At 38.0% G+C, this 72,089-nt stretch overlaps 1 protein-coding gene across 2 annotated transcripts; it reads right to left on the minus strand.

The window, feature by feature from the left end:
- Positions 1 to 6,879: 6,879 nt before the first annotated feature.
- LOC136840895 (guanine nucleotide-exchange factor SEC12) lies at positions 6,880 to 54,440 on the minus strand. Of its 2 annotated transcripts, XR_010853775.1 has the most exons (9): positions 54,196 to 54,440; positions 52,119 to 52,380; positions 38,739 to 38,922; positions 24,395 to 24,581; positions 16,742 to 16,860; positions 16,233 to 16,470; positions 13,113 to 13,272; positions 11,061 to 11,210; positions 6,880 to 6,995 (listed from the first exon to the last, which is right to left on the minus strand). XR_010853775.1 is itself a non-coding variant. In XM_067107854.1 (8 exons), exons 1-8 carry the CDS (start codon positions 54,328 to 54,330, stop codon positions 11,125 to 11,127), a joined length of 1,371 nt encoding a protein of 456 aa, XP_066963955.1. In that variant the 5' UTR covers positions 54,331 to 54,440; the 3' UTR covers positions 10,939 to 11,124. The 2 variants fall into 2 exon arrangements, 1 of the variants encoding a protein (XP_066963955.1); XM_067107854.1 differs by lacking the exon at positions 6,880 to 6,995 and having other exon boundaries at positions 10,939 to 11,210.
- Positions 54,441 to 72,089: the final 17,649 nt, after the last annotated feature.

Here is a 72,089-nt window from a genome sequence, read left to right on the forward strand (position 1 = left end):
ATACAGTATTTATAAAATTGATACAAATATGCTATTTAGCCATTATAATAGAACAGATACAAATATAATAATAAAGAATTTGAATAAAGAATTTTTATACAAATATGCTATTTAGCCATTTTAATGTACAGACACAGCCTGAATGTTTGGGCTGATTAATCATGTATAAAAAAAACCATAATCAAGGTCAGCTTCCAATATAATTTTTCACTTTATTATTTTCACTTAAAAGTTGCAGCACACGAATTCCATTAGCATATTTGTATGTGTGAACAAAATCCTTGTAAACGGTACCTTTTACTCCAAATTTGTCTATAGATATTTACTGACCTACTCAACAGTTTTTTTAATTTGAACATTTGTACATTTCAGTAATTAATTTACAATTTATTTAATTGCTTCATGAAACCAAAGCAAAGCTAAAGTACTCTACAACTTACAAATGAAACTACAGTAAACTGTACAGTATATATTTATAAAAACTTATCTAGATTTTATTACCAAAGTTACTTTCCTTATTCAATTTTACTGGGAAGGTTGTCACAAAAAGAACAAGAGAGTGTGAGAGTAACTGACAATGTTTTTAAGTACTTTTATTCATGAGACACTTGACTTAAAGTCTCAGTCTACTTCATAACCCTGAAGTTCCTAATAAAAAAAATAACTTTGGAAGCCATTATCACATGTTCAAGAAAATTTGGCTACTGTGCTGTAATTCATTTTAAATTATTGCATATATACAGTACTAAAATTCAGATCACATCAACTAAAATGCTTTCAACTTCAATTATTCATACAATAAATAACTTAAAAATATGACTAACAACATTATATTCAAACATCTAGTCCTTGAAACTATTTCTATAATTTGTTATATACAAACCAATATTTCATAAACTCCTTTAACTTCTGACCAAGTTTAGTGATTACTAGTAGCTTGACCTTTAGTATGGTGCTGTTAATTTTAAGATAGAATTACTTTAAGTACTGTACTTACATTTGTCAAAAGAACTAAAGAATGTCAAAAATTTCAAAGAAATTTACTATATAAATACCATGCCATACATTCATGAGGAACATTTATTGCACTTATACATATGAGCACAAGTAGACTAGACTAGATTACTGAATACTAGAGCCTTGGCAAACACTTCAGTGCAGGGCATTATATGATGTAAGATGATATGTGCTAAAAGACATATACTTTTCCATGCATACTGAAAACCAGAATATGCAGTCAAACTCAAGTTCTGAAAGCAAAGGCTTCTCAACATTCTCCAGATCTCATTAGTATTAATCATTAATATCAGTAATGAAGAAACTAACCTATACATACTATAAGCTTATATTTCATAAGCAGGAAAAGGCCATATTCAGGATTGGCAGATAAGGACCATGTTAAAAGCAAAGTTAGGAAATCAGGGTCTGCTGCACAGTCATCTTTGCTCTTTACTGGATATTAGTATCAGAGCAAGGAGGGTCATCCTTGTCTCTGAGCCAAAAAGATCAATCAAAACTACAATAATGAAAGATGTTAATGCACCCACCTTATCTACCCAGGGTATGGTTTTTGATAATGAAATCGGGAACCAAATAAAATCTTCCACCTTTCTCAGCATTAGGCTAAGTTACTTGTAATTAACTACAAGATCTTCTGATAGCAAAGGCTGTGGTAAGAACCATAAGAATAAAGATCTCTCCAAAACACTAAGAATACATCATACGGTACTCAGTTCAGTCTGCACTCCACGGACCAGTATTAAAGTGAGACCTACTTGGATAGATAACCTTCAAACTTCATGATCTCTTTACCATTATCACCCTCATAAACAATTTTATATCAGCTTTTCCTTCAAAGGGCTTAAATGTGGAATAGTTCTCCCTTGTCTCTGTACCTTGCACTTTCTGCCTTTACTCCCACCAAGCTCATGCAAAATATCATAATCTCAAAAGAAACTGACAGATGAAGACCTATAGAACCAAGAACAAGATAACATTTATGACTTCTGATCTGAGTTCTCAAATGAAGTGCAGTTGTTGTATTCACTTTCCTGTCAGTTCATTACGATATCTTGCCTCAATCTTGTACATTCTGTTCCTGATTCAGTAATGTAAATTCATCACTTTAGGATGTACATACTACTTTTTCCTTATTTTTGGTTCATTTGCTTATTCTTGTTCATTCTTTTAGTATGCTGCATCATATAGTACTCAGTAACTCTTTGTTCACTTTTAATGATATAGTATATGAATGTTTAGCCTCTTTTTCATCTGTCCAGTTTTGTTACCCAGAAAATTTGTGGCCCTTAATTTTTTATTAATAAAGAGTTATCATATAGTGATTTTTTCTGGGGGGAGGATAACTATTAATTTGATAGGCAGTAATGGTTTTTTTGGTGCTCTGACTCTAGCATGGTCTGTTTAGGCCAATTGTTTACCCTTAGACCATATGCTTTAAATTACTTGGCACGGTCTTCCTGGTTGAGTTTGTTCATGCCCTCTTTGACTGTGATTCCAATCTGTGCCAATCTTGCCAAGGCAATACATAAAGTATTGTTGTTCACCTATCATCTTTTATACCATAGTCTACTGTTATAATATAAGTCAAGAACAAGGCTGATTTAAGGAAAAATAAAGATTGGTCTGATGTAAAAAAAAAAAAAAAAAAAAAAGAGACAAAAAGGACAAGGATCAGTACCAACATCAACAGGCAAACCTGGAAAAGACAACACTTGAACACATGATGTCAACAGCAGATTTATAATCAGAGGACCTTTCAAAACAATTTTCTCTCTATGTTTATCAGAATGCCAGATAGTACATGAATTAAATTTAATTCATGATCAATTAACATGATGCATAAAAGGAACTGAGACATGACGTGGTCAAGAACAATTCAAAAATAGCAGTTCTGTCCGGAAAGCTTTTATTAAAGAGACCAATAAACAAAATATGAAATGGACTAATTTTCAGGGGGTTATTACTAAAAAGCAGACACATCAAAATAACATAGGTAAACTGACCTTGAATGACATGTGTAAATCAGCTATATCAGCATAGGTCTAAGGTTGGAAGCATCAGGAAACTAGCTACTGTATTTCATTCTAATGTCAGACACCTACTACCATTTAGTCAGGTGAGTAAACTGTTATATGAAGGATTTCAATTTAAATGGCTTACTCTAACTACTGGTCAGAAGCTAAGGTTTATGTAAAATGGGTATTTCTGTTGGTGAAGAAACATCTGAATTTACTATAATTCATTCTAAAACAGTAAACATCTCATACCAACAATTCTTAAAGCATCTAAACTAAACATGGCCTATGATGTGCAAAATAATTACACTTAAACTAAAATAACTGACTTGATTTCTTCAACTATATTGAAGTGCATACCTCTGCTTTACACGAGTATCATATGTAGCAGACAGAAAATGATATGTAAAAAGAAAGTATTGCAGGGGTTTCCTAAAGTTCCTTCAATACGAAAATCTTACAGAAAACAAGAGTGAAGACTTGAAACCCAAAGTACCAAACAGTAATGTGATAGAAACTGCATATAAGACGAGCACTAAACATGATAAAATGCTTAAAAAAAAAAAAAAAGAGTATTCCCAACAGAGTAAAAAAAAAAGTAAAAATGTAAGGTATCATCATCATGCAAGTCTTAAGTTAAGTGTTCTAAGTTGTTGTCCCAGAACCTCAATATTGCACAGATAGTTAACACTATGACTATGCAAAACCAGTTACAATTTCTTCTTAATTAACATGAACTACCATATTGCAAAATGGCTATACTATCTTATGTATGAGCCACTTACACTGTAATATTGTAATCTTAAGCTGTTTTGTTAAAATATGACAACTGGAAGTCCTGAATGCTGTGGCAAAATGAAACTAAATTTGTTATCAATCAGTAGACTGCATTGCAAATAAACACATACAGTACTAAAAGTAAACTATGTAACTACTGAAATCAATATAAGCAAACAATTCAAAAGCATCATTATAAAATAATATACCTTCTTTTGTAATAAAGTAGATCATCATATAATAACTGAATCTCAAATTAAATCAAGACAAATCTGCAAATAAACTTACGTAATAAAATAAAATAAGTTTTAAGCAGTTCAGTGCAAATAGTTTATAGGACCATGAAAAAGAATAAAAACTTATTACCTAAAGACACATTCCCCTATTTTCTCTGCCTTTTTTTCCCACAAAACTACATATATTTGTGTAATTTTGACAAAATTCTGGACAAAAATTTGTTTCATGAAAAGTAATCTTTTGTTATAAAATTGCAAATTCAGTATAATATATATCGTTCCTGGATATAAAACCACGATCTTCAAGCCTTTTATATGGAAACACTTTGGGCAAAAGCTCATCCAGTCATTGAAGCTTGGTAATTAGGTAGTTAACTGGCAGCAGGTAAGTGAGGGGTGGGGGAAACACCCATTTGCTTAACAGTCAACTCAACGTTTCACTCAGCAATGTTCCTGCAAGGGGCTGGAAAGTGGCCTATCACCAACTGGACATGCCAGCTTCCCAGTCAAATGTATGATCAGGGGAAGGCTGACTCCTGTATGGTCCTATACAGCCTGGAAACCAATTCAAGTATCTTGTAAGCTCTGAAAAGTTCAAGGGAATCCTGTCTTGTGTGTTCAGAACAGAAGCCACATTTCCTCCTCCAAACTGCCTGTCCCCTGAATAATCCCCTACTGCACTGGTAAAAGCCAAGGGGACAGCAGCTGAAGAGTCTGAGATATACCTTGAGGAAGCATTCCTGCTTTGCCCTCCAACCTGCCAAAGAAAACTCCAGCAACCACCAGAACATGTGAAAAAGAACTTTTGAAAGAGATATAGTAAATACATCCACAATGACCATCACAGACGACAGCCAAGGTGCACAGTGACATCTCTGTTCTCTGAACACCTCTCTGGTACTGGTTGAAACCAAAGAAAGATTAGAAGGATATCACTCCCTTGGCAGACAAAGAGAGCAACTGGGCACAAGCATTGCAAATGAGCTTTATCCCTTTCACCAAGGCCCTTTCCTGCCATTTGGTCATTCTCCAAGGAAAAAGAGGAAGATCTAGGGACCTATTACTTGACAGTGCTAAACCGTGGAGGGTTCTGGATGGTTCCAGCCTCTGGACAGTTCTTAACAGTCCAACAAAAACTGACAAACATGGAGGAACCCAACTTTGGCAAACATGGAGGAAACCAACTGAACCTACTTGAAGTTTTGCTGAAGATGGTACACCTAAGTGCTCCTCTGGAGAAGTTACACAAACAATCCATCCATGCAGAAGAAGAAAGTATGAGACTACCATCAAAGCTATTTCTTAAGTATACCAACCGAAATTCTTACTGACAGACTAGCATTTTGTATGACTTAGCATATTATAGTTTCAAGTAGTGAATCTGAAGACTTTATAAAAAAAACTTGCAACAAAAGAATGGGTTGCCAAGGATAAAAAAAACTTGCAACAAAAGAATGGGTTGCCAAGGCAAGGGAAACTCAAGATGATAAATCACTGTTCACCATCAAAAAGAGCATATAATTTCATTGTTCAAGTATCCTTGACATACTGAAATACATACAAACAGCAGCAAGAGAAGTGCCTTATCTCTATGGCAACTGAAAAGTGGGGCTGACAACCTAACCTACCTGCCACTAGTTAAACACTTTGCTACCCAGCTTTACAACCAGAATAAAGGTATAATAAAAAATAATACGGATCAAAGCTTAAGACCACATAGGAACAAATCCATTACAGTATTTATAGTTAACCACTTTCATACATACAAAATTTTTCCTTATATTTTAGCCCCTCTTAAAAAGAAAACGCCAGTCAACCAGTAGTGCTGGACGTGCACAGGTTCAACCCCTGGTCTAGAGGAGTGAGAGATCATTATTCATGCTGTTTGATTGATGAGCTGCAAGAAAATATGGGGACTGGGAGCAAGAACTTCCACTGTAAGCATAGTAATGTGTTCATGTTAAAAAATTCAGTTTTCAAAAAATCACATTCATTTCACAACAAACACATTACTGTACTCATAATTAGCACAAATTTGAATAAAGGTGGATAGGATCAATTTGCCTAAAAATTCAGATTGGCTAATAAGACCTGTAGGATTCACCTAAAAACACTTCAGGATTCAATTTAGGCACAAGAACCCATGTCTTTCAAAGACATACAGGGAGTTGTGCCTATGACAGAAACCTTAATATGCAAAACACATTGAGAGTTTTGTGAAAAAAAGTTACAATGTTCAGTTCCTGCTTCAGACTGTCAGGAAAAGCTGCAGGATTGGAGGACCCATACTGAAATAAGGGTCTCTTGGATGCAACTTATGTAGAAAAAGACAGAACTTATCAATTAAGAGATTTGTTGGGCAATAACTCTGAAGAGTCTATGTCACTGTGCCATACTGGAGAAGAAAGAATGGATACGGTGATGAAGATGTATGAAAAGCATTGAGGACCTCTCTCAAAGTGAGAACCATCAGTCCTACTACTATCACAGGACCCAAATAGCACAAGCAGTCTAACTACCTATATATATTGCATCCCTGCTTATTGTATAAGGAAAATATACACTCATACATTACACTACAGGCAGTCGGTTTACGAGTTCCATTTTTTCTTGGCGTCGTGGAAAGACCAAAAATCGTAAATAAACCGAAAAATCATTGAAAATCGTCAAAAGCCTGAAAACCTTACTTTTAATGCTTTGGGTGTAGTGAAAGCAATGTAACTACGTTACATCGAGTTTTCATAAAAAACCTCCAAATTTTGTTCTCTCTGCATTTTGCAGCCATATTTCTTCTGTCGGATCGTGACAAGTCGTAACCCTGGAACATCTGCGTCGTAAACCGGGAAATAATTTCTGATGAATATATTTGACAAGCGTCATAACCTCGGAACGTCATAAGCCGGACCCGTCGTAAACCGGGGACTGCCTGTACTAGGAATTGAAAGACCTGCAATAAAACAAAGAAATGATCAAAAGGAGAAAACTACTATGACAGCAAAGCGCTGAAAACAAAACAGTGAAACAAGGACATAGAAACAATGACTCCAGGCCGCTTAAGACCAGGGTATCTGCCCATTCTTGTGCACTACTGCTGGCTGACTGACATTTTGTTCTCAAGAGACTGAAGCATCTGCAAAGATTTCCTATGACTGAAATGGGCTAATCATAATTGTTTACTGTGAAACAAATATATATTACTGAATAAATTCTCATTAAACTCATGAAATAATATTCAAGTGACTGTTTTTAATTAAAAAAAAAGAACATTCTTAAGTATACAAGAAAAGTACAGAAAACTAATGAAACAAATACTGACTTTATAAATATTGGAATTCTGATTCTCATGTTTCTGGCTTCATTTCTTCTGCTCCTACTAAACTTACAGTATATCATAAACTGTTTAATATAATGAAGTTGCTGTAGAGATAATGTAGACAGATTTAAAAGAAATTCTTAGAAATGAGAATAAATAGGAATAATCCTTAAGAAAAAATATACTATGTTGTTCAAATTACCCAAAATGCTATGCATAACAATGTAATACATGTGAAAATTGATTAAAAAAACTAATGAAACATCCACTACAGGACAACTTGATTCCTCATATGTACAGTCGCCAACTAAACTTTCACAAAAACATTTGAAGAGCTAAAAAAAATGGTCTTTGATAAACATACATACAGAGATGACATACTAATAAAATAAAAATATATCTAATCAATATTTGACAATATATCCAACTTGAAAACTACACAACCAGTAATTTTACCATTTTTAATAAGAGTATAATTTTAATAATGCAGTACAGAACTATCTCTGAGATAATAAAGATATATCACTTGGATGGGGGGATGGGGGGTGAAAGGCTCTTATGTCTTTTCTATTTATTTTTCAGTATACCTGAGCATTTATTTTCCTTCAAGAATAATGTTGAGTAATCTATGAATTTTTAAAATTTAAGTGGCCATAGAATAAACTGCTTTGTATACGTACTATTCAGCATCAGTGGTTTTGCTTGATGTAAGAAATAAAAAATGGCTGTACAGAGGGAATTAATCCAGCTTCTTTATGGCTCACAAATGATTATTGCACTGAAACTTATTCAGCAAAAACATCAATTTTGGTATTCCTTTATTTCTTATAATTTTAAACAATTTATTTGGCGCTTGCAAACATTATTAGCATTTGTACGATTACAGATTGCATAAACCGACTTGGTCAAGGTAGGTTACAGGGGCTCAGAATTTGACAAAGCTATTGCATTCATTTGCAAAATTTAATTACAGGCGGTCCCGGTTATCGTGAGGTTCCGTTTCTGAGGTGTGATGATAACCGAAAATCGCTGCTAACGAAAATCAGTGATTTGGCAGCTTTTGGCGATTTTCGGGGTTATACGGCACCAAAAAGCGCCCGATTTTCGGTTCCGAGCGCCATGATGGGTATGTATAGGCGCCAATAGCCAATTATCGGCGCCGATAAGCGGAAATCGGCGATTTTTGGCGCCGAAAAGTGCTGATTTTCGTCACTAGACAAGCCCCATAAAACTGGATCCTGTTAACTGAGCCCGCCGTTAACTGGGGACTGCCTGTATTTGTGCGGGGTAAAACTTAATCCTTGCAGAAAATGGGGGAAGACTTTATTCATTTGAATTATTATAATGGATGAAAGGTAGTGCAGAATATTGTTAACGCCTTGGAAAATAAAGTACTAAGACAATGAGATACCCTCATAATATAATGGAACTCCCTGACAAAAAGATAATCAAGAATACAGTTTTAGAGAATCAAATTAAAGTCTTTTATCTGAGCATTCTGAACTTGAATTATAAATTATATACAAGTAATCTCAAGCAGTCATTTAATTCAAACAGTTGACGATGAATAATCCATGGGCACGGACGGTTTAAAATGGGGGAAAACCTAAAATCATTACATAGTTCAACTTTTGAAAAGTTGCAGAGAGGTGCAATCAGGACCAACAAAGGAATAAAACTCTCTTTACAAATAATAACAGGTAAACAGAGAGCACCTAAAGGAAACCTAGAACTACTTCTGTACAATAAAAATTGTAACACAAACCCAGCAAGCTGGAAATCTATACCCAAGATACTATACATATTCTGCTGATTCTCACATGCAATGTATAACTATTTCAAAGTAGTTCTGTTAAAGATCCTATCCAAATTATATTTCATATCAAGAGACCTTGTGTTATCAGTATGCTTGATAAAACAATAATTAAGTGCCATATTTAACAGGGGAATACAGAATAAACTTTATTTATCTATCATTTAAACTAATATTTCATTTTCAGAAGAAAAACATGAAGTATGACATACAGAAATAAAATTTACAAGTATACATACTGCAACATTGTCCCTTAAAATGAAATACATTATTGACCAAAATACCTGGAAGAGTAACAAAAAATAATTTTCAGCAGAATAAAGTTTAAATGTGTATGTTACCATCTTCTTGAGAGTAAAGTTCCCCATATATAAAACAGCCAAATAACCAAATCCAAGAAAATCCTTAATCTTTACATTTAAATTTATTTATAATTTTTTGAGTAGTTTGCTCCTGTTACCATCTCTTCCTCATTAACACATGGGCAAATATCTTATATACAAGGAAAGTGAGACTATCAACTCATTAAAAAACTTAGAAAATAACTGTTACCAGGTACTCAAGAAAAATCAAGTAACATTAATGAACATTCTGTCCACAATTCATAAACAGTTACACTTTATCACACTTGGGAGCTTGATCAGCTATATTATTGTGATGAACTTTTGCTAAGGTTGCCTTTTTGGGTGTAATGGATTTTTGGATAAATCTCCAAGCTAGAAACCATATGGGATCACATTTGGTTGTGGGATACCTTAGAAATTTTCAAATGTAAATTATATATATTGTAGGGTCTTTGTTACTTATCAGAAGGTCAGAATCCTGAAACATCTGATAACATACAAACCCTAGTGTAAATTCTTGGAGTATGACATGTTTTTTTTTTTTTTTATTTTATCCATTTTCTGCATTTGAAACTGGTTCTTTGGTAAGGTCTTACCACTTTGAGAATATGAACATAATTTGCATAAAAATACTGGTTCCTTAAATAATGGACCATCAATGTCACTTAGTGACAGTTTGGATTTTCACATTAGTTACCACTGTACATTTCCCCGTCTATTCTATGAGAGTATGGTATTTATGTTTACATGTCACTATTCCAAAAAGATGTTTGAAAATATAAGAAAAATTAAAATATTTAACAACACAAAAACTTCATGAACAAGAAAATAAATATACCTCACAAAATAACAAAAGTTGAATGAAAATCAGCAGAATATTTTCTGATTGAGATGTATCCCAGCTTAGCCTCTATTTCTTCATTGACCAAACATTACACCAAACATTATAATTAAATATATTACTCCAGTAACTGCTTGTCACAAACCATCTACAAAACTTCATTAACATGGACTTTTGGCATTACAGTACTTGGCAATGAACATTTAAATAACACTAATTAACATTAAACATCACTAATATACTGAATGTGTAAATACAGTTTTTATATATATATATATATATATATATATATATATATATATATATATAATAATAATAATATATATATATATATATATATATATATATATGTATATATATATATATATATATATATATATATATATATATATATATATATATAAGTATATTATTTATATATATATATATATATATATACTATATATATATATATATATATATATATATATATATATATATATATATATATATATATATATATATACTCTGTATATATATATATATATATATATATATATATATATATATATATATATATATATATATAAATAATGCAAGGGAGTGTATTGTAATTGTAGCCATCTAAATATAATTATCAATTAAGAGCACAGTTAACTTTCTTCATTATTTATGATATATTTTAAAAGTTGTACTGTAAATTTCATGAGCTTTTAACTTACACTGCTTCATCATTGTGTCAATTTTCATGCAATGGTGATGAAGTGACTGCATGGAAAGGACGATTCAAAGACCCAGGAAACTTGCTAATAAGAATGCACCAAAAAGTACTAATGCTGCCAGTATTGCCGCCACCCACACAGGAACCATACCTATAAGAAATAAATAAGAAACAACTTGCTATACATCGTTTTATTCAGAAAGATTGCCTATCAAGAATCTCCATTTAAAATATGTTTACATACAATATATGGCTAAACCTAAAAAAAGAATTTTTTAAACATGAAAGTAAGAATGGGGAGTGTCCAAAGTGTGGACTTAAGAATAATAACTTGCCAAGCTTTGGCTATGTTATGTCTAAGCAACCCCAAAATCTTACTATAACCCTGACTAATCTAATCTATGAAAATGTGCAATAACTTTAAAAAATTGTATATAATCCAAAGCAATAAGTATGACTCATTTTCTCTCCTTATAATGTGTATATTAAACACAAAATAACAAAATATGACACTTTTGAAAGCAAATTGTGTGATGGAAGAACTTCAACAAAATAGCCTAGACTACCCAACCTATATATTTATGATCAAGTAACTCATATAACACAAGACATTCAAGGCAATGTACTGTATGTAGTCTTTGTGTGTGTATTATGAATACTGTGTATGTACAAGTGTAACACAATGAAACCAAAACATGATGACCAGAAATGCCGAATGGTATTACATATGTAAATGCAATGCTACTACACCTTACGTTAACTAAGCTATATTACATATTTTATGAGCACTGTTTTTTTATGTAAAGTACAGTACTGTGCAGTAAATCCAGTAACCCATTATATCTTTAGACAATCATATGTCTACAATTTACCCTAAAATACGGACAGAATAACAGCAATAAGAAAACAGAGACATTGTACTAATTTATCCCTACCAACACCTATTACACTTGACTACACCTTTCTCACCCCCAACTCATCAATAAGCCAATAACACAATATACTCACTGAGACAATCAGTTTATGTGCAATGCTCAGCTAGTCTGCCTGGCTGAGCAGAGATTTTTTGTGCCCTCATCCATACAGTTCAATCTTTGCTTTGATGATCTATCCACACCTGAGAGCTTTTGTTCCCACTTTTGCCATTTAGTGTGGTTAGGTATATACCACACATTCAAGCTGAGAAAGGTACAGTCAAGGGCATCGAGCAGACAGGGGAACGGTTGGTCATAGGGATTACTGTATTATCATTAACAAAGTGTTTAACTGACTGAGAAGTTGAACGCTACTAAGCCTCTTATTTTCAAAAATACCACTCCATAAACAGAAAAATATACTAAATAAATAAAATATAAATACTTAAGATTTATTTTTCAAATATTTACCTCTCCGTTATATAGCTTTTACTTATGCTGGCACAGAAGTAAAAGCTATATGATGGAGAGGTAAGGTTCATTTAAAAAATTACTGTTGATATTTAGTGTTTTGTATCTATAGGGGGATATACAAACAATTCATCAAAAATACTAAAATATCTAAAAGTAGCACTCTCCTTGCAGCTGAACTATAATAACTATTTGAAACAGCTCTCATAACCATCCAATAATGCAGCAAACACCCTCTAGCCAGCAAAGATGATCTCAACCTAAAAACTGAAATTAAATCTAGAATGCTCCATTGGAAAGGAAAAATTGGAGATGAAAGAATGGATCTATGCTGAATGAATAATTAATCATACACACGCAATCCTCATGATACAAGCTGGCAACCAATTTTTGTTTGTTCAACAAAAGATTGATGTCTGGGGCTGTTGACAAAACTGAACTAAGTTGTAAGGAATAGGTTTGTGATGAAATAAATTACTAAGCATGTTTTACAGAACTACATGATTACAAAAGCATATAAATAACCATACTATGTACTTCAATCTAAAGCCACCATATTCTTAAACCTCCAGAACCCGTACCTCTACTGGATAGTGAGAAAAATATTAACAGTTCCTATGCCATATGGATTTCCAAATTCTGTACCATAATTGCACTGAAATCATTACCTCTTCTGGGAATGTGGTGAATTTTCAAAGAGTTGTCACATGATATTGATAAAACTGAAGCATCAGAGAACCCTCGCACCATCTGAGACTCATGGCTATTTGTTGGCAACCATTCTAAGCCAGTTACAAAAGTTCTGTGGGCTTCAATTTCTCGTAATTGCTGTAAGAATAAATTTTCATGCATTATTTAAATATGTTTTCTTATGAACTATAGTAAAATGTGGCAACTAATCATATCATACTCTAACCAAAAAGGTATTTTCATTTAATAATTTTTTTTAAATAAAGCAGAAAATTAAAAGATGAACTACAGTAGACAATGTTTGATAAGATGCACTAAATTTCAGAAGTATAAAAGAATATTCTGGTTAAAACTTTTAATTTCTGTTACTTATAATAATCCAGCATCATAAAATACTTATCACTTGACTTTTAAAATTCTGATATTACAGTAACAGAAATAAGAGAACAAGAAACTTTTAAAAATTAAGAAATTTCAAACACTGAAAGCCTGGATTTCAAAAATGAATTAATTTTCCCATCAGGCAGTTTAATTGCTAACAAACTCTCTTAAGAAAGGAAAAACATCATTCGAAATACAATACAGAAATATATTTTCAAAAGCACAATTAAATGCTTAATACTGTACTATATTACTATAATAATTGTTACCATTACTGTAACCCACTGCATTTCTCTACCAACCCATCATTCACATACCATATACTGCAGTCACATTCATGGTCTTTGAAAGCCCCTAGCTCTGCAATCTTTTTTCTAATATATAAAGGATTACCAATAGTAACACTGCACAATTGCTTCAAGATTCTGCAGTCCTACAGTGAGCAATGCTGCATACAGTTCAGAGGAATACCTGACATCTTGGCTGTTTCCAGAATTATCTAATAGTATTTAAATGATTCTAACTAATTCATTCTTCATTCCACTCTTCCTATTTTGCTTATTCGCCATTATTTATATCTCTTTCGCCAAGAAGTAAGAGAATTTGTGAGAAGTTTTTCCCCGGCAGATATCTTCTTCGCCAGCTAAAGGGTTTTCATTCTTGCTTTTCTGAAGAATCACTTCTCTTCTATCAGTTAGCAATAGTTTCTCAGTGCTTTAAATTTAATTCATAATTTTAAGATTTTTGACTGTATAACAAAGGTTTAGCTAAATAAGTAACTTCTGAAGATAATTGTTTGGGTTCAGCTAACTTTGGGCCTATGCCATAATTGACAATGACATGTGAACTTTAGCTATGAGGCAGGTTTTAAAGAAAGCTTGTGAAAAAGGCAGGTTTTAAAGAAAGCTTTTGAAAAAGGTAACACAAAATTTTTCCAAACTCTACCCACCAATTTTATATACTAAGAGTATTGGCATAAATAGCCAATGGTGAATTTCCCCTGATTCTTTACTTGTTCTTGGTATTCACAGTCAATGATATCCGAGTGATCATGTGGAGCATTTAATTAAATGATTTAATATTCCCTGGCACTGGAGTGTTTGTGCTTAACTATCCTAGCACAATAGGCCTGATGCTTAAGTAAAGTGATGATCTAATATTGTTTCCTTATTCTTACTAATAATGTTTTCACAATTATCCTAATTATTCTAAGCTTCTATAAAACTGTTTTATACACTAATATTTTCTTCTCAAAGTTTATAAAACCTCAATGACAACTTTTAGATTTTGGGGGTCAAAAAACTTGGATGGAGAGAGAGAGAGAGAGAGAGAGAGAGAGAGAGAGAGAGAGAGAGAGAGAGAGAGAGAGTTTCATGGGTGCATCTCAAACAAATGAGCTTGTTTTATACTAATGTGCTTTACTGCTCTTACTTTTGTGAAGTCTAAGTGCATGTTCTAGTAGCCCAATTACTGTCAGTATGCTTGTCTAGCCCCAGGGTATTTAAGATATAAAAATACCTTGCTTTTGCACATTTAATTCATTACCTACCCTTATGAATGTGATTGCTATGATTTCAGAGCACAGTTTATCTATGTATCTCAATGTTAATCACTTTACAGAAAAATAAAACTTTTAAGACAGATATTTATAGATTTACTTCAAGTAAAATATTTTTTTACTGAATAAACTGATACTCCAGCCTACAGTTCTTATTTCTGTTCTCATACTTCAGACTACAGTTCTTATTTCTGTAGATTCTATGGGTTTTTTTCGCTAAGGGTGTTGTCAAATCAGCTAAGCGAGGCTGGGCTAAGATTTTGAAGGCCCTCTAGTAACAACAGGACAGGTAATACCTGCTTGCTTATCATCTCATTCCTCATTTATAGCATCCTTAGAAATGCTTATTTCCTGGGTTATTTACTTAATCCTTTCTTGAATCACATAAAGGAGTAGAAAACTATGAACACCTTTTTTTATGTTTCAACATTTTCAGCAAGCACCTTCCTTACATATATGAACCCCTGTGTCTCTCAGAGCCTTGGGTTTTGGGAACTCCCTATGAATCCAACATACCCCATTCAACCTATCCTGGGGCATGCAGCTCCATCTTTCTCATCTAAACTGTGATGCAGGCAATATACAAATGATGTATTTATGGTGAAACAAACAAATGTAAAAAAAAAAATGATTTTTTCATACATATCCATAACTTACATAACAAGTTCCCCCCTCCCAGCCCTCATGATTTCTCCCAGCTAAAGTTCCAGACAACACAAAAAGTGAGAGTTATCTGCTGGAGACCTGTGGGTCTGGGAAGCTGTTAGACAAAAAGCTACACTATCTGGGGTATTCAAAGACAAAGAATGTGGGCTATGTATGAGTGACAGGTTTGTATGAAAGATATATATTTTTTTTACATTGGATATATGATCATTTATTTTTGTATGAGGGTACACACTCCCATACAATACTATACTTATCTGCACACTCTTTTCTATACTGTACTTTATTTATTAATAATTGAAAAGGTCTTACAGAAACAAAATTTTAAAATGAAGATAAATTGTCTAAAAAACAACTTTTCTTCTAAGTTTTAAAATATTAATTAAGTCATAATTTGGGAACTTTACAAGTAAGATTTTGTAGACAATGTATAACATACTAACCAAAGACATAAGAACACAAAAAAATCATTCAGCAGAACTTAATCACTTACTTGTAAACTAAAAGCTATTAAAATATATACATTTCCACCCATAGTTCCAGTGGCCAAGTAACGACCATCATCACTCAGTGCTAGGCTTCCTAATGACCCTGCCAGCTGCTGTGACTTCTCTTGTGCATATGTCTGACCACACCACTTGGCAACTATAGCTGGATTCTTTGTCCCAACAACAGGGTTGCTTATTGTGAACAACTTACTTTTTGTGGGATCACCCTCTACCACACCATATCTAGAAGTAGATTTTGAGAAGAAAAAAGTGCAATACATAACATATTCTGATAACTCAAGTCATTGGTTCATTTCTCCACAAGAGTGGTACAAAATCAGAAATTAGGAGCAGTATTTTCATAAGAGCTAAAGATTATTATATGCAAAGCAGTTATTGTATGATCTATGAGTTAGTTACAAAACTTTGTTATGGTTCATCAGAGAGCAAAATAGTACACCATTAATTCCATTCCTACACCCCAGTCTAGGACATACTTGACAGATGAACATACCTTGCTCTGAAACATTTGTACTTTACACCATTTGTCTGTAGAGCTACCTGAATGAATTTCTTCCCCTCTCGGACATTCCACACACAACATTCCCTGGTTGGCTTACAAACTGACACAATCTGAAAAAATAGAGCCACAAAAAATACAATACTGTACTATACAAACCATTTTCATCATCATCATTAACAATATTTGTCAGATTTCCAACTACGGTGTTACGTGTAAAATGTGTTCTCTTCACTGTACTTTGCCTTGTGACTCTGCTGTCAGAACTCCCATTTAGTCTTGGTCTTCATCTCTGTCCTTAATACATGATTATCTTGGCTTTCCCTTTGGTCTTTATATGCCTACTTCCACATCTACTTTTCTTACTAAATGCTCCTTACCTACTCTCATCTCATGTCCAAACCATCTCAATCTTTGAGATCTCAGTCTGTTTTCCAGTCTCTGGACACCAATTTTATTATTATTAATCATTATTATTATTATTATTATTTTTTTTTTCTATCACAGTCATCCTATTCGGTTTTTATGGCGGGGTTCTGGGTTGCATCCTGCCTATGTGCACTGTTTCTAATACCACGCTCTTCTACATGAGTCCTGGAGCTACTTCAGCTTCTAGTTTTTCCAGGTTCCTTTTCAGGGATCTTGGGATCATGCCTAGTTCCTATTTTTTTTTTATTATTATTATTATTATTATTATTATTATTATTATTATTATTATTATTAGTCAGATGAACCCTATTCATACGGAACAAGCCAACTAGGGCCACTGACTTGAAATTCAAGCTTCCAAAGAATGTGGTGTTCATTAAAAAGAAATAACAGAGAGTAATGGGATATACAGTACATAAAGAGACATGCTATCAGAAAAACAGATAAATTAACCCTCTCACGCTCATGGGGGTTCCTATAGCGCTACCCAGTACGCGACTTATGCCATGGAGGGAAAAGTGGGGCTCGTGCGGAAAAGTTTCTTTGTGAAAATCGATACGTCCAAACTATAACTGATATACGCTTCTGGTTTGTTTTATGATGTTGGCAAATGATTGAATTTTTCCCTAAAGCAATCAGAAAGTCTTTGCAAGGCTTAGAAATAATAAAAAAGAAGTGATGAACATACATTTTTAAGGAAAATCGTAGATATTTTTTTTAAATAATCATGAAAAATATAATTAGGTTTAGGGAGTGTATTTTATACACAAATTGTGTGGAAATGTTTGAACTTTCACGTGGAAGCAATCATTTTGCTATACGTGTTTGCTAATTAGCTGTTACCGATTAAAAAATGCTAATTTTTTACAGAGTGCAATTTTCAGATTTTCCAACCTACTCATGTTGACATTTCCTATCGTACCTAAGTAAGGAATAAAAACAGAAAAAAACAAAGGCAGCATTAGAAAGCTGAATAAATTTCCTATAAAACACACAAAAGAAAGATATGTTTTGTTAGCATAAAACTGAGCAATTGCCGTTAGATTACGGACAATCTTTTTTTTCTAAGAAAATATACAGCAATGATTATTATATAGAAACGTTGATATTTTTACATTTTGCTCTTCAGCACAATAAAGTACAAAGAATGGCCATTCGAATGATATATAATACATGCACATTAAAGTTATTTACAGATGCACAAACAGGCGTACAAAAAAATTATCTATGCATGCATAAATTCTGGCCAAACTATGACATTCAACACATATAAAGGCAGTCCCCGGTTGAGGGCGGGCTCGGTTAACAGCAATCCGGTTTTATGGGGCTTGTCTAGCGACAAAAATCGGCAATTTTCAGTGCCGAAAATCGCCGATTTCTGCTTATCGGCGGCAATACATACCTAACAGAGGTGCCGATAACCGAAAATCAGTGCTTTTCGGTGCCGATAACCCCCGAAATCGCCAATTTTCGGTTAGCAGCAATTTTCGGTTATCATCACACCCTCAGAAATGGAACCCCGCCGATAACCGGGGACTGCGTGTATATATACGCTGACATTTTTCATAATTACTTGGTAATAAATAATGATAAAGAATACATGAAAACTGCATTTTCTTGTAGGTCCAAGATCTGCCCACACAATGGGGCAGTCTTCGTGTTCTTTGGATGACTCGTTTGTTTTTGTGAATTTCCCCTGAAAATAACTTATGGATGACACGGAAATCGCGTCATCAGAGTACTTACGGCAAAAAATTTATTGATGCGGTTTCACATCATCGGATCACCAGAGGGTTAACAAATTAATAAATAAATACAAATGTAAGTGAAATATCAAAATATAAGGAGAATTGTATTAGGGTAGTAATGCACTGCATCTTCGCTTGAACTTCTGAAGTTCCAAATGTACAACATCCTCTGGGAGGCTGTTCCACAGTCCAACAGTGTGAGAAATAAAGGACCTCTGGAACTGAGAAGTTTGACAGTGAGGCACACTTACTGCATATTGGTGCTGCTGTTCAGCAATTCTGGTTGCTCTTGGCAGGAAAATGGGATCAGGGATCAATTGTGAATGTGAAAGATCTCTGTAAAAATACAACTTATGAAAAAGTGACAAACAAGAGACCATCTGCCGATGGTCCAAGTTATAACTACTAATATTAGGAAAAAGAAACCTACTACCACAAACCACTCTTTCTAAAAGAGATAAATCTCTGGCAGATGCAGACATCCAAACCAGAGAACAGTATTCTAGAAAAGGAAGGACAAATTGACCTAATACAGGTTGCACTGATTTTATCACTGTTATAAATATATGAGGCCTTACGAACAATACCTTTGTGCGGATTTCCTGAAACTTTCATCAGATACTTCTCAAACATAAGATGTGAGCCAAAAGTTACAACTAGAACAGTTGAGGATTCAGACTCATTCAGCAAAGTCCCATCCACCTGAAGGAAGGGATGGGGTGGGAAATCTGTATGAGATTTGCTAATCAATAGTGTTTACTGGACTTCAGCTTCATACCCCACCAAATACACCATTCACTGATCCCGTCCATGTCCCGACTGATGCTGAGAGCAGCTTCATTTCTCATATGTGGAGACTTTACTATACCCAAAAGTCTTGCACTGTTGGCATACTGAACAATCTTGCTTTCCAGGCCAACAACCATATCACTTGTATACACTAACAATAACAGTGGACGAAGAAAACTACTCCACTAAAGATCCCATCAACAGCAACTCGCTGCTGCCTACCTTTAAAGAAATCTTGAAGTAGTCCTAAAATATATCCACCCACTCCAAGATTCTGAAGTTTATAAATAAGTGCCTTGTGATTTACTAAATTCGAATGCAGCACTAAAATCTACTTCAATAACTCTGTATTTAAAACCCTTATCAAGGTTCTCTTGCAAACGGCATGTCAAGTCTAAAAGAACATCGCAGGTACCTAACTGCTTCCTATATGCATACTGACTATTAACTAACAACCCTTTACATTCCACATACTTATATATAGAGAGCACAGGGAGAATAGAAATCAACCTGTAGTTACTGCAGAAATGTCGCTCTTTGGAACAGGCACTGTATTACTAAGCTTGTGCTCATCCGCACAGGTATGTCAACATAAAACTCTATAGAATCTACTAATCTTGGGAGACAACACACTGAAACCTTTTAAAAAACAAAGAGAAGAAACCATCAGGATTTTCTCCACCTCAACTATCAAGATTATCCAGAATTTTCTTAACATCCCTAGAGCAAAATGCAAATTTTGTAAGCATAGATTCAGGATGACAAGTATCAGGGAGAGGGACATCCTCAGCTGACTGCTTAGCTTCAAAAGGCTCAGTGAAGCAGTACAGCCTTTTCCCTAGGGCCAGTAACCAATCTACCATCGTCTGTTAGTAGTGGTGGAATGAAAGACGTGCCTGTTCCAAAGACAGATAATGCCAATTTGGTCCACCACCTTCAAGTTTCCTCTTCAAGGAATTACTGAAAATTCCCTTGGCTGTATGTCAAGTTCTATTCGCAGCATGGTGGGGCTCAACAAAAGTGGTGTAATTTTCATGTAAACAATTTTGTCTCCATGTGTTGAGTTTGGTCTGTTTGTCATGGTAAGCTTGTCTACATGTATCATCAAACAATGGCTGGTCACTTGTCCTGAATTTGATGACCAATCTAGGGACATACCTTATTTAAATACCATCAGCGTTTCATTTAACTTCTTGGGGTCAGGATCTAAAATAGCATCTGAAATATTAACCCTAAACGCCGAGCCTCTATTTACAAAAACGCCTCTTCTCTCAGTATGCCAAGCGGGCGCTCGTGAGTTAGGGCACCGGCCGGAAAAAAAGTTTTTTTCAAAAAATCACAGCATGCTTAGTTTTTAAGATTAAGAGTTCATTTTTGGCTCCTGTTTTTTGCCATTGCCTGAAGTTTAGTATGCAACCATCAGAAATGAAAAAAAAATATCATTATCATATATAAATATTGGAATATATGACAGCGAAAAAAAAAAAACTCTTGTATAATTGTAAACAAATCGCGCTGTAAGAACAGCGGTTAAAGCTAATGAGTTAATTTTTTTTTAGTTGTATTGTACACTTTAAATTGCATGATTTTCGTATATAACAAATTGTAAAATGATCAAAGCAACACAGAGAAAATATTATCACAAAATGATGCATGAATTCGTAACGCTCACGTAAAAAATTTTTTCAAAAATTCACCATAAATCGAAATATTGTGCTAGAGACTTCCTGTTTGTTGAAAAAATGAAGCCAATTGATTGAATATTACTAGACTGTAAGTGTTTTAGCTTACAATTGCAGTTTTCCACCATTTCGGTCGAGTTAAAGTTGACCGAAAGTCGATTTTTTTCTATTTATCGTGATTTATATGAAAATATTTCAAAACTGATAAAAGCTACAACCATGAATTATTTTCTGTTGTATTGTACATGAAATTGCGCACATTTTCATATATAAAACTTTATGTAACAACTAATATAAAACGGTGCAAATATTATGACAACGAGACGTAAAGAATTTGAGATGTTCGGCCGAGTTACCAGCAAGAGGCAAGAAGGAAAATGTTTTTTCAAAAATTCACCATAAATCGAAATATTGTGCTAGAGACTTCCAATTTATTGCAAAATTAAGGTAAACGATTGAATATTACTAGAATGTAAAAGTTTTAGCTTACAATTGCGTTTTTTTACCATTTCGGTCGAGTTAAAGTTGACCGAAGGTTGAAATTTTGGCAGTTATCGTGATTTATGTGAAAATATTTCAAAACTGATAAAAGCTACAACCATGAGCTATCTTCTGTTGTATTCTACATGAAATTGCGCACATTTTCATATATAAAAGTTTATGTAACGACTAATGTAAAACGATGCAAACATTACGACAACATGACGAAAGAATTTCTGAGATGTTAGCGAGTTAGCAGCAGAGCGTAAGGAAAGTTTTTTTTTTTCAGAAATTCACCATAAATCGAAATATTGTGCTAGAGACTTCCAATTATTGCAAAATGAAGGTACATGATTGAATATTACTTGAATGTAAGTGTTTTAGCTTATAATTGCATTTTTTGACCATTTCGGTCGAGTTAAAGTTGACCGAAGCTTGAAATTTTGGCAGTTATCGTGATTTATATGAAAATATTTCCAAACTGATAAAAGCTACAACCATGAGTTATTTTCTGTTGTATTCTACATGAAATTGCGCACATTTTCATTTATAAAACTTTATGTAACGACTAATATAAAACAGTGCAAACATTACGACAACGTGACAAAAGAATTTCTGCGCGGACGTAAGGAAAAAGTTTTTTTCAAAAATTCACCATAAATTGGAATATTGTGCTAGAGAATTCCAATTTGGTTGCAAAATGAAGGCACATGATTGAATATTACTAGAATGTAAGAGTTTTAGCTTACAATTGCGTTTTTCGACCATTTCGGTTCGAGTCAAAGTTGACCAAAGGTTGAAATTTTTTGTAGTCGACTGACGCACGCCCACTTGGCACCCAACAGACAATTTTAGTCGGCGTATGAATCATTACAGTAGGCGTTTAAGGGTTAAGTGCCTGACAAGCTTCAATAATGTGATCCCAATTGGCTCCAGATTTCAGCCAGACCATTTTTCCAATGGTGGCATTAGGACTACAATACTGACTGACATGTATGCCCATCTCAATGGCGCAATGATCAGAAGTGCCTTTATATTAACAGACCTTGGACCCGGCAATAGCTGGAACATCTGTGAATATGAGGTTTAATCTATTACCAGAGATATGCGTGGGTTCCTCAATTAGTTGGACAAAATTGGAGGATACACAGAACTCAAGAGCAGACCGGCCAACTTGATCTGTGGAATCTGAATTTAGCCAATCACTGTGATTTGCATAACAGTTTTCACAAATAATGAATAAAGCTTTTGAATCCTGTGACTGAGCCATACTAATCCTTTCCAAGAGTCAATCATATATAAAATCATTGAAATTTGGACTGCGGTAAACAGCAAATATGTAAACATTGTAGAACTTACTGAAAAGTTTAAAACAAAGAACTTTATGGCAACTGCACTCAAAATTTTTCTCACAATAAATAGGTCATCCGGACTTAGTGTATACAGCCATACCTTGAGCACATGGGATGTTTCGATGATAAATAAAGCCAGGGCCATCAAACACTAGGATTAAAAACTCAACTTTTGACTTCTTACTACTTACAAGTCTTAGATAAAAGCATCAAATTATAGTTATGGGTATAACTCAGGAGATCACAAAAATTTGACCTTAAGCCCCGAATATTTGAGTAAAGGTCTTCGCAATTTTTCTTAATGTAATGAGTAACAGGCCCATGGTTCAACTTGATGTCTCCCAAAAGAATTAAGATTAACAATATAAAATCAGCAGCAAAACCAATAGATAGACTCACAACAACTTAACACTGTAAAAACCAACATAACAATAAACAATGATACCATCTACAACAACGGTATTTACATTATTCATAAAAATTCTGTTGAAAGTATAAATACATATGACCATATGTCATTAAAAAAAGCAGCATAAGCAACTGGTCAACAAGGTGGGGCTGGCACACCTTGTAAGGAAAATAAGAAATCTGCCAGGTTTGCCACAACAACTGGGGGAGGACAGCAAGGATGAATTTGGAAACTATAAAATACTCAGAAGGAAAAGACTGGGTAAAGACAAAGGCACTTTCCTGATTATCCACCAAGCAACTTTTGCTTTCTCATCAGCCTGTCCTTCACACTTTTTGAAAAAACAGGAAAGTGAACAAAAAAAAAAAAAAGAGGATAAATGCCTGATTGTACCCTCTTGCGAGGGAACTCAAACTCAAGACCATGGAAGGCCAAGGCACAATGGTTATGGCACAGTCCAAGGTTGGAGAACAAGGTTTGTATTCAGAGTAACTTTCTCTTAGAAGGGTTGCCTACTACGGCTAAAGGGTCCCTTCTACCTACTGGTTTGATTTTGGAGTCCTCCTCCTAAAAGAGTTGCCTGCCAAGGCTAAAGAGTCTCTTTCACCATAACTTGGGTAAGCAGGGACATCACGCCATGAAGTGAATTTTGCTAAGAAAAGCCATGTTAACTCACTACCCACAAATTATTCGCCTCTTAATTCTAACCTTTTTGGGCATAATCCATACATACATTAACTTACAAATAAGAATATTACCTGTCTCCCATCTGGTTTAATGTCAACATCATCAACAGCATCATCATGTCCTTTAATGTCCTTTAGTTTGTTCATATCTGGGAGACCCCATACTCGCAGGTGTCCATCTGTACCACCTGTCACAAGCACTTTGTGGTCTAAGGATAAGCGGCAGCATTTCTGATAGGCCTCATCATCTTTCTTCTTTCTGTGGTCAATAAGAAACAATACAAAACATGTTAATGCCATCAAAGACAGTACTGAACACGGACAATATCCTAACGTAATTTATGGTTCATGCCAAATATGATCTCATCTACTCCTTCAGGTATTACTGGTTATAGTGTGCGCAAAACATGTCACCAAATAAGCTCCTCCTTTCTGGACCTCTTCCACTTACCTTCCCAAATCCACAGCCTGCTCAGACCCTCTACCTCCAATGCATATGACTCCTGGGTATTTTCTTCCCAATAATTTATTATGAACATGAGTACCTACCACTTAACTGAGTTAGAGTAGAGCAAAAAAGTCTCCCAATTTATCTTTTTCATCTTTGTGTTTCCATACAGACTCTTCTATCATCATCCTTTTCAAGACCTCCACATTTGCTAATCTCAGAAACTAGTGTATCATGAAAATCTTTTTCAACTACAGTAAACCCGGTATTTGTGGGAGATGCGTACCGCACGCCCCCCCGCAAATAGCTAAAATCCGCCAGTACTTAAAGCCCCTCTAAAAACACTTAGAGCTGCCTATTTTGATAGATTAAACACAAAAAACCCTCTAAAAATGTTTATACCTAAGAATTTTGATAGTTTTATCACACAAAGTGCATTTAGTCATGAAAATTATACAAAAATAGTGGATATTTCTAAGTGAAAAATACCACGAATGGGCAAATTTTCCTTGAATAATGTGAAAATACATTCCACAGAGAAATCTGTGAATAGGTGAGTCTGGGAATAGCAAGACCGCAAATATGGGGGGTTTACTGTAGAGCTAATAAGCTTAAGTAGGTCACCCTTCTGAACCATAACGCAAACAGGAAAGTGCACAAGGATTGGAAAAACTGTCCTTTGTTTTTAACATAAGCATTCTGCTGAACTATATTACTCTGAAAAGGAGACAAAATTCCCACTACCCTACCCGTGTGGATGAATATTTCTTAATATAAATTAGAGTAAGAAGAGAGTTGAACCCAGAAATCAAAAGATACCAACATTTTTAGTGAACAAACCATGTAAGTGAATATTAAATTTTTTATCCATTTCTTTCAGCACAAGTACACAAGTAAAAAATGCGCCGAAGTTTCTTTAGTGTAATCGAGTTTTCTGTACAGCCACTACAGCATATAATCATGGCCACCGAAAATAGATCTATCTTTCGTTGGTCTCAGTGTAATGCTGTATGAGCTGCTGCCCATGAAACTTTAACCATGGCCCGGTAGTGGCCTGTCCTACATCATTGCCAGAAAAGCAATAATGGCTAACTTTAACCTTAAATAAAAATTACTGAGGCTAGAGGGCTGCAATTTGCTATGTTTGATGACCGGAAGGTGGATGATCAACATAACAATTTGCAGCCCACTAACCTCAGTAGTTTTTAAGACCTGAGGGCAGACAGAAAAATGCAGACAGGAAAAAAGTGCGGACAGACAGACAAAGCCAGCACAACAGCTTTCTTTTACAGAAAACTAAGAATGGCAGCATCATCAGCAAGTAACAAAATTACCATCATTAAAGCTGTGATTTTGTCTTGGCCTACAACATTCTGATTTTATTTGATCCCCATTCCACTCTAAAATGGAAATGGACTCTGTCCACTCTAAAATGGAAATGGACTCTGCCCTAATTATCTACAAATGCATATTGTAACATTACACAAAACTCAAATCTGGAGAGAAGAACGAAGGGTAGCAGATCAGGAAATATCTGAGCAATGCCAAGTAGTTTGATGTAGGTTGCTCCTCTTCCACTGGTTCCTCGACGGAGGAAGCAAGTGATCCTGGAGGGTCCATGGTTTCTTGCACTACTGGAACTGGCTTTTGAAGAAGGCTCAGAACCTTGTCAAGTCGGAGTTGAAGTGGCGCCAACGAAGGATCTTGAGCAACTGAAGGAAATTCACCTGAAAAATCAGGTACTGGAAGCTCTCCTTGCGGAGTCACGTAGGTGCTGGAAGTTGAGTGAACTTTGAGGGAAGTAACCACAAACACTATACGCATGGACATTGGGTACCCACTCGCTGTCGGAACAGACACTGAATCTTTCAAGGCGACTGCACTCTTAGCGGACACTTGGTGCCCAAAGGATGCGTGCTCGGAGATTTGTTGTTCAAACACAGAGCGATCATACATGGGATCTTCCAAATCGGAAAGATCGGAAACTGGGCGCCCATGAACTGGAAAAGCGGACACTGAACACTCATACGATGGGTGCTCAGACACTGGGAGCTTGAGAGATGATAGCTCGGACACTAAACTTTCTTCTAGTTGGTGCTTGCACACAACACTATCACTGGGCACTCGGACGCTACGCCGATGAACTGGACTGGCAAACACTCTTTTGGGGTCAGAACGCACTTTCGCAACTGAATGGGCATGAGAATCTCTCACTGGCGACTCCCAAAAAACTACATGAAGGGAGAGGGCTACGTTCCCTCTCTACAGCTTGCTTACGAGATGGAGGTGAATCTGTTTCCAAGGAAGTGCCCAGCCTTTACAATGGCCTAGAAACTTTCACAAAATGACCACTGCACTTCTTGTTTGCGGGAGAATCTGAATCACTCGATGACAGGGCATGTACATCCATTCGGACGCCTTTCCAATGGCATTCCTCTGCAGCCTGGGATTGGCGGGGGCAACAGGCTTGGATGAGGCGATGACTGCTCGTGGGCAAACCCCACCAACCTCCCTTGGACTGCCAGTTTGCTTCCTCCCAGGTGAGCAAGGGGAGTTTAGCAGGGACCTTGGTCTAGGAGCATCAGTGGGACGAACAGCCACCCCCTCCACTGACACTGCACTCCACACTACACTATTAAATTTGTCCATCAGGACCGTCAGAGAATTCCCAATCTGGGAAACAGTATTCACAACCAAATTAAATTTTTTATCTACCCGTGCTTCTAAGCTGGCAATGGCATTGGGTTCAGCAGAATGAGAGCTAGGTAACGGAGTGACAGGAAAAGCTGGAGGACTGGAAATGGGAGAAAAAGCTGTCACAGGGATAGGCAGAACAGCAATATCAACTCCTGGAGAATGAAGTGTACTAACAGAAGCCTTAGCTTCAGCTCTAACTGTAGCTTTCCTCAGTCGGTCACACTGTAATTCTTCACAATTAAGCTCAGGAGAGCAAATTTGGTCCCTACAAGAACTACATATGGTATGAGAGTCATATTTTGAAGTGAGTCTAGTTTTGCAGCCTTTGCTGCAATACCTAATGCTCGACAAACTAAAGTCAGACTTAATAAGTCTAAAGTTCAATCGGGAAAGTCACAATCGAAAAAATATTCCAGAATTCTAGCTGAGCTAAACTGCTGCGCTACCAAAAGCAAAGAGTACTTCACCAAAAGACGATCTCCGACCATCCGGCAAAAATGAATCAAGAGCTGCTAATAACCAGTGTTCAGTCATTAGCCGGCAGAAACAAATTGAGCTCTTTAGCTACGTTGTACCTATTCTTCCCCGAAAGTGGGTGAGGCAGTATACCTACACCCAAAACAAAAGAGCGCTACCGCGAATTTTGAATTTTGAGCTGCCACGTAAAGTAGAAACTATAGCTATGTAATTATTTGGTAAGTTACATATATAAAAATGATATTTTAATGATAAAATAAAGTTTGTTCATACTTACCTGGCAGATATATATACAGCTGTATTTCTCGAATCCGACAGAATTTCAAAACTCACGGCACACGCCAGTGTGGCCAGGTGGTTAGTACTCATTCCCAAGCTGGGTGGCGGGAATCGAACCATTCCCATTTTCTATTCAGATTTTCTAGTGCCACTGTCTCCTGAGGGGAGGTGGGTGGGCACATATATTATCTATATCTGCCAGGTAAGTATGAACAAACTTTATTTTATCATTAAAATATCATTTTGTTCATGAAACTTACCTGTCAGATATATATGCAGCTGAATCCCACCATTGGAGGTGGGTAGAGACAGAATAGGATTTGGAAACAAATAAATGTAGGCGATTGACGCCTTGGTTCCTTACCTGTTAGCATAGCTGACTTCGAGGTTACTGTCACCCAAGCCTGCTTCTGCTTTACTAGATTCTCCAGCAAGGTAGGGACCTATAAAGCTGGTGAGATCTAGATGACCTGTCCACGGGGGCGAGACCACAATGGGACTAGATCATATGACCATACTGAGAGGGAAAAGGAGCAACAACCAACCACCTGACCGAGCCTATCTAAGCCATTGAACCTAATATAGGCTAAAGATTGGGACGCCCACATCGGTGGCCACCCAACAACCAAGAATACAAAAACAAGATTAAAAATACCACCTAACCCCTAAAGGATAGGATGAGTATTGCCCTCTTCTCCCAACATTGTGTCTGTGGATACATTATGGTCCCAGCGAAGAACAGTCTTCAAAAGTTGACTTCACATCTCGTAAGTAATGCCTGACCTGGTAACACTGAATTACTCCTCCAGAAGGTGGTACCCAGAAGATCGTTAAGAGACATGTTCTTCTGAAAGCCACTGAAGTCGCGATGGCTCTCACTTCGTGGGCTTTTGACCTTAAGAAGCCTCATGTCACCGTCTTGGCAGGGAAGAATGAGCCTCTCTGATAGTACTTCTTAAAAAGAATGACAGAGCATTCTTGGACATTGGCAAGTCAGGTCTTCTAACTGAACACCACAAATTGTCCGACTGGCCTCGGCTTTCTTTTCGTCCTGGCTAGTAGAATTTGAGAGCCCTGACAGGGCACAGGACTCTCTCTGATTCTTGTCCAAGAATCTCTGTCAAACCTTTGATTTCAAATGTCTTGGGCCAAGGGTTTGAAGGATTTTCATTTTAGCAAGAAATAAAGGACTTAGGAGCAAACGGCATTAGGACCTCTAAAGCCAATGTGCTTGCTAATAGCCTGAACTTCACTAACCCTCTTCGCACGGTCGCCAGAGAAGTTAGGAAAACCGCCTTTCTAGTCACGTTCTTGAGAGAAGCAGAAGACATAGGTTCAAAAGGACTTGACATAAGAAATTTCAGGACCACATCTAGGTTCCAGGAGGAGTCCTGGGCCGAGGAACCTTGACAGTTTCAAAGGATCTCAAGAGATCAGTGAAGAGCCTTGTTGTCGGGCTAAGTCTAGGCCCCTGTGTCGGAAGACTGCCGACAGCATACTTTTTATAGCCCTTAATAGTTGAGACTGCCAGTTTTTTCTTTCTCCCTGAGATGCAGTAGGAAGTCTGCTATTTGCGGCACAGAGGTCGTGGTCGAGAAATCCCGCTGCTCTTGCACCATTTCTAAAATTGGCCCACTTCGACTGATAGACTGGAATTAGAAGGGGGTCTTCTGGCACTGGCGATAGCCTTTGCCCTGCTCAGTAAAAACCCCTCGCTCTTGCCAACTTCGAGATAGTCTGAATGCAGTTAGACTCAGAACAGGGGAGGTTTTTGTGGAATCTTTGAAATGGGGCTGCCTGAGAAGATCTACTCTCAGGGGAGTGTCCTTGGGAAGTCCACAAGGAAGGTCATGACCTCTGTGAACCAATCCGCTGCTGCCAAAAAGGGGCTATTAAAGTCATCCTCGTTCCTTCCGACGCTGAGAATTTTCTGATCACTTCTCCCAGGATCTTGAAGGGAGGAAAAGCGTAAAGATCTAGGCCCTTCCAGTCCCAGAGGAGGGCATCTACTGCTAAGGCTCCTGGATCTAGGACAGGAGAGCAGTAAGAGGAAGCCTCTTTGTTCTGGACGTCGCAAAGAGGTCCACTAGGGGACGCCCCATAACCTCCACAGATCTAGACACACCTCCTCGTGAAGGGTCCAGGAGAAACGGTAGAAGTTGATGCTGCCGACTGAGAAGGTCCGCCAGATTCTACACGCCTGCGATGAACCTCGTGAGAATTGTGATCCCCGTGCATGAGTCCAAAGCAGGATCTCCTTTGCCAGGTTGAACAGGGAATTGGAGCGAGTACCTCCTGCTTCTTGAGGTAAGCTAAGGCTGTGGTGTTGTCGGAATTCACTTGAACAACCCGGCCTGATACTGATCCTCGAAGAATTGAAGGGCTAGATGGATAGCCCTAATTCTTTGAGATTGATGCCAGGACACCTGTTCCCCCTCCAGGTGCCTGACACTTCTTTCCTCCTAGTGTTGCTCCCCATCCCTCCCTGGACGCTGGCCGGAAAACAACACTAGGTGGGGCTCTGAAGACGAGAGAAACGCCTTCTCCCAGTAACAAGGGGTCGAGCCACCACCTCAGGTGAGTCTTGACAGAGGAGAGATCTTCAAGGTCTCTTCCAGGTCCTCCTTGTTCATCCAGTTCTCCGCTAGGAAAAACTGGAGTTGCCTGAGATGAAGTCTTCCCAGGGAAACAAACTTCTCCAGCGAGGAAATGGTCCCCAGCAAACTCATCCATTCCCTCACCGAGCATGTTTCCTTCCTAGGAGAGACGAAACTTTTTCCAAGCAATGTTGTTGACGTTCTTGGGATGGAAAAGACCCAAAAGCCATTGAATCCATCTGAATCCCCAGAGACGATGGACTGAGTCGGGATCAGATGGGATTTCTCTTTGTTGACTAGAAGTCCCAGGGACTTCGTCAACTCCAATGTAAAAATTTAGGTCCTCCAGACACTGAGCTTGGGAAGAAGCTCGAATGAGCCAATCGTCAGGTAAAGCGAAACGCGGATCCCCGCCAAGTGAAGCCACCTCGCCACATTTCTCATGATCACGGTGAATATCATGGGAGCTGTGCTTAGACCAAAGCAAAGAGCTCGGAATTGGAAGACTCTTCCCCCCAGTACAAACCTCAGGTACTGTCTTGACTGAGGATGTATGGGAACATGGAAGTATGCGTCCCTTGTAAGTCCAGAGAGACCATCCAATCTCCTGGTCTTAGAGCTCCGAGAACAGACTTGGACGTTTCCATCTTGAACTTCTCTTTGACAATGAAGCGGTTCAGTCTGCTTACGCCCAGTACTGGTCTCCATCCTCCCGACTGTTAGAGAACTAAGAACAGTCGGTTGTAGAACCCCGAGAGTCTAGCTCCTGAACTAGCTCCACAACTCTTTTTCGAGCATCTGCTCCAAAAGATCTAAAAGGATCTGTTGTTTTTCCCGATGGTAGGAGGCGACAGATCCTTGGGTGACGCACAAAGGGGTGGCGAATCGAGGAAGGGGATCTTGTAGCCTTCTCTAGAACCCGATGGACCAGAGTCCGCCTTTTCGCTCTCCAGGCTCCCGCAAATGAAAGAAGCCTGGCTCCCACAGGTGTCTGGAGGTGCTGAAGATCACTTTCTGCCCTGGGCTTCGATGGGGGTGCTCCTCTGGAAAAAACCTCTCCCTCACGGAGTCGATTTTGAGGAAGAAGCTCCTCCACAAAAGGGCTGTTGTTTCTTCTTGGAGGACAGAACTGACGCAATTGACGTGAGAAGGGACTGAAGGACGTCTAGACGAATGGGCCAGAAGATCTTGCGTGGCCTTCTTCTTAAGACTAGAAGCAGGTCCTTGATTAAAGGCTGGGAAGAGATGGCTCGACAAAGGGGCAAACAATAATTCAGCCCTTTGTGACGGAGAAACTGACTTGAGGTGAAATTGCAGTACAAGGCCCTCTTCTTCAAGAGACCTGTACAAAAATGGGAAGCCAGTTCCTCTGAGCCATCCCTGACGGCCTTATCCATGCAATTCAAAACACTGGATAGCTCCCCAGGCTGATCGAAGTCGGGCTTCTAAGCTTGAGGTCCAAGCACCAAGCACCAGTCTAAGAAGTTGAAAACTTCCATAGATCGGAAGAGTCCTTCAGATGATGGTCGGTCTCGGACATCGCCCACGAAACCTTAGCAGTCGACAGTAGGGACCTTCTGGGCGTCGACAAGGCTGGCGAAATCTCCTTGAGATGAAGAAGGAACTCGAGAACCGACGTCCTCACCTGTCTCATACCACATGCCCGCCTTACCGCAAAAGCTTAGATGGAGGAAGGGCAAAAGAAGTCTTGCCTTGCGTCTTCCGTTCCTCCATCCAGGCGTTAACCTTCTTGAAGGCTTCTTCCCGAGCCAGTGAAGAAGTCATCTTTCACGAACCCGGCGTTCTCCTCGCTTTGGAAGAAGCAAGCTGCGAAGGAGGAGAGAGAGGAGCGAGGGTTTGAACTTATCACCGAATAAGTCCTTAAGAAGACCGGTTAACACCTGGTAGTCGGAAGACGAGGAAGCAGAAGGTTGATCAAATCCCGCAGGCTCTGAATCGCCAGAGACTTCTCCTTCATGAATGGGCGAAACACGAGAATCACATAAAGGTTTCGGGAACGAAGGGCCATGAGGTCCGAGCACGGAAGAGGATCTACTTTTCCCTGCAGGATCTGAATGCTCTGGAGCGCCCCGACGAGCAACTAAAGAGGCGTCCTGGCGAGCATCCTCAAGAGCGTCCGATCGGGAGCCCAACCTTGCGTCATGCTGAGCGTCCTGCCGAGCGTCCTGCACGGCAGCGAGAGAAGCGTCCTGACGAGCAGCTATCGAAGAGTCCTGGAAAGCTGCTTGCGAGGCGTCGTGATGATGACGAAAATTACGAAAGGGAACTCGCGAGCTGTGAGGACGACAGGGCGACGAAGAAAAAGGAGCAGGAGAAGGGGGACTTCCCGGACTTCTTGATGGGAAGCCTCAAGTCCTTGCGACGACGCGCTGTTTCCTTCTCGGCAAGAAGAGAGGCCAACTGACGCTGCATATCTCGTAAGATACTCTTGGATGGAGAGGTCTCATATCCAGGAGGAGAGGAGATCCTGCGGAAGACGAGTGAGGGGACGCCTTCTTCTTCCTTACAGGAGCAAGAACAGCTCTCCTTAGAGCGACTGGGGGCGCAAACGCCTTCCTCTGACGACGTTCTGGTCCTCTTCTGTGGCGGGAAAGTTTCAAAATCCCGCAAAGACAGAGAAAACTGACGTGAAGCGTCGTCTTCTCTGAAGCTCCTCTTCAGCGGGCAGAGTCCACGAGAATACCACCCCTTACGAGGAGGACGCCTCGGAGGGAAAAAAGCAGTCCTTAAGGATACGAGCCGAAGCACGATCCTTGGCAGCCTGGGAAGTGACAACAGGACCTGCGAAGGGACGTCAGATCGGTGGGAAGCTCCCACAACCCTCTTATAACGGCTTTCGACATGCTTCTCCTGAGTCCTGGGAGTCTGACAGAGGTCCAGGCCTAGAAGCATTATGGGGCCGATCTGACGCCCCCTCCACGACACTAGGGGGAACACTACAATGCACAGCACTTTGTAGCGATGACACTGTTTTCTAGAGCACGGATGGTGTTCATGATCTCCGTCAGGGCCAAACCCTCCGCAGACACAACCTCAGGGCCCGAAGGCAAAACCACAGGGACATGTAAAACAATGTCTACATTAGGGTTATCAGGTGAAGAAATAGTACCCTGACTCTTACACACGCTCCTGGAGGAGGACCTCCTGATCCTGTCACGCTCTAACTTACGAACATATGAATCATACAATTTCCAGCTCGCATCAGACAAAGGCTCACACTCTTTGCAGCGATCATTGATCAAACATACATGCCCCCTACACTCATGCAAACTGAGTGAGGGTCACCGGCCTCTGGGTAGCCTCACCTTTGCACTCACTCACACAACATACTGAAAGCTAGCAGAACTAGTTCCAGACATCATACAAGAGCAGTCAAAAGCAAAATCATAAACAGTCCACAAAAAGCGTATGCCAATCCACAAGCCAAAGTCAAAACCAAAAGTCAAGAGAATACTCAAGTGGAAAACTATGCAAGTTAACGAAACTAGAGAGGCGGAGGTACTGTAAACAGATGTTAACAGTACCGGCGACAGAGAAAATCTGAATAGAAAATGGGAATGGTTCCCGATTCCCGCCACCCAGCGCGCGGGAATGAGTACTAACCACCTGGCCACACTGCGTGTGCCACGAGTTTTGAAATTCTGTCGGATTCGGAGAAATACAGCTGTATATATATCTGACAGGTAAGTTTCATGAACAAAACTAAGAACCTAAAACACCTTAAACAAGTTCTTCAGTAAATGGGTTATTCCCAATGCAGAGAACATAGTCTTTGCACAAGCAAAGGCAGACCTACGGGGCGAATCGATGAGTCCGGAGAAGTCACCCTAGGAGGAGGCAGCCACTCCCAAGGAGGGAGCTTCTCCAGTAGCATAAGAACGATACCTTCTAGCTGATAGACGAGATGGCGGGATACTGAAGCACGCTTTGCCTTGACATCTCTTCTCTGAAAGCCAGTTATCTACCTCCCCCATAGCCTTCTTAGATGAGGATGAGAGGACCATCTTCGGAAGTCTTGATGAATCAGCAGGCTGGTCACTCACCATAAATGTGGAAGCTGGAGAAGCAGGAGCTGCTAGAGCTAAAAAATCTGGGAAATTCAATAACAAATACTTCAGCAAAGCAGCATAAGCTTAAGGAGTGGAGTCCTGTCCTAAGTCCTCCTCTTCCGATGAGATCGGGGACAGTGAAGGATCTTCAGACGCTACTAACGGAAGAAGTCAACTTCTTAAGAAGACCCAGAATACTATCCAACTGTTTCTGAAGTGGCACCAAGGAAGGGTCTATACCAGGAAGTGTTGTCAAATCCATATTCCCTGATGTTACAGTAGAAGTCAAGTGAGACAGAGAAGAGACCAGGCGCTTCGATGAAGAGGACAACAGAACAGGAGAGGGCGCCGAACAATCCAGGCACTCAACTGTGGAAGAATGAATTGGCACTGAAGGGCTCTCGGGTGCCAAGCAGTGTGTGGGTGCTACTGAGCACTTCTTCTCAACTGGGAGCTCGGCTACTAGTAAGCGCTCAGCTACTACTGGGTGCTAAGTTGCCAATGGGCACTCTTCGCTCCCCACTGGACGCTTGGATGAGGAACGTGAATGTTTGAAAGAACAGACTCACTTGGACAAAGAACTCGAGCACTCGTGGGACACTGACGACAGTCTGGGAGCTAAGGACTGGCACTCCGACTGAGAAAAACATTCAGGACTGTCCCACTTGCTGCACAAAGGTTGAGGGCTACCAGACTGTTCTCCGAGTCTCTTGCCGTAAGACGGAGGGGACTGGTCCCTGAGCGACGAGCGTCTTTTCAACGGACACAATTCGTCAGAGAATCTCCGCTGGTGCCCGAAACTAGGGTTAGAATCTCCTAAACTAGACGAGAGATGACGAACACTAGACACACTTTTCCACTGGCTGTCTTTTGTCGGCACCTGGGACGCTGCAGGTGCAACTGAGGGGGCGACTACCCGTGGGCAGACCCCATCGACCTCCTTGGGCCTCCAGTATGCTTCCTCCTGGAGCTAGGGGAGTATGGCAGTGTTGCCTAGGTGAGTTGGTGGGACAGACAGCCACCTCTCCTCAACTAACACTTCATTGGAACACTTTTCACTAAATTTGCCCATGAGAACATGCATTGATGCCCCTAACAGGGCCACTGTGCTAGCAAGAATATTGAACTTATCAAATTTTGATTCGAGGCTGGCATAGCAATCTGGGTCGGGAGCATGGGAACCAGGAGCAGAGACTGGTGGTATAGGTGGAAGGCTGGAAATAGGAGAGATTACTTTAGCAGGTGAAGAGACAGTAGGAATATCAGCATTAAGAGATTCCTGAGTCATGTCTTGAGTAGCTAACTAGCTTTGGCTCTAGAAGCCGCTTTCCTCTTACGACCCCTTTCTAATTTAGATAGGTGAGAAGCCAAAGTCTTCCATTTCTTTCTCATCCCATTCATAGCTCTCCTGACAGGTCAAGTCAATCGAGCATATTTGTCCTCAACATGTCATACATAAAGTGTGAGTCATAAGATTCTTTAGTTAAGCCAGTATTGCAACCTCTGCTGCAATACCTAATACAGTAAACAGTAAACCCCCGTATTCGCGGTCTCAATATTCACGGACTGATGTATTCGCAGATTTCTCTGTGGAATGTATCTACCCATTATCCACGAAAAATTCGCCCATTCACGGTATTTTTTCTGCGAAATATTCACTAATTACTGTATTTTCATATAATTTTCATGACTAAATGCACTTTTTGTGATAAAACTATTAAAATACTCAGGTATAAGCATTTTTAGAGGGTTTTTTTTTTTGTTTAAACTATCAAAATAGGCAGTTCTAAGTGTTTTTAGACGGGTTTTAAGTATTCACAGATTTTCACTATTCGCAGGGGGGTGCGGTACGCATCCCCCGAATACGGGGGGTTTACTGTACTCGATGCGCTTGAGTCTGACATAGTCTACTAGCTAAAAAAGTAAAAATAAGTAAGTCTCCTAGGAGAACAATTGTCAAAATAAGGAAAAAACATTGTCAACTAATGTGATACAAAAGCCGAAGGCTACCGAAGCGAAATATACTTCACCAAATGGTAAAATTTCAAGCCGAAAAACGAATCCAAGCTGCTTTCTTAACATCGTGTTGCTGTTAAGCTGGCAGAAACAAAACTGAAGCTCTTGGCTACGTTGTTCCTCTCTCTTACCCCAAAAGTAGGTGGGGTTAGTCACCTACACAAACAAAAGACTATCGCTACTGCAATTTTCAAAATTGAAGTTGCTGTCGAGTTAGAAACTCAGAAACTCTTAGTTAAGTAATTACTAAGTAAGTTACTTATATAAAAAGAAAAGAGTCTAGCAAATGTGAAGAGCATCCATTGGTAACAGCAAACAATAAGCTGTACTCAACTGATAACAAATCTTGGTCAAACAAAGACAATTGTTTGAAAGAAGGTGTAGCATACCATAAGGTCAGCACATTTACTACATTTTATTCACAGGTTGCAGATATCTGCAGCAACCTTGAATCTATTAATGCACATAAGAAAGAGGTTGCTGTGCGTGATTTATCTTTATATCAAGCATGAGGTTAAACCCAGGAAACTTCTAGCTGGTCTTTGGCCAACCACAAAATATGTATGGTAGGTAACAGAGTTTAGCCACTACAACTGTTTGTCTCCTGAGGGGTAAAGACTTGAGAATCAAATTAGGTAGATTAAACCATTAAAAAGTCTTATGCAACTTCACAACAATGGGGATCTCTTCTGACCTTCTCCAGGAAAGTGACTCAACAGTTGAGTGCTTTGGCAGTGCTGTACAAAGATTGTCACCATGAAAAGGAAGTGTAAGATTACCAGGTGATTTAAAAAAAAAAATTTAGAATTGTGGATGACATCCCTCATGTAAAATAATGAGAGAAGAGAGAGAGAGAGAGAGAGAGAGAGAGAGAGAGAGAGAGAGAGAGAGAGAGAGAGAGAGAGAGAGAGAGAGAGAGAGAGAGACACTCTCAGGGTATTGAGTCATCTCCTCACCACACAATTTGTGCGCCTACTTGCCAGCCTCAAAAGGCTAGAAAGAAATGGTAATCTGTGACATTCTTTAGCCTACCAGTACTAACAAACAGACATTCACCCTTTGATCTAAGGTGTCAAATTATACTATATTCAGATAACAAGGCAAAGCTTCCACATGCCACAAAAGAATCTTGTCTGATCATTATCAGATGTTATAAGCATTGTATCTTCATTCTAATGTAAAGTTGCACAAGTTATCTATACTAAACCACCTCATACATACAAATTTGAACTACTGTAGTATTATAGACTCAACCACAGCTTTACACCAAAAGCAACTGGCACAAGTTTGCAATACTGCCAACATTACTAAGGGGACACACAGTTATTGCTTCAAATCACCTCTTTGCACCATACATAAGAAATAAGTATATAAAGCAATGATTTGTTTGATACAAGTATTTTTAATCACTGTCATAAAAGCAGACGTCAATGATTTCCATATCAGTTATATCTGTACCTTACATACCTTAAAATGGAAATACTTATAAACTGATTCTTACTTGCATGTATGCTGTCAAAAGGTAGTGATAATGCTAAAGTATACGTATCTTGGTTATACCACACATTTTTAATAATCTATTTCAATTATGATTAAGATGATTATATGGATTTTTGCTTATCTTTATGAAGGATATGAATGAGAAGGGATGGAAATATTGTTAATCTATGTTCTTCTGAGGGAAAGAATTTTTAAAATGTAAACCTACTCCCGTCTAAGGTACAGCTTTACACTTCCTTAACAATAACCAGGCTGAAAAGACTGGTAGCTCAGTATTTCCTTCAAGTCTTCTTGCACTGTTTATTATACTGACTAACACAATGGTGACTTACTTGAATACAGTCTCTGTTTCAGAGACTTTCTCTGTATCAAATGAAAAATATTTAGTCCCACGTAGTGTTGTATTAACATATTTCTTCTTTGGTTTTTCTTCTTTTGTGTCATCTCTTTCTGTCATACCTTCTTCCGCATTCTTTTCACTGCCTCTTCTCTTTCTTACTTCACCACCACTGTGACCTTTAAAAACAAAAAGAAAAAAGAATTCAAGAACTCCTTCAAAAACCTAATGCAAGATTTTGACATTCTCATACTAAAACATCATCAGTAAAAAAAGTTCTAAGGTGATACATTACAATGCTTTCTAAGCTGACATAGATTTCCATCACTATGGCCTATATCATTTGGAAATTTTAATGCAATTACAAAATTTCATAGCATAAAACCATTTGTTGCAAGTAGCCTGCCTACCATCTATTTGTTAACAGACCTTTCAAGAGTATTTGATCCTTCAGACAAGGTAAAATGCAGTCTTCTACCTAGAAATTCACCAGAATCTTTCAAATTGCAACACAAACACCTGCTTGCAATCTGGCCACATTGCAAGCTTAAGGGACTCCACATGGAGAATCCTTCACAGCTTAATCATTACTGTACTCATTATCCTTTGTCATCCTGGAAGACATCAGCAGGTTGATAAAAACCACTGCCATTTTCAGACTGCACTAACCTGACATTCTCAAGTCAAGATGATGATGAGCCTCCAACCATTTTATTCATCCAGAGGGATAGTCACATCCAAGCAAACTACAGCCAGTTAGTTCCCACGGACCTTACAAAAACCCTCCCAACTCTCCTCCACGACAACCACTATCAGATGACCAAAAGAAAGAAGATATCTAACTAACAACTGCCCAAAGTTATTGGAAAAGGCTACAACCCAAGGAAGTCATCCTAAAGCTGCTGGTATCAAATAACACTCACAAATTGGAAAATAACAGTACTGAAGTCTATCAGCATTCCTGGAAAAATATCTATCAACAAGAAAGAGACTATAACCAGAAAATAATGTAAAGATACAACTATTAGTATAGCCTAAGCCCATGAAATACAACTCACAAAAACCTGCCAAAGGTGTAGGGTCACAATCAGATGGTAACAAAAGGCTTGCACTTCTTTTCCAAGCGTTAAGTTATTACCATAGATGAAGGTATGTGACCAGAAATTAAATTAGTTTAAATATTAACTATTTCCAGTTCTCTCTCTCTCCCTTTCGTACATCATGTGTCATTCATAATTTGGATGTTTTTTATATAAACTACATCAATCATTAACTGTTAGGCTCATTGGTCTTATTTTAATAATTAAGGCTTTTAGTTTTTTTCTTAAATTTTACATATTGCCAAAGTTTGTCACAACTGTAAAGTACTGGAGTCCTTTAATGAAAAGGGCTGACCCAGAGATACTGACTCAAAACATAATTGTTCTGGGTCCCATCCCCTTGGGGGTAAACGCAGATAAGCAACTCACGAGGAAAAGAGGTGTCACTGTCTTAATTAATATTTTTACATGCTATTTCTAGCAATATATTTAATTACAATAGTGTCCTAAATTACAATTACATGTTTCTCAAATATATTCTTTTAAAGAATCACAAGGAAGTCTCTATTTACCAATTCGCTACCTGAGGACAGCCTGTTTGGCATTACTGCCTAACCCTCCCTACATCCTCTCTTGACCAAGTACAACTGACAGAATATATAGGCACAAAAGTGTCTGGATCACCCCCAATAAAATCTTAATAGAAAAATCTCAATAGAAATATATAGATAGGCTCCAAAATCTCTCATCAGTAATAGATGGATTCTGAATCTTCATCATGAACTCAGGAACAAATAAAAAAGAGAGCAAACCCAAACCCTTTAAATGCTGGACAGACCACGTAGCTTCCTAACATATTTCCCTGAAGCTAAGGCCAGCAGGAAGTCTTTCAAATGAGGTCTCTATACAGTCTCTAACAGGGGCTCATATAGTGCCTGGGTTAGACTTTGGAAAAAGTCAAACTCTGAAGGCCTGAGCTTGCAGGGTGGGCAAGACTTCAAAGCTCTTCTTAAGCATGAACAACTCTACAGAAGAGGAGAACTCCATGCCCTTTAGTCAGAAGGCCTAGACCAAGGCAGGGAGATGGCCTTTCACCACAGGGACTGAGAGGAGCTTGTTTTAGTGAAAGTGGCCAAGGAAGTTGGCTATCTGTTGTAGAGCAGCTCCAACCATCCAACCATAGAGAAACTCACTCGGTGCCATCAATCACAGATGGTCACTTTTCCTGGTACATATGGCTGCAGAGGATCTCTAGGGGCAATGGGACATCTCCCCCTGCAGTCCTGTTAGAGAAAAGCTTCTTTTGCAGATGCTGCTGGATAGTCTTTTGTAAAAGTAGTGCAATTTCAAAGACTGGTGGTACCTTAATACATGGCACTGACACGGGAAGGGCCATGACAGTATCTCATTTAATGGCTTGGCCAGAAATGCCAATGTATCAGGGTACCACTATGCTTGTGACCAACAAGGAGCCACCATGGTTATCCTAAGCTCCAGGGTGATCAACACTCAACTAGTCACTTGGCAACTCAGGCTGAATGGACGAAGGGTTTGAACACCCATAAGGTCCCAAAGGTGCAGAAAGGCATATTTAAGAGCAGCCCAGGGGTCTAGAATGGAAGAGAAAAACACTGAGAGTTTCTGTTCAGCCATGTGTTAGGCAGGTCAATCAACTGTTTCTCAAAGCTCAAACAGCCTTTCCACCAAGCAAGGATGTTGAGACCACTGTCCCCACAATATACAGCTGGTAGCTAAGTTGGTCTACCTCGACACTTCTGCCAGGAATGAACCTGGATGATGGCTTGACACATAGTGCTCCACCCACTCATACAGCTGCCTTACTAAGTGACAAAGGAAGAAGGAGACTTTCCTCCAGCTTGTTGATATATACCAGTGATTGCACTGTAGCTCATCAACACTACCAAATGGTCAATCTCTTGATCTGGGAATGCTTGCAGGACTAGCAAAGCTGCTAGAATCTCTAAGACGTTAACATGTAAATGAAGGTCATTTACTGTCCACAAAAGCAAAGCAATTACGTCCTCCAGGTGGTCACCCAACTCATTTGATGCATCTAAAAACAATAGCATCTCTAGAGGTGGGGAGTACAGCAGAATTCCTATGAGGAGGTTCCCGTTGTCTAGTCACCACTGAAGAATGTCTACCACTCCCTGGCTAATGGAGGCACAGCATGAAAGGAGAGATCACTGGAAGAGGACAACCTACCAAAGTTGAGCCAGTTGTTCCTACAAGGATAAGAACTATCATTTCCTCTCTGAGCTTGCTAACATGAGGGGCCACTGGAAGAATCCTGCCCCTGCTGCCCTACAATCTGACTTCACTCAATTAATCACAATCCCAAGATCATGGAAAAATGAAAAATGACAATCACCTCTGTCACCAAACAACTGCATCTTCCAAGGATAAGATTAACTGTCGTCAAGATGGTACAGAAGAGCATAGCCAAGCAGAAACAAGGTGGTACCTGCATGAACCCTTCATGTCCACAGAAAGCATGAAGTAGCCATCTCTGATGGAATCCAAATAGGACTGTACTCTTTCCATCTTGAGCAAAGTCTGGCAAACTTGTTCAATAGGATTGTATGGTTTCCATCTTGAGCAAAGTCTGGCAAACTCATTCAAGTAGTCAATTCACCAAAAAGAGTTGACTGTAGAAGCTAAGGAACTGATTGTTTATAAGCTCCAGTGCATTCTTCTCTAGCATTGCCCTCACCATTGCTGACAAGGTCCAGTTCAACTTTTACTGCCTATGAATTCTGTTCTATTATTAAAAAAAAATGCATAAGCAACTTTAGATTGTTTTATTATGTTTAGTGTCTACTTAGTCTTCAGAATTTTTCAAAGGTAAAGGGGACATTGCATTCAATCAAGCTTCTCCATCTTTTTTAATGCACGATTGTTATGCAATTATCAGATCAACGAAGATTTTAAAAGACAGTCTTAATAATGGAAAATATGGGAAAAAGTTATTACTCAAACTGCCACTGTATTAATTATACTATACATACGTGCTAACAGCATGATAAAAAATACATAAGCACTAATCTTTAGGCAATGTCTAACCTACCCACTGCCTTTACAATGCAAGACTTTAATGAAATGAAAGCACACTTCTCAGCAAATACATGACTGACAGAATGGAGTGGTGTGTCCTTTGCCTTGATATTGCTGTAACAGCAGTCCAAACATTTATCAAGGGCATCTGTATCTTATCATCTTATTGCAGACTTGAGTTTCCCTTCTTTGTGTTGAGCTCTGAGATTCAGCTGTATGACTTGTTTCTGTCACTACCCCTAGCAAGGATAGTTCTGCCATGATTTTTTTTCCTCAGCTTTTAGTGTTAATCATCCATCCATTGTTTTCCCACTGGTCTCATCATTCTTCCAAATCTAAACAACTGTCTATGATAGGTCACCATTATTTAAAGGAGTTATAAGATGGCTAAAGACCTGTAACCCCACAGGTCCTTACTCTACCCTTCAGCTCTGCTAACGCCATCATTGTCTATGGTTATTTTGGTGGTACTCCTATCAGTACTCCTCTAGGCCATTACGCAGGCTCCTTTCTTTTTTTCAAACATGACATTTTTATGATCAAATAAAGTTTTATATATACTTACCAGTAATTACTTAGCTAAGATTTTCTAACTCAACAGCAGCTTCAATTTTGAAAATCACGGTAGTGACAGTCTTTTGTTCATTTTGGTGACTAACCCCCTGTACATGCAAGGGGAGGAGGGCCGGCTTCGTCCATAATTACTGGGTAAGTACTGTATATATAACTATTTTGTCATAAAAATGTCATTTTCATAAAAGTAACTTACCCAGTAATTACTTACCTGAATCCACATTAACAGGAGGAGGGGGGATTCATGGACATCTTGTACCCCAAAACATTAATAGTGTCAATGAAATGAGAACAGAATAAAAAGGCTTAGCGTTGAAACAATGCTCGTTGTTCCTTACCTGGTGAGAGAGATGCTGCAGGCAGATATTGCCTCTGGTTGGCGCTCATCTCAACCAAGTAGCAGCGTGGCAGTACAGCCAGGATCACCTCTGCTGAAGTGGGGGACTCCGCAGTGAAAGAGTAATCTGATCGCTAACAAAGTATGATGTAAACTTTGCAACAAAGGAGACATCTGATCTTTAACAAAGCCAACAAGAATTTGGCCCTGCCCAGGGAGCAGTACAATAAAAAACAACAACCAGAGAATATAGTCACTTATACCACATATTAAAAACATATATATAAAAAACCACAACCCTACACAGAAAAAAATTGGTGGGCACTCTAGGTACCTTGTACCCTCCAGGCTCCCCAAGAACTCAACACCCTATGCCAAGGTGAAGAGGCAGAAGAATGGAAGTGTTGCTCCCTATGTTCCCTTCCTGAACACTACGTCAGCCACGGACAACGGTCCCAGTGTGCTGCAGTCTTCATAATTCATCTCCACACCTTGCAAATAGTGCATAACAAAAACTGACTTACATTTCCAGGATGTAGTCTGTAAGATCAGAAACAAGGGAAAGATTATGCTTAAAAGCCACTGGCATAGCAACTGCTCTCATGTCATGTGCTCTAACCTTTAGTACAGGTAGGATATCCTCTCCAATTTGAGTGTGTGCTTCCCGAATTAGATCTCACACAAAAAATGATGGAGCGTTCTTAGACAAAGGTCTGGAAGGGTTATTAACCGAACACCAAAAATTCCTTGCTGGACCTCTTATCTTCTCTGTCCTTTGGATATAATATCTAAGCACTCTTACCATGCACAGAACTCTCTCCTCTTCCTCTGGACCTAAGATGTCCATTAAGCTTTTTATGGTAAAGGAACAAGGCCAGGACTGTGAAGGATTCTCGTTTTTTGCTATAACACCCAGAGTGAGGGGAATAGACAGCGTCTCCCTGGGAAAAACCAATTCTTTTGTCTATTGCATGGAGCTCACTCACTCTCCTTACAATGGCTAGAGCCACTAGAAAAATAGTCTTCTTAGTAAGATTTCTCAGAGAAGATGAATGCATTTGTTCAAAACATGAATCTAACAGCCACTGGAGGACAACATCTAAGGACAAAGGACACGTTTCTTCCTTATTAACCTTGGTCGTGTTGAAAGACCTACCAATATCTAAGAGATCCTGGTTGAATGAAATGTCTAGCCCTCTGTGTCTAAAGACAGAGATAAGCATAGCTCTATATCCTTTCATCATTGAAGAAGAAAGACCCCTGGTGGATCTCAAGTAGAGAAAAAAGCCCACCACTTGAGTTAAAAGTGGTTTTAGAAGAAGAGATGTTATTCTTCTTATACCAAAGTCTAAAGACTGCCCACTTTGCCTGGTAGACTTTGCTAGTAGAATGTTGTCTACGTTGAGAGATAGCATCTGCCGCAGCTCTTGAAAAGCCTTTTGCTTGCAAGAGTCTGCGGACAGTTGAACCCTGTCAGGGCCAGAGTGGATGTGTCCTGATAAAACCTCCTGAAGTGGGGTTGTCTGAGTAGACTTGGGATTGCCGGAAGAAGTTGTGGGAGGTCTACTAGTAGTTCGAGGAGTCCCAGGAACCATTCCTTTCATGGCCAAAAAGGAGCTATCAAGGTCATCTTGGTGTTCTGGTGTGACTGGAACTTCTTCAGACCCTCCCTAACCATCCAGAATGGAGGGAAGGAATACAGATCCAGGTCAGACCAATTCTGCATCGTCGCATCCGTTCCCCAGGCTAGAGGATCTAGGAACAGGGGAAGAAGGTGGTTTCTGGACGTCGCAAACAAATCCACCATCGGTTCATCCCACAACTTCCAAAGGTCGGCACATACCGGATGGTCTAGAGTCCACTCTGTATGGAATATTTGCTTGCAACAGTTGAGCTCGTTTGCCAAGAAGTTGCACTTTCCCTGAATTAAACTTGACTGCTGGGTCAAATTTTGATCTGACAAAAGAAGGAGACTTCTGGCTGTCTCGCAAAGGGAGAATGAGTGGGTTCCCCCTTGGAATCTGATATAGACTAATGATGTGGTGTTGCCTGCGCGTACCATTACCACTTTGTTGTCGACTTCCTTTGAAAAGTGTTGCAAGCCCAAGTAGATCACTATTAGTTCCTTCAGGTTGATATGGAGATTTCTGTCCTGTTGGGACCACATTCCAGAAAATTCTTTTCCCCCCAAAGGAGAGCTCCCCAAACTAGATCCGACGTGTCGGAAAAGAAGTCTAGGTCGGGGTTCACGACAGGTAGAGACTTTCCCTCTGGTAGTCTGCTTGCGGAGTTCCACCAGCTCAGGTCCTTTATCTCTTGTGTTATCAGGAATATGCACAAGTCTCGATTTATTGTTCAATCACGAATGACCCTTAGAAAAAATTGTAGAGGCCTCATGCGCATCCTTTCCAACCTCAGCCATGGAGTGACTGAGCACATTTGGAGAGAGAGGAAAAAGTTGACTTTCTTCAGGCAGTCCTCTATTCTTTTGGGGGATGGAGAAGCCTGAAAATTCTGAGAATCAATCTTCATCCCCAAATAAAGAATCTGCTGAGAAGGAGTCAGTTAGGATTTCTGAAGGTTCAACAGAAAACCCAGATCCAGTGTCAACAGCAGAGTCTTTTGAAGGTCCTCCATGCACCTGTCTTTCATGGGCAAACGAATCAGCCAACTGTCCAGGTATGGGGAAATATTGACTCCCAGTAAATGAAACCAGCTGGCTAATGGGGCGAGCACTAGGGTGAAGACTTGTGGCACTGAAACATAACACTCGAAACTGGAAAGCTTGATTCCCAAAGACGAATCTCAGATACTTCCTTGAGTCCTGCTGAATGGGAATGTGGAAGTAAGTGTCTCTCATGTCGAGATAGATCATCCAGTCCCCTCAACGAATGGATGCTAGGACGCACTGAACTGTTTCCATGTGAAATTTCATCTTTGTTATGTAGAAGTTTAGTGCACTCATGTCGAGTACTGGTCTCCATCCTCCTGTGGCTTTGGGTACTACAAATAGCCTGTTGTAAAATCCCTTGGACTCAATATTGTCCACCACCTCTATCGCTTTCTTCTCAAGGAGAGAAAACACTTCCTTAAAGAGGGCTCAATACCTCTTTGATCCTACTGAGTAGGCCATCAATTTGACGCGAGTGCTGGACAAGGGAAGCTTCTCTTTGAAGGGGATGGAATACCCCTTCCTCAAAACTTTGATTACCCACTGATCTGCCCCTTTCATTCACCAATTTTCCCAAAAAAGTTGGAGTCTGGCCCCCATGGGCGCATGAAGAACTGAGTCCTCATTTATGAGCTGCAGGTTTGGAGGAGGTTCTCTTAACTGCATGCGAGGCAAAATGCATGGTTGCTTGCGGTCTTGACTGCGACCTCTGCCTGCCACCTCAAAAGGGCTGAGGTTGAAGAGAAGATGACATGGTAGGGGCAGCAGTCCACTCTCTTGGGTGTCTCGCAGATTAAGTAAGCACGTCCTGTGTCAATTTCTTGTGAAGATGAGAACTTCCTCCACTGTTGCTTGCAGGAAAAGATGAGTATTATCCAAGGGAGAGAAAGGAAGCGCTAATTTATGTGAAGAAGTCACACCCTTAGATGTGAAGGAGACCCAGAGTTCTCTCTTTTTCAGGATCCCCATGGCGTAAAGGGGAGATATCTCCATTGAACCGTCCCCGACAGCCTTATCGGCACAGGAGAGAACACTACGCCAATCAGCGGCAATATCTTGTGGAAGATCCGAAGAATCTCATATCTTCTTCGCTATGGACCAATCCAAAAAGCTAAGAACCTCAAACACCCGTACAGGTTATTCAGTAAATGGTCCATCTCCAACGCAGAGATCATAGTCTTTGCAGAAGCAAAGGCAGACCTACGGGGCAAATCGATGAGTCTGGAGAAATTCCCCTGGGAGGAGGCAGCCACTCCCAAGGAGGGAGCTTCTCCAGTAGTATACAAGCAATACCTTCTAGCCAATAGATGAGACGGCGGAATACTGAAGCACGCTTTGCCTTGACGTCTCTTCTCTGAAAGCCAGTTATCTATTTCCACCATAGCCTTCTTAGACAAGGATGACAGACCATCTTTGGAAGTCTGGATGAATCAGCAGGCAGGTCACTCATCATAAATGAGGAAGCTGGAGAAGCAGGAGCTGCTGGAGAGAAGAAATCCGGAAAATTCACTAACAAATACTTCAGCAAAGCAGTATAAGCCGAAGGAGTGGAGTCCTGTCCTCAGTCATCCTTATCTGATGAGATCGGAGACAGCGAAGGATCTTCGGGCTCTACTACAGAAGAAGAAGTCGATTTCTTGAGAGGACCCCAAATACAGTACTATCTAACTGCTTCTGAAGTGGCACCAAGGAAGGTCTAAACCGCTAGGCGTTGTCAAATCCATATTCCCTGATGGAAAAGCAGAAGTCAAGTGAGATGGCGAAGACAACGGGCGCTTCAATGAAGATGACAACAGAACAGGAGCAGGTGCCGAACAATCCGGGCTCAACCATGGAAGAAGGTATTGGTGCCGAAGGGCTCTCGGGAGCCAAACGGTGTGCGGGTGCTACCTGGCGCTCGGTTGCCAATAGGCGCTTGGCCGCCAATGGGCACTCAGATGAGGAACGTGAATATTCACGAGAAGAGACTCGCTTGGACGTAGAACTAGAGCACTTGTAGGACACTGACAACGGTCTGGGAGCTACAGACTGCAATTTTCCTTGACTTGAATAGTCAAGATACCATCTTTTATTCTTGTTTATACAGTGCTCCCCCATTTTTACAAGGGGATAGGTTCCAGAACCTACCGCAGAAACGCAAAAATCCCCTCTAACAATGCTTATAACTGGCTTAAAACTGCCAAATATCTTAAACTAAAGTGCTTATAACTGCCTATTTTAACATTTCATTGTTAATTTGATACTTCAAACATAAATATACCTTAAATTATCATACTAAAACAATTTAATATCAATTCAAACAAAAACACACCCCTAACCATCACCCCAAAACACCCTAAGTAACCTTACATAACAGTGTTCTTCTACTACTGTTACTCTTAAGTAGGCTATATACACTCTTAAAATGCTTATATCTGCCTATTTTAACAGTTCATTGCTAAACTTGACAGTTCAAAAAAAATATATACCTCAAACTATCATCCCAGAACACCCTAATATCATTAAAAAGTCATGTAGCAAAATTAAGTATACCAGCCTACAACTGTTACTCTTAAGTATCCCCTGTCATTCAGACACACATTTTCTCTCTGCCTCGTAACTTCTATGCATCATTCTCATGCATACTGTAATACACTAGGCGTGCATTTACAGATACTGATATTTTCCTGTGTTGTAAGATGATTTTGAAATTATATTTACTGTACAGGTACATACTTTACGATAGTACTAGTACTGTATAGAGCATCTAAAATACGTGGGTAGTTTAGAACAACAGGACACGTACCTCCAAACAGAATGCTAAGTGTGTTACGTCATGTTAGTATTTTCGTGACTGCATACAAATACAATTGATATAAAAATTACTTACTGCAGTAAGTTCTTGGTTTATATCATTTTATGGTCAGTCCTCACCATCTCCCATATATTTATCAAAAAATTCTTGTGCCATCATTCTCTCTCTCTCTCTCTCTCTCTCTCAGAATACATATGCTGAGAAAGCACAGCAAAATATCTATAACATGTCATTTCACTAACAGAATCTATTTATACAATATTGATCTAATCACCATAAAAATACTTAAAATCCAAATTTCATACGTCGGCTCTAGGAGCAATTTTTCTCTGATGACGTAATCTCTCTCTCTCTCTCTCTCTCTCTCTCTCTCTCATATATCAGTACTGTAATTGTGCATATTCTTCAATGAAAATACATCAATTACTGTCCCATAAGCATAAAAACAGAAAATAAACAAATCCAGCAATTCACGACAGATCAACGTAGGTAGCAGTAACATATTTTTTTCCTTTATCTAATTTATTGTACTATATTTCATTACAAGCATAGTTGACTATGATTATCACATATATTATAACAGTACACAAGAGAATCTTTTATGTTTCATCTCTAATCACTGTAAAAATATTTAAAATCCAAATTTCATATGTAGGCAACTCTCAACATTCTTATCCCAGCCATAGTTTAAATGCCTTTAGTTCTTGTCCCCAGCAAGTTACTTCAGCTCTCTCTATCTCTCTCTCATATATCAGTACTGTACTGTACATATTCTTCAATGAAAATAATATCAATTACTGTCCCATAAGCATAAAAAAAACAGAAAATAAACAAATCCAGCAATTCACGACAGATCAACGTAGGTAGCAGTAACATATTTTTTCCTTTATCTAATTTATTGTACTGTATTTCATTACAAGCATAGTTGACTATGATTGTCACATATATTATAACAGTACACAAGAGAATCTTTTATGTTTCATCTCTAATCACTGTAAAAATATTTAAAATCCAAATTTCATATGTAGGCAACTCTCAACATTCTTATCCCAGCCATAGTTTAAATGTACTGTTACTTTAATGGAAAAAAACAGCAAAATATCAATGAAACATTATTTCACTTACAGAATCCATTTATACTGTGCTTAGACTTCGATGTAAAAACCACAGTTTCTCTCTCTCTCAAACAGTATAATATCCTTTAATAAAAAAAACAGCAAAATATTAAAGAAACATTATTTCACTTACAGAATCCATTTATACTGTGCTTAGACTTCGATGTAAAAACCACAGTTTCTCTCTCTCTCTCTCTGTGTCTGGATCATGTCAAGATTAGCGAACCCAACATCTCCTTGTCAAGAACAGCAAACCCAATAATCCCCATGTAAAGAATGGACAACCCTTTCCGGTCCGAACTCCAATTCCACATGTAGGCTAGTATTAACACGGTGAAACAACAATTCATCTACACTATTTTGCCACGTTTAGTGCCAGGCCCGGGGGAGGGGTCAAATGTATTTCACCTTGTTTAGTACTAGCCCCTGAGGGATCAAATGTCTGGAGCCAGAGCATTCATGTTTAGAACAGCGGACCTGATTATTCCCATATAAAGAATATCGAACCCAATACAGCAATCTTTTTGTAAAGAATAGTGAACCCTGCTGTGAGTGGGTTCGCTTCTCTTGACATGATCTCTCTCTCTCTCTCTCTCTCTCTCTCTCTCTCTCTCTCTCTCTCTCTCTCTCTCTCTCTCTCTCTCTCTCTCTCTCTCTCTCTTTTCAGTATACATAAATTTTAATGAAAAAATAGAGTAATTAGTGAATAAATAGTGTTCTCCATGAAAAAAAAAAAGCAAATTAGCAATAATTTTAGAGATACAGCCCCCCCAAAAAATCTGCAAATTAGTGAAATTTCCCCCGTGGCCAAGTGAATGGTGTGTCCCACAAAAATCTACAACAAAATGAACCATGGCAATGTGAAATGCGTAAAACCGGGTAGGGGGACACTGTACTTCTTGTTACCATTACAATAAGATCCATTATACAACAATGCATAAAAAATTTCTCATCAGCACTAAATTCTTTTAGCCTCCAGCCTTGATCAACCATGGGGTACATCCCCCCAGCAAATTTGTCTTTCTCATGCATGAATTTCTGCCATCTATTAGACACAGCAGCACTTACTAAATGCATACAGGTTGTGATACCATATGATTATTTCCTCCACATCTAAACAGATCATCAAATAACATGGCACTTCATATTTTCAGTCTTCAATATCAATCTTCCAACTTTAAAATCAATTCTGATTGTGCAAAGCTTACCACTCCCAATATATAAACCCCTGAACTGAATTCTCAGGCAGACAATCTATCTTTGAGAGCTGTAGACTATCTTGTAACATTAAACATGCATGGTTTGCCAGAGGTACCCGAGTACTGGGGTAGGTAAAGATGAATATGATCAGTCTTAGCATTCCTTGTAAATATATCTTATTTTTCCTCTAATTCCCACAATGCCTCTAACTAACAGGACCTTGACAGGAAATTTTGCCCAGCCTATATGACAAAGTGATTGGGGTATCCGAAAGAAAAATATATGCTCACCTTGAACTATTGCAGGTCAATCATTCACAATTTAGGCCTTATTACCAAAATATTCATGTTTCAATTTGCTCCATACAAAACCTTGGATTGGTTGAGAGCCACTATACACCATCCACAAATTCAATACAAAGGGTAATGTAATGCAATATAATTGGTCCAATACTGCAACTTTTATGAAATACTAAATTTAAGTTCAGTTACCTTCAATACAACACTGTGTGTGATAATATTGAGCATCACTAAATTACTAAATCTAAGGAAGTTGGGGTCCACATCTTACCTCTTTCTTTTGGTTTTGGTATCCTTTCAATGGGTGTATCACCTGATTTAACTGAACGTAAAGTTGGTTTCAGTTTCATCAAGACACATTTTTCCTCCAAACCCAAAGACAAGAATATTGTTGGTGCTGTCATCTTCTTTGATGCTACGGCTATGGGTCCAGACCATCCAACCATATTTGTAATACAGTAGTCACCAACATCATAAGAAAGGACTTTCTCACCAACAGTTTGCACTCCATTATGATAAAGCTCAAAAACATCCTGAAAATAAAGAAAAAATATGTTCTAAACATGTACATCTATAGAAATTATTCAGTACCATCCTACAATAGTAAAATACTATTCTGTATATTGCATTTTTCCATCTATCAAATAATCACTATTGTTCATGCAATTTCAGTATGAAAAGCTAAGTAACAAACCCTAACATAACATGATGTTATATAGCAGTCCATTACTATATGAATACTGTAAACCTAATTACCATTACAATACACCAGTAATTCCTTTAGTGCTCCTGTTTATTGCAAACAGATGGAAAGTAAGTTGCTAAATTAGATTAAAGTGCTCTTAATATGTGATAACTTAGGATGCAATTTGGTTCAAGCTAAGAAAGTTGCTGAGGTTTGGCCACTGGATCTGGTTATAGTCTTCTAGGATGGGTTTGGTTATGTACCCAACAACATATAAGGGAATACACATTCTCCTGTTTGAAAGATATGCACATTCCTTTGTAGCTATTAGAATGTATGCCTGCAAATTCTGAGCTAACTGCAAAACTTATTTACAAGGCTTAATTGTAACTCCAGTTATTCAAAACACATATGGGTAATTCTAGCCTATTGGGCATTTCAACTGAATCAAATTAACAGTACAATGCTAGGCCCTAAACAGAAACACAGCACTTCCTAGCTGCTTTTAGATTTTATCAGGAATAGCTGTGCAAACTATCTCCAGGTTTACAACAGTTTAATGAAGCACAGAGGAAATGGAGACAACTTAGGTACAGTGGCTATACACCCAACTGTTGGGTACAAAAGGCTGATAATGGGTCATTCCTCCCACCAATATTAAACATCCTGAGACCCAGAGGAAAAGGAAAGCAGTTAGAGTATGGAGAGGGTATTCACCCACCAGTATGGCAAGTAAGGCTGATTTGAGTTTTTCATCAAACCAAGCACTGACCACTTATTTACTATGCACCCTGAGACCAAAAGTGTTTATTAGTATAATTAATCACTCATATGGTCTCTGACAAATGTACCAATCTGAGCATCTATACACTGTAATTTACTCCTCAAAAAGAGTCATACATAAGATACAAAGATGAAGTACTGGACTGTACCTTGACCTAATACATCTGTATATCATGTTGTGACTACTCACATTTAAAAAAAAAGTCTTAATGGAAAGAAAATATGTATGCACAGACAACAGAGCAACATTTCAGCAAACTGTATGCTGTATAACAAATACTGCATAGCCTATTTAATATTACAAGGTTTTAGATGCTTGTGAACTAGCCTATATATCAATATCTGATTTACATATCCCAAAACATTGTGAGCTAACACATGTCATGAGCTTAGCCTAACTAGGCTACCCGTAATGAATAGTTAACAAGCAAATAATACATACTGTAGGCTAAGTAAAATAAGTCGTCTTCACCTAAATGTGGTTAGGGTAATTCAGCAAGGCTACTCACAAGAAACTATTCTTAGGCTACCTAAAGCCAAACATTCTTAGCTAGGCCTAGATACAGCTGCCAAAACAACGTGGGCTAAATAGATTGATTATTGCATTGTGAGACTAATAAACTAATGACCTGAAACTGTCAGCAGTCCCTAAACTACAGACTGAAAGCCTACTGCAATTAAATTTCATGCTTAAGCCTAGACTTGTGTAGAACAGGCCAGAATAGCCTACATACTTGGTCCTTCCTAAGCACAGAAATGACATTAAATCTGCATGACCTGGTTTGAGCTGACCTAATTTTGATTACGTAAAAAAGACAGGTATTTAAGACACAAGAACAGCATTAACAAAATCGTATAGCCTAATCGGCAAAAAACTTACAAACTGATTTTTTATTCCAGTTTTGGCAGCCCCTCCTCCACCGCCAACCAAAATGTAACGGCCAGACACTCCAATGATGGCATAACTTGGGAAATTTAAGCTGGCAACAGTCTCTGATGTTTTCTGGGCCGACATTTTACATTGGGTAACACGTATGTTCACGCAATATAGCAGTGGTATAAAAGTCCAGCTGTATTTTGACGGTACGTCCGTCAGATGATTTTTGACAACAAACACGTCAGTACTATTATATCAGGGTTGTGCTTCGTTGAAGGTATTCCTCAATTACCCATATTAATGTGCAATATATTATCGTTTATGACATAAATAATAAATAATATATTATTTTTAATTCAAAAAAGATATCTTTATTACATAATTTTGTTAAAATTTTAATAAATATCACTGTTAAAAAAGGAGTATATAATAAGCAGGAGAGAGAACAAGCCTAAAATATTTCGCATTTGTCAACTTTTTTTTCGTCAATAATCGTACCACGCTGGAAGCAGTTCAGCCAAACATACTAAAATTTAGTTTATAAATCCAATTTATTGCAGTTTTATTCAAGTATTTTCATACTTAAAAAGTTACATACGATAAAGCCACATGAAGAAACATAGAAGTTGAGGGAAATGTGGTTTTTAAAATTACACGATAACGTATGCAGAGAAAATTAGTGACCACACTAAAACCAGCAGAATTTCAAGCAATACTTTATATATTATAAAAATAAAAGAGCAATCGGTTCCTGGTTCCTCGTTGCTCTCTCCACAGCTCCCAACCGTGGGAACACAAATTAGGTAGACGCATAGCTTTGGAATCTACGGAAAGTTCATCCTCATTAATTTACCCTTACAGTATTATCTGTGTACCATATGTATTTTTGACTTCCATTACGTTTATAAAAAAATTCTTATATTTAGTTCATAGTCACCGTTCACAGTGTACCAATAACCCAGTGTATTTGTACTCTCACTTTGCCCTTCCCTTGTTTTTTCCTCTCTCTTATTTCCTGTAACTAGTACCCCTGACTTCTCCGATTTGTCCTGAAGGTAATTTTTTGCACAGGCTTTCCCTGTTATGGGAGTTGCCTCTTGCTACCTCAGCTCCCTACTGCTTGGGAACATGATAGCATCTACATACTGTATATCAGTGCCTCGATTTACACGTCTGTTATCAGAACGAGTTTTCTTTGGCTTTTTTTTTTTTTTTTTTACCTTGCCACCGACTATTGAACACAGTTTTGGTCTAAATATTGTGCCCAGTTCTTTTCCTTTCCTCTTCATATAATATAATATAATAATAGACTGATACCTCTTCCCACTCTACTATCTTCCCCAACTCTTTGGTGCAGTTTGCCAGGCTAAGTTGAGAGCATCTCGATACCATATGTACGAAGGTGCCTCCAGGTATTAGTTATGATCAGTTATAGCATTAAGGAATATGAAATGATCTGATGTGGATCTTCCCTCCAACTCACCACACCGATATTTACTTATCTTTTAATACATCCTTTCTTATTTTTTTCCAGCCTTAGTGACATGAAAATCTGTTCATAGAATGTAGCAAATACGGAAAGTAAAACGATAGACAATAAAGAATGGGAGGGGAAAGGGGTGGTGGGCTTTAACCTAATGTTCTCGTAGCTCCAATTACTTTTGTTAATCAAAATTCATCAGGTCCATTCCTGAAAGATATAGCAAAATGAACGGGAAGGGAAATAAGCGGTGTTCAAAATTTTGGTAGAAAGAAAATAAGTTACTGACTCATTAAATCATATTATTACTGATTTCCATACAGTAAATGTGGGAAGTAATGGTTGATGAGTGTTAAAAGCTGTCGGAAATGAGGGGAACACTCCAGTTCATTGACACAAGAGCTGAAACATCTCCCATAGAGGAGATACAGTAATGCACCTTGTAACAGAGAGAATGGGGCTCTAGAGAAGAGGTAAACTTGGACGGATATGAATAATGGAAGATTAAGGCCCTTCCGCCTAATAACGAAGAAAAACTCGCGACTTCCACATAAAAAATCCAAATTTAATCATTTTGATTTATATGATCTCTCAAAATATAAGTCGGCAGCAATCTGACTACCAAAAATTTTGATTAAATTTTCATTGGGCAGAATAAAAGAACTGGATGAGAGAAAGTATAAAAATAGACTGACATTGCCTTTTTGAGGCTCTGTACTCGTCATGACCTTCACTGAGTTATATTTTTAAGATCAAAGTTGAAAAATGAAGAATAATGCATCCAAGGCTGATTGTAAACGGCAGAGGAAAATTTGCATTTGAATGAAGGCGTCATACAGAGGATTTAATCAACACCAAAAGAATGAATAAAACTGAATAATTGAAGAAAATAATTGATAAAGATGGGGACGATAGTAGGTAAGAGAAACATTACTCGAAACGTGGAAAAGAGCATATGTTGCAAATATAAAACAATAAAAAGAAAGTTTGAAGTGAGCTTAAAGTGAAGGGTAAGTCACAAGCACGGAAGCCCCCCGTAAATCTTCCCTTGCAGAAGCCAAATTAGTGACATATAAGTAGAGATTTTGATACAGCGTTTGAAAAGCTACAGCTAAGTCAGGTTTTGGATATCTTAGCAATGGCAGACATTGAAACAAGAGGATAGCTGTTGAAAAGACTAGATATGTCCCCTTTCTTTAGAATAACCTGAACCAGTGAATATTTCCAATTAGGTCAACCAGGCAGCAGAGCAGTGGAGTCAGTTTGGTCACGAATTCATGGATAAGGCAAGATGTTTTGGTCTTCAAGGTGTACGAATATTAAGCCTGTGGTCCTTATGAACAGATAACACTGAGAGTACAAATTAAGGGCGGGACAAACTATGAGGATCAGAAGTATTAGCATCACTTAGGGAAGATTTTGACTGGAGATAGAAGTCGAAGATGGTGCTTTTTTTATGCATGAAATTAGTCATTAGATCCATCAGGACAGAGAAAAGTTGGAAAGCTGGATAAACGAAGATAGTGAGAATTTTGTTGATACAGGCATAGAACTCCATTCAGCAGGAGGCAAGATCATGATGCAAGATGTTACCTAACTGTGGGAAAACATTTTCCATCAACGTAAGAAATAACAACATTTCTAGCAAGTGTAAAACAAATATGAATATCATAAGCAAGATAAGATAGGGATGGCTGATGTGTCCACTTCTCAGCCAAAAGGCCAGAAAGCAGAAGTAATTAACCCAGGTTTAAGAAAAGAAAGAAAGGTTTCAATACTTCAACCTTTAACACGGGGTCTGATATGCAAGCCACAATAGTACAGGGAAAATGGGTAAATAGGTAAATGGTACTCATACCTGTGAGTGTGCTCGACTCTCCGACCGGCCAATGAAGAATTAGAGGAATTTATTTCTGGTGATAGAAATTCATTTCTCGTCATAATGTGGTTCGGATTCCACAATAAGCTGTAGGTCCCGTTGCTAGGTAACCAGTTGGTTCTTAGCCACGTAAAATAAATCTAATCCTTCCGGCCAGCCCTAGGAGAGCTGTTAATCAACTCAGTGGTTTGGTTAAACTAAGATATACTTAACTTAACTTATGAGTGTATATACCATGAACACACGACAGAAGAGCAAAGCTTGAAGGAACAGTATTGACAAAAAGACTGATTAAATCTTGGAGATGAAAAACTGAACACTTGCTTGTTCAAGAAGGTTAAATAATGCCCATCGTGATATTGTCCTTAGTTTTTTCACAACAAGTTTATGTTTGTTTCAGCTTGCTCTGACTCTGATTTGGGTAGAAGAGTTTTCTTACTGGGATGTTCTTGACGTACAATATAATTATCATTGTTTCTGTGGGGCATGGCTGTTTGTGGTGACCAGTGTTGAGAGACAAAAATAAGTTGTGTCTGTGTGTGTGTGTGAGAGAGAGAGAGAGAGAGAGAGAGAGAGAGAGAGAGAGAGAGAGAGAGAGAGAGAGAGAGCAAAAACAAAAATGGGAAAAGATTAACGATGAAATTAGTTAATAATGTCTAATGTAAATGGCCACTCAAGGAGTCATAAATAATATGCTTATCAGTACAAAATTATATGCGCGTAAAATAACAGCAGAGTTACCTCATGTCCGTATGTTCCATCTGACAGCAAATTATCTCCATAGGATCTTCCCTTTGACAAGTAACTGACAAGACCGACTCACAATGGTGACAGCTGCTCAATTGCACGCAATTATAGGGAAGTGAGGTAAGATTGATCTTTGATAGGAGACAGCAGCAAAGACTTCCATTCTTATTCTGTTGCTTCAACGATCTTCTTTAGAGAAAATTTTAAGTTGTCATCTACACTGCATCTGATAAACACAAGGCATTAAAGAAGGCACAAGCGACCATGCTGTTTAAAGAGGAAGTGCATTTCTGTACTTTTCATCTGCGTCTCGATCTTTGCTGGTAATAAACAGCTTTTATTTCCTGAAGAGCGTGCGGTTTGATTGTAAAAGAGGTTTTGGTTTATTAACAGGCTATACATTGTCTTATGAATGTTTATATTCAGGTGAATAAAAGCGAATAAGATGATATGGGCCCGTTGATGGAAATATGAATAACTGTTAAGACAGATCACCCTTGTTCCATAATAAGACAGAAACCAAAGAGGGGAAAAAGACGTCAAGAAAACAAATCTAATAGTATAGGTTAAAAACTGAAACTGCATGAAGAAAGTACAGAATAGTTATGAATCTTTATACATAATTGATAAGAAAGAAGAAAGCCGAATATTATAAACAGAATATCCGAGAGGCGACAATGGCTCTAAGTAAGTTGTATCGACTTCTTGATGGTTCAACTGGTACTGTTAAGGAAAATAGGCTCGCCGACAGTTTCAGTTAGCAAAAACCGTCTGATAGTATCTTGATTAAAAAAAAAAATAACCGAGTATGTAAGTGTCACTTTTGCTGAAACGCCGGATCAGAATAGGACTGAACCTGATATCTGAGTAAGATGATTCTGAAAAAAGGATTCTTAAAAAGGCAAAGAAAATAAAAAGAGCAACTGATCTTATGCCGATATTTGAATTTGTCGGCGTGGATAATTTTTCATAACTTATTGATATAATGGTGAAAGTTATAAACACTAGCATTTCTAAGTGCAAGTTTCTTGTGTCTAAGAAAGTGGCTATATTCAAACCAGTTTTGAAAAGTGCAGTTTGATTAGCAAAACTTTAGTTCATACAGACCAATTCCGGATCTGTCACTGATGTCCAAAATGCTAGATATTCTTTAACAGCTGATTATTCACCTGGTGAGGATAAACGCTTTACCGGAGTATCATTTAGCTTATAAACTTTGGTATTCTGCAGAAACTGCTGTATGCTCTACATGAACTATACTTCTAAATTATTTACGGCCCATTGGAATTGCTACTGAAACCTTTGAGTATTTGGGAGAATACTCATAGGGCAAACTGTGTACACTTTGGAAATTCATATCCATCTTGAGAAGGGGAGTACCTCAAAGACATATGCAATATCCAATCCGGTTTTGCTAGTTCCAAGATGGACTTCGAATGTTGGTTTTAAATCTTCAGATTTGCAGCCTAAGATGTACGATCAGCTTCACTGGATATCACAGGACTAAAAATATAAAATCTTTCAGGGAAAAGTTAAAGGCTGTCTTATTTTCTGAGTGATATGGCAATAGGATTAGACAATTAATATGGAGTACGCCGTGGTATTCTTTGAATGTCTCTGCACAATTGTGCATAGACAGATGAATTTGCGAGTCCCACAGTACGCCTTCGACGGAGTGGGACCAGAGAAGACGACAACAGGCAAGCAATTAATATTGTCCGTACTTCAGTAGCATTAACTGGTTACTTATAAGGGCACTCTTGTGGTTAACTGACCGAGTACCTTCCACTGTTCTTTGTGACTCATTGTATTTTAATTGTATTCTTAAGTTCGCACTCATACCCCTCCTGTCTTTGCATTTTTAGTTAAGTGTTTGTTATAAGTCTTTCTTCATTCTCACTGCTTCTGTCCACCTTGACATCCCAATTGTGAAGCTGCAGGAGAGAAACACAACTCGCAATATTTTGGTTTGAGACTTAGAAGAGCCCTAGCATATGTAAAACGCATTGCTCGCCAGACAGGTTCACTTCCATTGACTATTTTGTAATTCGTTCCGAGAAATTGCTGTATAATTAGATCAGAGTAGCGGAGAGAGTTCAGTCTAGACAGCACTTTGATGGGTGGCTTTTAAGAAATACCAGACTCCAACGGCACGTAAAGCCTACTGATTGTATATGGTGCAGCCATGGTCTAAGAAAGGGTGCAGCTACTATAATTGAGTGTCAGCGAGTCAACACCTTCGACCACCCAACCTAAAGGGAGATGGATATATATATATATATATATATATATATATATATATATATATATATATATATATATATATATATATATATAATGTATATATATATATAATATACCCCATTCTCCTACATGAGGAGTGGCTCCAGGGAAAATGCAGGATAATAGTGACTATCCCATCCATGAACTTTTGTGTACTTATGCGTCGGGTGGATGCGTATAAAGAGAGAGAGAGAGAGAGAGAGAGAGAGAGAGAGAGAGAGAGAGAGAGAGAGAGAGAGAGAGAGGCAGCGCAAAACCAGTTTCTTGCTTGACTTACTGAACCCCACAATACTCTAGATTTTTATTTACCATGATTTCAGTGAAGTGGAAACTTAAATTTGCCACAGGCCAACACTTTTTGTGACTTTCTTTTTTTTTTTTTTAAGACACATCCATGACATGATTGTATTTTGATTGCAAACAATTGTCACTAGGGCATGTCTTAATACTCCTTTTCAGCGTCAGGTCTTTGCTGTTGTTGTGATAGTGACGTACACCGTGATTTCTCGGCTTATTTTCCAATTTCATATTTCCTTTTGTGTACCAAGTTATCTGTATACCTACAATGCATTCAAACAGTATGGCTTCCTACTACCCGTAAAGGTATCCACTTTCCTTTTCTTAGGGATTCCTAGTCACGATAATTTAAATGAGATGGAATCAATTCCTTAACTGTTATTTTGATAACTCTGATTTTCAAGCAGAAATAACAATTTCCATGTACGGTACTGTATGTTAAAGCTCTTTCACTCTTGACTCTATAAGATAATAAACGATAATAAATGCTGTCTGGCGTTGAGCCAGGCCACCACAATCCAGGATAACTATTATGGACCACGGTTCATTCAGGACTGGAGGCACCAGGCAGCTGTATGAGAATTTTCACTTTTGACAATACTCATCGATGGCTAATTCGCCCATTAAAGTATTAACCAACGCAAATAAAGTCTAAGAACTATTTTCATCTTTAGTGTACGAAAATCATCCACTCTATTTTCTCTTCCTGTGCAAGTAATCATTGGGTTAAATATTTAAAAGTGAAGAACCTCAGCGGCGCCGGCGAATTTGGCGGCAATGTTTCAGTTAGAGAGTAGCCGTGAACGGGAGCGCATGTTAGTGTGGCTTCACCAGTGTAGTGTTACGATGTTTAGCCCGGCATGATTAGTTTACTCATTGGAACTTGTTTGTAGCAAATGATTCATCGATCAGGGATATATTATAACATTTTGTAGAGATCGTTGATGTTGACAGTCACCTGAACAGGTAGGTAACAATACTTTCCCTGAGGTAGGCCTACCTTGCTTCCTCAGGTGTTTTAACATTAACAGTCCAGTACACTGGAAGGAAATTGATTAGGCATATATATATTATGTATAAATATATATATATATATATATATATATATATATATATATATATATATATATATATATATATAATTTATATATACGTACATATATATATATATATATATATATATATATATATATATATATATATATATATATATATACATATACATACGTATTTAAGTATACATACTCGAACGCAAGATGTAGCCTTTGTTGAGAGATGCAAGCATGATTTACAATTGGCATTCTAAAGCACTGAGAAAGTAAATGCTGTAGTCGGTTTTGTCCCTAATTTGAGGGCTAATTCACCTAGAAAAGACCAGAACATAATATGGAAGAGCCCAGCGAAGGGATGAATATTCTAGGTAAAAGCTTGCACAGCATTGTAATCACCAATGAGACGTGTTTTCTGAATATGTTACCGTTTTGCTTGGCTGACGGGCTGTTGCATACATTAGCATACACCGGATTTGCTTCTCAACAGCACAAGGAGTATCCAGTTTTTACGTGATATTGTGATGATGAAAGTTCGTGGGGTTTATGACCGTTCTCAACCCTTGATGTGTACAGTTATCCATTTGTTTTGATTTCCGAGTATTTTGGTCGCAATTGACTTGTTGAATGCTTTGACTTATGAAATTTGGTGTGACTGTGTACTTGGTGTTCCTTAGGGCAGTCCTCATTGGTATCGACGTTTAGGCCTAAGTTTTAACCAACCTCCATGGAAGGGCTTATGAATTCTTTAGTGTTATGTTAGTTTCAGACTCGTGATTGTAAATAGGAGTTTCATGTATTATTTTTTATAACCATTTTCTTTATTATAAAAAGACCGAAGTTTTTGTTTTTTCACTTCTTGGTATCTTTGTCGTTACTTGTATGATATATATATATATATATATATATATATATATATATATATATATATATATATATATATATATATATATATATATATACATACATACATACATACATACATAAAGTAATAATTTGATGATTTTTGCTACCATGACTTGAAAACATTCTAGACTAGGACTAGCCCTCATTGCACAGTACATGCATTAAAAAAAATCTGGAAATGTCATCAATAGGTTATGTCGAAGTAAACGTTTTCTAGGAATTCGTCAAGGTACTCTGTATAGGAGAAGTTGTGCCATATTTAACAATTATTTTTAACAAATATTTTCATCAGCTTTATTTAGAGTAGTTGAAGGAAGATTGCATATTGTATTCCCACTTTCTCAAGTTTGAAGGTATAGTACGTAAAACCAGAGATCCTCTCCTTGTATTTCACATGTAACTACGTAAACAAGGAAAATAAAAAAAGGAGGGCTCTTAAAAGTAAACAGAAACGCTCGATTCCACATGATAAACAAATGGCAGGAGAGTCCTTTGCTTCTATCTCATGAAGAATACTAGTAACATCTTGAAGCAGCCAGTGACATCATCAGAGAGAGAGAGAGAGAGAGAGAGGAGGGAAGGGGAGAGTTTGCTTGCTATTGTGTCCGAAAGAACGGCTGTATTTTTTTACGAGTTTCTGTAGCGTTTTAGTTTTCTGGTAAATGGGATAAGTTTGGCAATAGCAACGCTTCTTCCCAAGTGTACGTAACCATTGAGATGTTAGAGGTCGTGAAGTCCCTTCTCGGGCCTTTACTTCATTAGGCATTGTAAAGACGGGACGTGCGAAGGTTTATGGCCGTGTTTCGAACGGCCGTATATCTGATGCTTTATAGGGTCGGCTCGACCACCCACCTTTTGTGGAGGTTGTGGTTTTTTTTCCCCGCGATATTTCTCATCCCTGCCTTGCTTTATACTTTAAAGATGCTTTAGAAGCTCCGATATTATCATGATGGGAATCTTAGGCATGGGAATAAAATTGCCAGAATAAATAGTAATTGTGTCAAGCTTCAGTCATATAATGATGATCAGAACAGAAAATAATCTCCAGGAAGAGGTTCGAAGTGGATTGGCCTGAAGGGTCGAAGTGGATTGGCAGGTTCCGTTCATGGCTATAAGACATTCGGGATTTTTGGGTGTGAACTAAGCTCATCGAATATGCAAGACACCCGTAATAATGAATGAGATGTTTTGTACGGTACCGAGGTTTAGTAAGGAAAAAATAAATTTAGGCAGTTTATATTTGACAGAAGGTGGTACGGAAGGGTTACTTTCGAAAATATATGTCTAAATGTCGGTATGAGATTATATTGGGAAGCTTAGAATAATTTCATATCTGTAGTGTAACAAAAGTGTATCAAATATTCATGGACAAGAATATGAACTAGATTTTTGTTTTTTTGGTTGTGCACAAGCATACAGTTCTTTTCACTCAAACGCCTCATGTGAGTCGCACTACATACAGAAAAATGATGATAATATAAAGTAAATGAATGAAGATTAGAAACGGCGCCGTGTCTTGTTGAAGACTCCCAAAGCAGCCTTGTTTACACAAAGGGGGTTCGCCGGTGGGGCATAGACCATAATGAAGGCGGCTGTTCGCTACCACCCACTCTCATGATAGTTTGATAGTTTGCTTGGTGCTTAGCATATTATTGCATAAAGAGAAAGAAAGTGATATACAGTGGCTTCCACAAGTACTTGGGTGGCGTTAGCATGAATGTGTGAGAGAGAGAGATGAACACCAATTGCCGCTGGAAGCATAAACAAAAATAATGGCAAAACTTCAAGTGGTGTTTGAACCTGTCATAAATATCAATTTTTTATGGTGCAAACCTTTGGAGAGGGAGAGATATGCATTCACATAAGGTTTCGTGGTGCAGAGGTCACAACACAGAGAGAGAGGGAGGAGTTGGACTATAAACATTCATATTGAGAAGGGAAAACCTATCATAATCCCAAGTGCTGTTAGGCCTGTGATATTTGCCATTCGTGAAATTTTCATATGATCATTCGACTGGACAAAGTATGCTAATATTTTGTAAAAAGAATTGTGTTATTCTTCATGAAATCGAAATACAATACCCATCGTGTCTTTCAAAAATCGGAGAAAAAACAGCCACCACGTGATAATAAGACACGCCACTGTTTATGATAGCCAGTTGCGTTGTAAGGAAGTAGCTTCTTATTGATCGGTGTGTTGATGCTGATGTGTTAACCGAAAATGTTGGAAGTAAACATTGACTTATAAAATGACTGATTACTGTTTTTTTTTATTCATGTTATTTGTTCATTGTGGTGTTGCAAAGGAAATGACTATGAGAACATCATGAATGTTCTTGGAAAAAAGCACAAAATCTCTAGAGATCATTAGATCATTGTTCAGATCCGCGTGACATCTACAAGTTGAGATTTTCATGTACTACATACATATGATTTTTTTTAAATATAAGATACTGACTTCCGTTTTGTATACGTTAACGAAAAACATCGACAGATCACGCTGTCTCGTACTGTTAACGAAAAGGAAAGCATCATGGACCAGAATCCTGATCCATTTGAAAATCTGGTCTGCTAGTCATTGGATATTACAGTAGTCCGCCCTTACAATAAATGAAATGAAATCTATCCGTAACGTTTTGAGGTATGTGGTTAAACAGACAGGGGAGAAAGTCCGGATTAGTGTCCATGTCAATATCCTGTCACCTACAGTATTCCTTGGTTCTTAACACACCCTTACGGAGAATTTCATGTAAATCCATCAAAAACAATTTCGAATATCTTTAGGATAGACAGACTTACAAGATCACTTTTAAAATCTAATACATACTTAGGGTTGCAACCCGAAAAAAAACAAGTTTTTTTTTTTCCGAGAAAAAATTTTCGCAAAAAAAAACTAAAAAAAGGCCAAATTTTTATTTTTTATTTTTAAACATTTATTCACATTCTATTGCTTCCTAAACTACAAAAAAATGGCTAATTGTGCTTATATTATGCCTATAGCTTGGTAACAAGGCTAACTGGAAAGAAAAATCTATTAGTGTGAAAAATAAAAAAAACTAGGGAAAGTAAGGAAAGCTAATGGTATCTTGACCATCACCCACTTGAGATTGAGTGTTTTGGGTACATTACATTTATATCAGAATTTCAATATTTCACATTTGGACATTGGAATTTTCTATTATCAAACAAGTTTTACTGTTATTTTTCAATCATATCTTGAAACCATGAGGTACTGGGGTCAACTATTTCAATTTCAATGCATTTGAACAGGAAGAGAGGTATGAAAAATGTATGATTGGCAACAGTTCCTTAAAAGTATGTATGCCACAAGAAATACGTGTTCAGTATCAAACATGTTCAGCCGAAACTTGTATCATACACGTATCAGATTCAGAGGTATGAAAACTGTATGATTGGCAACGGTTCTGTGAAAGTATGTATGGCACAACACGTGTTCAGTATCAAACCTGTGCAACTGTAACTTGTATCATACTCATATCAATAAGCTATGTTTCAGAACCAAAGTAAATGTGCATAGCATGGCAGTGTGCAGTTGTTGTGCTTGGAGAGTGGGTGGAAGGCTACTGTGCGCATTATAAGAGGTGATATATGATATGGTGAATGATACCACAATCCTAGTGATATTCTGTTTACGTTGAATGAAAGAATTATAATTTTTTCTGATTAATACAGTAATGGTCACATTATTTTGAGGGGAATTTTGTTTTTATGTTGTAACTTGTAACTATAGATTTTAAAAAATTTTACTGTTACTGATGAAAAAAAAATCATTAATGCTTGAGTATTCTTTTTGTTACATATCCTAATATCAAAAGAAAATGGTTCTACCTCAATGTATATATATATATATATATATATATATATATATATATATATATATATATATATATACAGCAATAAGAGAAAAATGGTATTAAAGTAGATAGCAAAAAAATATTTTTATTTTAATGATTTCTCTAATTCCCCTAATATAGAAAGAAGGTATGAGTCTTTAATAACATCATAAGTCACTAGTAACTATAAGTAAGGTCTTCAAAAATGGAGAAATTGGATACAAGGAAAAAACAGAAAAAACACAAAAAAAAAAAACGTTATTCATAACCCTATACATAATTAATTGGTCTATAGCCCATCCATCCTCAAAATATCAGTAATGTTTTGAGACATTTTTTAGACCTATACGACAGCTAAGCTGAGAAGACAGGTTAAAAAAAAAAATCAAACGTGTGGACCTGAACGTGGATCCAACTTAAAAGTTAACAAACTCTTTGTCCGTAACTCACCACCACACCTTTGCTTTGAGATTAGTCAGTAGCTTGTCATATCTTGCAGACGAAAAGAAACAAAACTAAGATTGTATTTTATGGTTGCTGCCTTAAGATACTGAAAAATAATTTATATAATAAAAGAGGAGGCTGAAAAATTAAGTAGGCAGTGATGCGATAATTTGAACCGAAAACTCAATTTTGAGAAGACGCTATAACATGAAAATGTTAGAAATGAAAACAGTACTGCTTTTCATTTCCAAGGCTCATTCTGAGCTAACGGATGTGAATATTCAGAGTAGCCTAGCTTTCAAGTGTAAACAAAAAAGATGTTTTTGGAGGTGATTGCTCTCGGAGTACTGAAAGGAAACTTTTCATACAGTTCTTGCTTTAACGTCTCTCTCTCTCCCTCTCTCTCTCATATCTTGTGGGTTGTGGGGTTAAGTTGTATTCTCGTTGTGTTTGCATGTGGGTACAAGGGTGGATGGTGCGTTTTTGGGATTTTGAGGTGTTTGCAGAACGTTTTGTTTCAGGTTACAATACCCAACTTTTGAATCTTGATTTACGTTCACCAGCGAAGTAGAGTTTAACGCCTTACTATTTATGAAATGTGACGTTTTTCCTTCCACTGTCAAACAGGTTATTCAGACTTCCGTCTTTGTAATTAGTTTATATGTATTACGTCTTCAGACTTGCGTCTTTGTAACCATTTTTTATGTATCACGTATGTTTCAATTTTTTGTTGGTGTTTGTACAGATTTTCCACGAATATGTCCTCTATTAATGTTTACATTTTTGTTTTTTTTTTTTTGTTTTTTTATAGCGTTTATTATGGAGCTGCTCTCGTGCTTTACGAATTGCATTTTTATGACGAACGATTGCATGTTAAATTTTACGTTACTTTACAAGAGCCCTCTTCCCGTTTCGTCATGCGAAAACACAAATTGAAATGGAAACCAAATAGGGGCATTAAGGTATTACACTGGCTATAACAGCCATTGCGTTACCAGATCCGGCTTTATGCGCTTCCCCCTCCCACATCTCTTCTGCGGTTTTAGGTTATGCAGTAATTCGCGTTTCTTTTTTATGCAAAACCGTTTCGCCCTGAAAGTAGAACGCGACCAAGGTTTGTGCCAGCTTCTGGTTTTATACGGTCATTTCTGCAAACAAACAAACATTATATACATATATATATATATATATATATATATATATATATATATATATATATATACATACATACATACATATATATATATATATATACATATATATATATATATATACACATGTGTACACACACACTATATATATATATATACATATATATATATATATATATATATATATATATATATATATATATATATATATATATATATGATAAAATCCACAGAAGGAAATGGAAACACTGGAGTGCTTGAGGGCCTTTCGACGCCAGGTCCTTTACTTAGCAGAGTAAAGGACCTAGCGTCGAAAGGCCTCGCAGCACTCCAGTGTTTCTGGTTTCCTTCGTGATTTTATCTTTATTTATATATTCATCACGTTCCATATTTTCGTGATTCAGTTATACATACATTATATATATATATATATATATATATATATATATATATATATATATATATATATATATACATACATACATACATACATACACACATGCACACATATATATATATATATATATATATATATATATATATATATATATATATATATATATATATATATATATATATATATATATATATATATATATATATACATACACAAACAGTTTGTAGTTTGCATAAACCTGAAAGTGTTATCGATGCTAGTATGTGTGTAGAATATTAACGAAAACAACTTAGTTTGCGCAAGAGAAGTTTTTCCCATTTTGTTTTCTTGACATTTTTTGACGGAATTATTTTTTTCACTGGCAACACTGTAGAAACTCTACAGAGGTTATTGTAACCTTTCTTGTTGTAAGAGATGGGTCGTTTTCTATAGGCAAAGGCTGGCTAAGGTCATTCGACTGACCGTCCTGTCGACCTTTGTTTATTTTTTATGGCCCTTGGCCTTTTAGATAGTAACTGTGACATTTCTTACAGTTCCTCTATTCTGTTCGTAATTTTTATGCAAGACTTTACTAAGCCCTCCTGTTCTTACTCTTACTGGATGTGATAGCATAAACGAAATAACACGAGCACATTGTCCTTGTCGACCTTTGTTTATTTTTTATGGCCCTTGGCCTTTTAGATAGTAACTGTGACATTTCTTACAGTTCCTCTATTCTGTTCGTAATTTTTATGCAAGACTTTACTAAGCCCTCCTGTTCTTACTCTTACTGGATGTGATAGCATAAACGAAATAACACGAGCACATTGTCCTTGCAATTGCAATAACTCAAGCAGTTTTCTCTTAGCAAGATGTGTTTTTAAAACGCTACTTTATGCGGCTATTATTGTTAAAGAGGTAATAGCCAGAGTCACAAAATAACTAACCCTAGTGTCATCTGAATGGTTTTCAAGTTAAATATGAAGTCCCTGATCATAGTTCAAATGCCGTTGCGCAAGTTAAATTTATGTACAAAATCTACGGAATTTGGCTTCTTACTTTAACTTTTTGGCAAGGTGATTATACTGGCAAAAACAGCAACTGCGCACTGATGGACAGACGAACATTTTTTTTAATGTTCATCAGTGCACGATGATATACTTTTGTACCAACTTTCATTGCAGTCCCTTCAATTTTGTAGAAGTTGTGATGACAAGGTAGGCTATATGTGAGAGATACCATGAGAGAGATATATGAATGTTTTGCATTCGTGCCAACTTATGCAGGAAGGTCTGACATTTTACAAAGTTTGACTGAAATCCTTTCAACCTTGTATGTATTAAGAGTTGGGATGATAAGGCAATTGTGACAGAAGCATTGACAAACAGATAACACTCCCCTCCTGGATATCTTTGTATGATGGTCTTCCTTTATATCAAGTTGGACGAGTTGTGATAACAAGGTAAGCTTGGCAGACATTGACTGCAGGCAGTTGGAAGGGCAGACAGCTGATCTCCCTTCGTATGCAGCTGTGCATGATGGCACTAAGTTTGAGTGAATGCTTCTCAGCTGCGTCTTATGAGATTGAATGACAAGGTAAGCGCGGCAGTCACACTGCCGGGCAGACAGACAGAGACATACAAATAAAAAAAAAAACTGTAATCTTCGACTGTGGGTTGGGAACTAAAATGACCATGTACGTTGGTGGAGATTCAAGTAAGCATGATTATGGGCATTCGATTACCCGCCCCGTCGACCCTTACGTTCGAAAACAGAAGTTCATTTGATTACTTTTACGGTACATGGAAACTCCTATTCTCATGCATGCTAGATGGGACTTCCGACACGAAATAGAATTAGATGTTTTAAGTTGATGGAGATCTAGGGATACATGGAAACCCCAGGTATTGCAAGCATTTGTGGGAAAGACCAGAGAAAGAAAGAAAGTAAGAGAAAGAGAGAGTTTTGCTTAATTTTCGTCTGGTACAACTAGTACACTCAAGTTTTGTATATTTGATCAAATCATAACACTTCATATTTTATATATATATCCAGATTTCATAAAAACAGGTGTTTCGGTATACCTAAGATTGAAATGACTGCATTTCTTCCCCCATTGGAAACAAAAGATTTGGTAAAGAAGAAACACTATTAATTGCATTTTGGTCTATAGAAATTAATTTTTAGGAAACGCCGAGACAAATTCAGCAAATGGAAGCCAGTCTTCTTCTAACAATGAACAGTTGATTAAATACAAGATAAAATCTGTGTAACCTACTAACATTGTGTTGAGGCTTTTCGACATACCTCAGAAAAGGGAGGCTATGCCTACAAAGGCGAACCAAACCTTTACTCTCCTCCACAACTCGGGCGTTTAATTCTGGCTCTCCCCATAAAAGGAATCATTATCTTCAGGGTTTCGACGCGTAAACTTTTTATATTTCAATTTTTAATTTCAGCGATTTTTTTGTTTGTTTTTTGTTTCGATGGTTCAAGCGGTTGAGGGTCGAAGAACGGGTTTATGTTTTTATCTTTTCGTCAATTTTCCACCGGTGATTTCTCGGAATTTATTGGTGTTTTGGTCCGGCATTTTAATCCCTCTCTGAACAGTGCTAAGCTTGTTCGCACGTCACTCAGGAATGCTAAACCTTTCATTTAAAATAAGTTGAGAATTCAGGTCTGTACATTTGAGAGGCTTCGTAGACTTCAAACGTTATTAAACGTATTTAAATGTTATAAGAGTTTCTGGAGAGTCTCTTGGATAATCCCCATGGTCTGTACAGTGGTTGGAGAAGGGTAAATTTTTTTTACTAACTTTATATGATAATCTTGTATTCACTGAAGGGATGCGGATCTAATCCCATTAGCCAAGACAGAGAGAGAGAGAGAGAGAGAGAGAGAGAGAGAGCTTACTTATTTTGGTCTATAGGCTATATGAGGAACTGCATTTTCCTGTTCCTTGTCAGGTTTTTGCAATGAAATGTCATGAATTAGAAATATTTTCCCCGTGACTGATGACATTAAATGGATAACTTGTCAATTTTGGTGATTTTGCAGAGTTCTTTATGTATATTTTTGTTGTATTCGCGAAGGCGGACGGGACGGGTAAACAAATTTTAAGAGAAAGTGCTAATAAAACGGGCTACTCAGTGCCCTTCTTTCCAGTACAAGATTGTAGAAAGGAAGCGACCAATCTACCCCTCTAAGGAAGAAATGGTTTGATAGACAGGAAGGAACGGAATTCCAAAGACTTTCAATGAAAGGAAAGGAAATGTTGTTGAGACATGTGATCCTAGCATTGCCCGTTTCCAAGGAGCAGATGTGCCTAGAGTTGACCTGACTGGTTTTATGAGGCCGTCTGAGAGGAGAAAGGACTTTCTCGTTGAGAAGGACTTTCTCGTTGAGAAGGACTTTCTCGTTGAGCTTAACGT

The sequence above is a fragment of the Macrobrachium rosenbergii genome, chromosome 8 (assembly GCF_040412425.1).
Source record: "Macrobrachium rosenbergii isolate ZJJX-2024 chromosome 8, ASM4041242v1, whole genome shotgun sequence".
Classification (NCBI taxonomy): domain Eukaryota; kingdom Metazoa; phylum Arthropoda; class Malacostraca; order Decapoda; family Palaemonidae; genus Macrobrachium; species Macrobrachium rosenbergii.

Coding starts and splice junctions, on each gene's coding strand:
- LOC136840895 (XM_067107854.1), bottom strand. CDS start 54,330: ATGTCGGCCCAGAAAACATCAGAGACTGTTGCCAGCTTAAATTTCCCA. Junction 24,582..38,738: donor GAAACAGAGACTGTATTCAA/GTAAGTCACCAT, acceptor TATTGACCACAG/AAAGAAGAAAGATGATGAGG. Junction 11,211..13,112: donor TCACCACATTCCCAGAAGAG/GTAATGATTTCA, acceptor TATTTCTTATAG/GTATGGTTCCTGTGTGGGTG.